Source organism: Candoia aspera, chromosome 6 (genome assembly GCF_035149785.1).
Source record: "Candoia aspera isolate rCanAsp1 chromosome 6, rCanAsp1.hap2, whole genome shotgun sequence".
In the NCBI taxonomy this organism is placed as follows: Eukaryota; Metazoa; Chordata; class Lepidosauria; order Squamata; family Boidae; genus Candoia; species Candoia aspera.
In genome coordinates this window covers 3,936,859-4,007,417 of record NC_086158.1, presented here as the reverse complement: position 1 = coordinate 4,007,417, position 70,559 = coordinate 3,936,859, and the positions used below count along the sequence as shown (strand labels likewise).

The 70,559-nt window shown below is 48.3% G+C and overlaps 2 protein-coding genes across 3 annotated transcripts; one reads left to right on the top strand and one right to left on the bottom strand.

Annotated features, from left to right (window-relative positions):
- Positions 1–1,132: 1,132 nt before the first annotated feature.
- On the bottom strand, positions 1,133–14,346 carry COPS7B (COP9 signalosome subunit 7B). 2 transcript variants are annotated; one of them, XM_063306295.1, is made up of 8 exons: positions 14,246–14,346; positions 13,514–13,712; positions 11,135–11,327; positions 7,760–7,835; positions 6,702–6,790; positions 4,218–4,420; positions 3,976–4,081; positions 1,133–2,354 (listed from the first exon to the last, which is right to left on the bottom strand). In XM_063306295.1, exons 3-8 carry the CDS (start codon positions 11,294–11,296, stop codon positions 2,193–2,195), a joined length of 798 nt encoding a protein of 265 aa, XP_063162365.1. In that variant the 5' UTR covers positions 11,297–11,327; positions 13,514–13,712; positions 14,246–14,346; the 3' UTR covers positions 1,133–2,192. The 2 variants fall into 2 exon arrangements, with proteins under 2 accessions (XP_063162365.1, XP_063162366.1); XM_063306296.1 differs by lacking the exons at positions 11,135–11,327; positions 13,514–13,712; positions 14,246–14,346 and adding an exon at positions 10,597–10,685.
- A 5,483-nt stretch (positions 14,347–19,829) lies between these two features.
- Positions 19,830–46,779, top strand: PDE6D (phosphodiesterase 6D). The gene is made up of 5 exons (XM_063306293.1): positions 19,830–20,021; positions 38,730–38,818; positions 43,582–43,707; positions 44,518–44,623; positions 46,145–46,779. The coding sequence occupies exons 1-5, from the start codon at positions 19,954–19,956 to the stop codon at positions 46,224–46,226; spliced, it is 471 nt and encodes a 156-aa protein (XP_063162363.1). The 5' UTR covers positions 19,830–19,953; the 3' UTR covers positions 46,227–46,779.
- Positions 46,780–70,559: the final 23,780 nt, after the last annotated feature.

Below are 70,559 nucleotides of genomic sequence, written 5' to 3'. Positions count from 1 at the left end.
TGGGCCTTTCAGAAACTACAACTCCCAGGAACCCTAGCCATTTTTTCCTTGCTTGCTAGGGATTCTGGGAGTTGAAGTCCCATATATTTACAGACCTCCTTTTAGGGAAATTCAACAGATGCTAACAGTGGGAGACACTTTCTTCCCTTTTCCTTGAAGTGCTCACCCCCAAACAAGCAGTGTCAGCTGGAGCTGCCCAATCAGGAAGCAGGAGGACTTGAACTAAGGATACATGTGAACAGGTGCATCCTGCTTGTCAGGAGAAAGCATTCCTTAAAGGGCGCTTTAAGTCATTCACATGGGGAGGGGGCATCTCATAGGCTTGGTAGTGAATGCAGCTCACACATGCATGGGGAGGGGATACCTTTCACCTACACAATACCCAACAGCCCACTTGCTTTCTAAATCTAAGGCACAAGGAACTGAATGTTTTCTTGGTATTTCAGAGGGGGAAAAGTCCCCCAATAACAGAGGTGGGGGGGACACATTTTAAAACACCTGGAACACTGATATGCCTCCTCCATTACAGAAAGGGCTGCCTGGTCGATTGCTAAGGGTCCTGCAGATGTAGCAGCCGGCTGCTTAGCTGTGGGGGACATGTCCAGACCCACATGCTGCAGTGACAGGCACTAACTTGGGTGCAAATGTTGGAAGCATAATTCGCTGGAGCAGAACCACCACACTCAAAGGCGGTTGCCTTCCTATCCTGCTGGTAGGGAAGCCGGCTGGCTCAATGGGAAACGAGGTGCTGGAGAGCGGGCACGGTCTGTGTTCCTCAGCATCGACTCTGGGTAGGTCGACTCATGCCCATTTGGGGAGGGGACATGGCAGGTTTTAGGGGTTTATTCGCATGGCTCTCGCCATCTCCCCCAACTTGGAAAGATTAGACTGCAGCTCCCAGAATTTCAAGCCAGCATGGCTGGTGCCGAGCATTCTGGGAGTTGACATCCACCCATCTGAAAGGCGGCCAGATTGGGGAAGGCTGCTCTGCAGCTCAGGGACATCTTGGACTGCCCAGGGAAGACCAGGAAGAAGAGAGAGCAGCAGCCCCACTGAAGCCCACTTGATTTGGCCCCCAGCGCACAAGCCCAGAAGGGCCCTGCTGACAAAACTGACCCACCACCTCACCCTGTGAAGTTCAGGGATGACTTATCTTTCTTTTTTTTAATAGAAAAGAAAACAATCCTTCTGATCAAGTCACCTTCCATGAGTCTGTAACAAATATCAAATAAAAAAAAAAGCTGAAATGTCCAAACCGCCTAAGAAATGTACAAAAGGGTCAAAGACAACCAGGGAGGAGTTCAAGTTCCAAAAGCCGGGGAGAACCTCCACGAGGACACCCCCCTTGCCCGGCTTAGAGGGGCTCTGGATCATCGAGGAGGGGACCACTTGGACGGGCCTCTCTCTCGCCTCACACACCACCATCCTTGAGAAGCTGCAGCAGGGAGCAAACAGGGAGCACGGGGCAGGGGGGTGGGGCACACACTCCTCTGGCAGCCCTGCCTTGGGTCGTCAACGGGCACAGAAGCGGGGCCGGAAGCAAGAGGAGACCGAAATAGCAGCTTTGCTCCGCCCCCGCCCCCCGCTTCCTCTGCTTCAAGTGAGGGACCCAGGCTGTCGAAGGCAGGAGCGCCCGGGCTTCAGAGGAGAGCGCGGCAGATGGCAGTAAACACGCCCGGCGCCCACCCGCGTGAGGTAGAGAGTTGACTTCGGAGGTCAAGGCCAAAGGGACAGGAGCGAGGGGGCAGCGGAGGCTGTGCCTGGGCAGGAACGCTCCCTCTGGCCTCTGGCCAGTTGGGGCTCCCTTGGAAATCCCCCCCAGCCTTCGAGCCACGTTGTGCCACCAGGGGGAGTGCGCTGCTGCCAAGGAACATGGCCACTCTTGGGAACGACCACGAAGGTTGCCCCCTCCTTATCCGGCACCTTCCCCCACCCCGGCAAGATACGGGGACCCACAAGTCCTCACGAAAAGCTCTGCGGTGGAGGAGGCGGGCAGCTTCCCCAGGTGGAGGCCGAGGTCTGGAGCCGGCTGGGCTGGGGCCGCTGGCCGCAAAACCCAGCTGGCCCCGAAGCCGGCGGGAGGCGGCTCTGGGGTGGGGGGCTCTGGGGTGGGCGGGCGGGCAGGGGAGCTCCGGCCCCTCCCTCGAGTCCTGGGGCCCTGGGCAGCATCCCTGCCCCTGCAGCTCCGGGCACTAGTGGCGACTGGAGGCCAGCCCTTTGACCTTGGACAACTTCTTGGTGGGCGGCCTCTGCTCTGTGTGAGGACACTCCCGCTCGACCAGCTGCTGCTCCATCTCCTGGGTGGAGGAGGAGGAGGATGCGGTGGCCTTTAAAGTCTTTCTGATGTTCAGGACCTGCGAGGAAAGGAAAAGCAGGGCAGTAAGGGCAAAGGCGCTCCTCTGGGGAAACCCCCGCCAGCCCCCCCATCTCTTCGGCACAAGCTGCGGAGAGCGCCAGTGGGGGGGGGGGGCTCTCGACTTGGCCCCCCTGGCGGAACTCCCTCCTTTCTAGTTCCAAAGGATGAACGCTGAAAGCAGGCCCATCCGCCCTCGCTGACAGGCAAAGCCTCCCCGGATCCAAAAACTGGGGCTTCCTCGGCAACTGGAAACATCAGACAGCAACTGGGATCTCACAAGGGGTCAGGAAAGAGTCCTCAGCTTCTTCATTTCCCCAATGACACAGAGCTTCTTGTGAGCCCACGAATTCGGACGCAGCGGAGGAAGGACCACAGCCCCTCCCAAAGGGGCTGTTGTATCTTAAGGGTGGGCACCATCAGGGGAAGGATGGTCGTAGCCATCCTTGTCTAACTAACCCCCCTCCTTGGCTTATCAGCAAACGTCCTGCCCAATAGGCTGTAATCCTGCCTCAGACGACTAACTGCCAGGGTCATGTTCTGGGATGTCGGAGGATGTCTGGAAGATGGCCAGGGATGTGACTGTGAAGAAACGCCCTTGAAAGATGCAAGCAGGCTCTTTGCAAACACCTTGGCCAGCGAACCCTGCTCCAAACTTGAGGATCCACAGATGGTGTGACAAGGTTTGCAGAAAATGGACTTCTGATGTCTGAAAATTCAAAGTACTGACACCAGGCTTGGAACAAACCGGAAGCAAGCCAGCGAAAAATAACAGGGACTCCCCGCGAAAAGCAGCAGCCCAAGAGCCAGGAGAGGAACAGACGGCTCTTGATCCAGCCAGCAGAGAGAGATCAGGACCACCAAAAAGCACAGCACCCACTGATATTTGGCCAGAAGGCCACCTTCTGGGGCCAGGAGCCAACTGAGAGGCTTGACCCTGCGCATAGTCCTCCCTCTGACCTTCTCTCCATACGCCAAGGGGATCCTTCTTTCAGAAAGCTTAACATTAAATGTGCATCAGGGAAAGCTGAGGGCCACCTACACCTTACCTGAAAACCAAAACGCACAGACCTGGGTGGTGTTTTAGTAACCGTTTTTCAGAAAACCCCACATTTATGGGGAGAAAGCGAAAGGCAAATTGTTTTCTATTGATCCTTTCCCCATCGTGAACTATCCTACTCCTGCAATCAGGAGCGAGGTAAGAAAGCTGCCTGTGAAGCTGCATTTTATTATAAATAATTTCAGGATACAATTGTCAGGGAAGCAATACAGAAGCTCATTAAATACATCCTAAATAAACAGCCCCAGAAAGGTCAGGGCAACAGCTGGGCCAGGAATCCAGACCCAGGAGGTGGAGGGAAAAAAAGAGAGCATTAAGGAGGAGGGGAGGAGGATAAATCGGTCAGCAAGTTTTCAGCGGATCCACACTGCCCTAGAGCTTATGCTGGGGGCCAGTAGGCCATGGGAACGATGCTGAGCCAAATTTTCACCCTTAGGGGCTTCTGGGATAGGACGTCAAGGAACCCGACCGGCCAGGCGAGGGGAAGCCCCAGAGCATTTGTGTGGCAAGGCTCAAGAATGGGGGCAATTGTTTGTTCTCCCAAGTAGCACGATGCACCTACCTCCGTCTCCACCTGTTGCTGAGTTCGGTTATGGTTCTCTTTGTACTGGTTGGCCCTGAGTACCTGCTGCTCGATTCCTAACAGAACAGCTTCACACCCATCACACCTGCCGACACAACACTTGCACAGTCACTGACAGGGAGAAGGGATGAGCTGGAAAGGCGGCAGTGCGGCCTAAATTGGGGAGAGGGGAGGCCCCCAAACCCTGAGGCCAGATGGAGGGAGGGAGGGGCACAGCTTACCACTCATTGAGGGTTTTAATGATGTTGCTGATGTCCTTCCTTTGGATGTCCCGGCCGATGCAGAAATCCACTTCTAGCACTTGGTTCCGCTGATCCAGTTTGCCTTGGATGATGTCAGTGTAAACAGCTTCAATGATGAGATCTTCCAGCTCCCGGAGGTTCCGCATGTCCAGGTCTTTCAGCAGCACAGAATAAGGAATGCACTGGGGGGGGGGAAGGAAAGGCTGGCAGGGAAGCCATCGCCCAGGTGAGGCGCAGACCAAGCGGCTCCTCTGGGCCTGTCGGCCTTGCGGGGTGAACCAAACGGGAATCGCAACCAGATGAGCTAATTCGATTTTACTGTAAAGCTCCATTGACAGAATCTTGCAGGCCTGAAAGTACAATGCTCCACCCCCATCTCCTTTACAGCCCGAGAAGCCAGGGAGGGTCCCTCCTGAGCCTCTTGCCCCGCACGCTATCCAGCTGCGGGCCATGCCCTCTCTTATCTGACCGTTCCCTTGGCAGCATCTCTTCGCCCGTCTCCCAAGGTCTTCCTCACATGCCATTATGGGGCCAGAGTTCTGGTTTGCACATCTGGGGATTCAGTGCTGGTGGGACCAGTGCTCTTACGTACTGTTAACTGCTGGACTGTCAGCTTCCATTTTCAACCAGGAACACCCATGAAAGGGGACCAGAACTAGGGAGATTAACCTTCAGACCTCCACCCCCCCAACCCCCACCACAAACCTGACAAGATGACCTTCAGCCATGCCTAACCTACCCTGGTCAGGCCATTTAAGGAAAAACTGAAGGCAGGGTCCTATTAGCCTAGCTTTCCAGAGGCTGGCTCAGCATCTTTAGCCCCAACACAGCTATGAGATGGACGCAGGGGAATCAGTAATTCCAAAACGGGCCTGCTGGTGCTGGGAGACCCGTTGTGGTTCCTGGTTCTCCTGCCTTCAGAAGGGAATCTGCAAGCAGCGGCCCCCAGAGGAAAGAGTTTTAAGCACCTCCGCTCCAGCTCAGGGCTCGGAGGGGCAAAGGTGGCCCTTGGTCATCAGCAGGAGAAGATGGGGCCGCTCAAGGCAAGCGACGATGGAAATTGCAGTGCTGCTTTTGGAAAGTCTGAATACACCTTTGAGCAGTGTGTGAAAAACTCCACCCTCCCTGTCAAGCCTGGGAGGGCCCTTCCCCAAGGGGAGGGGATACTTGAGGCAAAGCTGGAAGTTTAAAACACTGGGGGGGGGGGGGAGATGGGACTAAAAGCACCCCCATGTGCTCTGCATGGGAATGGAATCAACAGTGCCAAGAGAGACAAGGCAAAGTCGCAATGGAGCAGCGCGAGGAGAATGCGTCTCCTTTTGCTCTTTCCATGGTGCTCATATTAGGTCAAATGTGAGCCTCTTGGAAAAGCACAAAGATTGGGCTGAAGTAGAGAAGGAGAATGATGTGCTGGGCTGAACTTCATGCTACTCCATTATAACTTTAACCCTTATCTTCTGTGCTATGAGCCAGGCAAATCCTACAGGAGGGCTGGCTGGCTTCGGTTATAGCAGGGGTTCCTAACCTTTTTATCCCATGGACACCTTCTCAAGAAACTGTATTGAAATGCATAAAATGAAATATAAAGGCCGCATTATAAAGGAAACCAATTATGCTCAAATAGAGTTTTCGAAACATTAAAAAAGAATTCAAATAATTTTAGAGAGTAAGATCTATTAAAGCCAAGAAAACGTTTGGGAGCCTGGCAGCCTTAAATGGCTTTGCTGTCTTTTGCACTGATAGCACTGAAGATGTTGCCTAGTTGGGCAAGAAAACCACCGAGCTCAGAGCGCGCCAAGGACTCCACGGTTCAACCCTGAGCTACAGAGATTCTCTTCGATTGGTACTTTACTGTCTGCATTCAGTGGAATGAAAAGCTGGATTTCAGTTAGTAGTTAGTGAAAATAAAGTTGGAATTTCTTCCCTGCCCGAGTTCATGGCCCTCTTGAAATCTATCCACAAAGAAACCCTGGTTTATAGGAATCAGGCTGCCTCAAGTCCTCCAACTGTACTGGAACTACAACTCCATTGCTTGGATGGGGTAAATATTTTGGTCTGGAGGGGATCAAGCGAAGAAACCCTGATCTAAAGCAACAGACCCACTTCCCCCATGGAGAAGAAGAGAGAAGCTGCCCAGGCACATTTTGCCAACAGCTACCTAGCAATTTACGGCTCGAAGGAAGGAAACAAGCTAGCAGGGCGCCTAAAGTGCCCAAGCCCAAGGGCCAAAGAGAAGTGCAACACTTCAGGTACCCAAGTTTCAATTTGCCCACGTTTGTCTACTTTCCCTACTGCAAGAAGTCTGCCTGATGGGCCTCCAGTCCTTAATGGGCGTCTCCTCTAAAACCTTTAGTTTTTAGTGGACCAGGGCAGAGCCATCAAGCTTTTCTCTGCGTGCATGTCTGCCACTAGCCCTTCCTGCAGAAAACAACTGGGGTTTTGTTGGGCGTATTTATACTATACCTTCATTCTGGAAGCCAAGCTGACGATTGTCAAGTGCTTCAACTTGTTCTTCTGGGGCCCCGTCAAAGCTGGCAGATTATTCTGGTTTGCTGTCCAAGAGATCAAATTCAACAACACCCCCAGATTATGGATTAAACTGAATGTATTTCGGGGCCAAGAATTCTTCCATTTCCACAGATAGTCATATCACTGGGGGTCCTTAGTTATCAACAGGAAGAGAAGGGAGAACAAAGTGAGGGGACTTGAAGGCTCCTTAAGTTGCAAGTACAAGTGTCCTCACTTAACAATGGTAATTGGCACTGGAATTTCCATCGCTAAGCGACGTGGTCGTAAAGCACAACATCATGTGACCATGCCACTTAGAGGCAGAAATCCAGGCACTCCCGGTTGCCATTGTTAAGTGCATCATCACCGGTTGTTAAGCAAGGATATCACATGGTCACCATATGTGACCTCCTGCCAGCTTCCCCATTGACTTTGCTTGTAGGAAGCCAGCAAAGAAGGTCACAAATGGCCATCACGTGACTCAGGACACTGTGATGTCATAATTGTGAGCCGGGTGCCAAAGTTACGAGTTGTTAAGTACCACTCGTTCAGCACAGTGGTAAATCTGAACAGCTGCTGAACAAGTGGTCATTAAATGAGGACCACCTGTATGTAGAAACCTTCACCAGATAAGTGCCTTGCTTCCAGCATGAACCTGGAATTCTATGCTGTTCTAAACATCAGTAGTCACAACACTGAATATTCAATGTTGCAGGTAAGCAATAATGAAAGGTTCTAAACTACAGACCCACAAAAGGCACAAAGAGCTTAGCTCTTACCCAGAAATCCCACAAGGCAGGGTGCTGTTTCCCTTTCCCCCACTGCACTCAAGCAGTAAAGCCATTCTGGATCACAGATTATGCCTACCAGCATGGAACCGACAGGCACATTGCGTGATCTTCCTTTAACGGACTGTAACAGGGTATTTTGAGAGAGAAATTGGCCGGCAAGGCAATATCGCTATCACCTGCTTCAGGTCAAAGCCAGTTTCTACAGTCCCAGCAGACTCTTACCAACATAATCCGGGTAGGTTCCATAGGCAAATAGATTCAGCAGCTGAAAGTAAGCAGCATTGGGCCCTTCAGCGATCTGGAGATGCAGAAAGGCAAAAGGAGACCCTGTGTTACTAAGCCATGGCCAACAGAACGGACTGCTTAAGGGCTAGGTGTCAAAGGACACGGCAGCACAGGGCTGGATCAAAAGAGGGCACCGAGGCCACTATTTCAATGCTAGACTTCTGATACAGGAAGCAGCACCACATGGCACTGGCTCAGATGCCACTCTCTGGCACAGGAGGTGCACCAGTTTGCAAGCTGTGGGGAGTCAAGACTGGAATTTTACTCTGATGCCCTGCTGAGGTCTCCCCATCCCCAGTTACAAAGAGTCCCCCAAAATTAACAAAGACTAGTTAGGATGCCTCTGCTATTAATTGTCTTGGCTTGGGAAAACAGATACAAAATACTGGGCAACTAGCTGGGTTCTACAGATAGAGGAGCAGATACTTCCTTGCGTTTTTTCCAGTTAAAAAAGTATGTTAGATCCCAAATGCTCCATTAATACTATGTAACTGCCTGCATAACACACTTAACTAGGTCAGGTAAGACCTACAGAATGAATCCCCACCACATGCTAAACTTGTTTACTATTATACTTCATTAGGGTTATTTTTGTGACTAAGTGTGTTGTGCAAATCTAATACATTATGGCTTTGTGAATCCAGAAAATGGGTTTATTCAATATCCCGGGTAAGAGTTCTGTGTGAACACAACCAGACATTCGTACAAAACATACTTCGCATTCATTACCTCATACTGTAATTGTTACAATAACCCTGAAAGAACATCTAGCTTTATTACTGTGGACATTGCAGAGACCCACAAAAGTTGTTGTGAGGGCAAAGTCTGAAGGAAAGATTTCTGGATTGTTGTTTTAGTTTTTTTAGCTCGGACTCCCATTCTGCCCTGCAGTTCCCAAATAGGTGCATACCCTGGAAACAGATTGCATCTACTTCTGAGTAACTCATTTTCAACTGATGATATAAACGGTTTCCAGCAGGGAAATTAGTTATTTATCAGAAGGCCATTTTTTACTTTACTCTGGGGGTGTACAATTTTTCTGACTTGAAAGTCGTCCTTGGCTTTTGAATGGCTTGTCAGCTCCAAAAAGCGGAGGGTGGGCCTGTGACCCACGTTGAATTTGTGTTCATTTACATGTAACTAAAATCAATCAAATGAACATGCATACTGTCCAGTCACATATTTAATACCTCCCCCTTTATGTTACATTAAAGTAGCAGCTTTAGGTGGTCTCTGGGGGCTAAGCTTAAGGCTTTCATGGAGCTGCCTGTGGCCTAAAGCCTCAGATTGTCCACCTCTTCCTAAGTGCTGGCCACATTCATTCTTTTCCCAGAAATAACCCAGCACCTAAATAAAATTGTTCCAGTTCAGCAAATCAGGGGCTACAAAAAGGACAAGGAAAGTTGCTACCTCTAACCCTCTCTGTCTTCCCAAGAATCTGGTGAGCTGGTCCATGGCCTCAAATTGACTGCTAGAGCAGAAACTGGTGTCACAGCTGTGGCCACATATCAAGACCAACTCAGGAAGCTTCATTCCTTATGGACTACATCATTTGGGACAACTGTTGTTGGGACTACTTCACAGTTGCCCCAGGGCAGCAAAGGTACCACAAAGAGCCTACGATTGCAAAGGTTGGCAGATCAGCTTTTGCAGATCAGAATTATCCTACATTTATACTCCTTCAGCACCACATACGAGCCGAACAATACATTGGGACAGCACCGTGAGATTGACTTATAAAAGCAGGCTTGCCAGAAATGCTGGTCACCGCTACTTCTAAACCTCACAGAGGGGTACACAGAGATGGAAACCTGCTTTAACTACTGAGGAGTCAGCTTCAGATTTTTCTGGCATTAGTCTAACTGCAGATTTCAAGATCCAGGAGACTTCCCACCTGCTCAGTACAAGTTTGGTTACCAGACCATCAACCTGCAAATGTGCGCAGCAGCTATGCATCGCACACGGATGCCAATACAAGCGACCATCTGGACAGCATCTCTGGTAGCCTTCCAATACAGGCTGTTCCACTGCTGAACAGCTTGGTTCACCAGAAAATTATTTCAAATATTTAGCTCTGATCTCCTTCCTTCTAATCTGAATCAGGTTCCAGTTCTCCTATGCACTGAGCAGCATGAAATAAATGTATCGCATTACGTCTGTTACGATAGCCCATCACTGTGATAGATGGACACCGTTTCATTTCTTATTTCCTTTTCCTCAAGGCCTTTCAAAATTATCACCGGGGGCCTCATGTTGCGCTTCCTTTGCCTTCAGAGACAGGGGAAATGGCGGCTGCAGAGGGTCCTTTAAAGCTTTGCTCTTTTGTGTGCTCTGTTAAGATATTACCATGATTTTTACTGTGTGTGCTGATAACCCTCCTCAGTAGTACACCCAGCTGAGATACAGACCTTCTAATTCGGCAAGTCTCAGCTGAGCATCCTTCTGGAATACAACCCTCAGCCTACTCAATCACCACGTCCAGTAAAAAGTCAGGAAAGGTTCCTTGATGTCAAGCTCAACTCCTGGTGACTTCATGTAGTTTTCTTACCTACATTTGTGGCTGCCAGGATGTTTTTTAGATTTCCCACTCTACGTTATGGCCCTGGGACTTCCTGGCGGTCTCCCATCCAAGGACTAGCCAAGCACAGTTCTGTTTAGTTGCTATGTCTAGATAAGATCAGACAGGTGTCTCGACCACCTGAGACTAATCTAAAAGTTCAGAAGCAACTATGGCAAGACAGAAATGGTTAAATAACCAAGAGAAAGAATCTCACCTTAGGAGTCCCTGGTGCTCCCTGAGCTTGGTGGTTTGCTTGCAGACGTTTCATTAGCTGACTAGGTAACCTCATTTGTGCTAGCGAGGGGGGGGGGTGTTGCTCCCTGCTTCTATGCAGTGGCTTGCCCTGCCATGTTGGTGGGGGTGGGGTTTTCCCCTTGGTAGTTCCTTGATTGCGGTGTTGTTTTCCGCTTGATGGTTTGCCTGGTATTAATCCCTGCTTGCCTGGGTCTAAGCTGCAGGAGAGGATGTGTTCTGGTCTTTTTGTTTCCTTCTTAGCTTTGTTCTTGCCTGTTTGGAATGGCTTGTAAATGTGGTTCATCTCCATGTGTCTATTGAGGGCTGATCTGTCTGAGTGCCAAGCTTCCAGGAATCCCTGAGTCAGTTAAGGAAATGTCTTCAAGCAAACAATCAAGCACAGAGACAGCATGAACTCGACAGTTTGATCCTGAGCTAGAGATTCTCTTCCATTGGAACCTTATCTGCACACTGGGGGCAAAATGTTAAAGTAAGAAGGGAACAAGTCCAGTACTCACCTCTTGCACATTAGTTAATTCTAGTAGTTCTCCAAAGACGTAAACCCCAGGAGCCTCCAGCACTTGGTTGATAAGGGCAATCAGAGCTGACCCACTGGTGCCTCTGGCTAATAAAATAAACTGCTCCAGGAGATTACAGGCTGGTTTCTGCTCCCCTGCCATTTTCAATTCTTTACACTGTAGAACAGAGAGAGTGTCATGGTTGCTGCTCAATGTACGATTCAAAAAGAATATTACGACAGCAGTCAGCATGATGAATGGGAGCACTTCAGCTTTATTTCATGTCTAAAAAAGTGTAATCCTAAAGAAGCAACTTTATGTCAAAAAGCAGCTCAACCCTAAACAGAAAAAAACCTCAGTATACACTTATGGAAGGTGGGAAAAGGAAGGCTGAGAACATTTAAGAATTTCTCTCTGCTTTTCCTGTCTCAAAAACAGAGTTTTCAAAACTACTTACAAAAATAGAAAAAGCATAAAGACAACAGTCAGTACCACACACTAAAGGAGCAAAAGCAACACAGAAAATGGAAATTAGCTGTCAAGAATTAAAATCAACAATTCCAGAATCAGATTGACTTTTTAAGAAATGCCTTCACTTGCTGGAAGAACAAATTGATAATCTCATCCTAACATCTCATCAGTTCTTACTTGTTCCTGCAAATGATGATTTCCCCTTTAACGTTAATTTGAATATTTTAACATGAAAGAGAAGCCAAAGTGTCCTAGTTGAGAAGCTGATGGATTCTGCAACATGGATTCAAAGGCGGTGGCCAGAAATGTCTTTGGCAGCAGAGGCTGATGCTTCATCTGCACCTGCCTGAAGCCTTGTAGATTTAAATCACTGGGAGTCCTTGTGGAGTTGGCAGTACAGGTAGTCCTCACTTAACAACTATTTGTTTAGTGATGGTTCAGACTTACAACAGTGTTGGAAAAAATGACTTACAACCAGTGCTCACACTTATGTCGCAGCATCCTCACGGTTATGTGATCACGATTTGGGTGCTTAGCAATCGGTTCACATTTATGACCGTTGCAGCATCACACGGTCACATGATAGCCATTTTCAAGCTTCCCGGCCAGCTTCTGGCAAGCAAAATCAATGGGGAACTGCATGATTCACTTAACGACCACGTGTTTTGCTTAGCACCTGTGGTGATTTGCTTAATGACTGCTGCAAAAAAGGTCGTAAAATCAGATTGGATTTGCTTAATGACTACTTTGCTTAGCAACTGAAATTCCGGTCCCAATTGTGGTTGTTAAGTGAGGACTACCTGTATATAAATATCATCAGAATAAGAATAAAAACATCTGGCCATAGTAACACACACACACATGCACTTGAAGGGCTGCCTTACTCCCATCATTTTTACCCATTCCATTAAGTTGGGCAGGAGGGGATTTATTAGGGATTGTCATCTAGCAGGACCCAGGAAGCGTTCCTTTTCTGTAGCTGAGCCTGCCCTCTGGAATATCAGACCGCCTGAGGTTCAGCTGGCCCCAACTCTGCTCCCCTTTCAGAAAGCCTTGAAGACCTGGCTGTTTACCCAGGCATCAGGGCCAGGAGAGTAATTGAGCCCACGAGTGAATAGTGTGTTAGTCAGCTGGGAACAGAGTTTTTAATTTTTTAAAAATATATACATTGTGCTCATATTGTATTTTAATTCCTGTTAGCTGCCCAGAGTTGCATTGGTGAGATGGGTGGCCATATAAATCAATATAAATAAATAATATGCTTGCATGTATCATTCCATGTATCTCTGAGGAGCTCCACAATCCTTAGAAATTAAAATAAAATCTCCTTCAAGTTAATTCCTGGTGGCTTTGGGGAGATAATCCATGTAATAACAATAAGGAAACAGTTTGCTATTGTTTTTGCAATTTCCCAGTTGAGCCAGAATCGTGGGATTTGCTGGTGGTATCCTATCCAAAATATAGTTAGGCCTAACCCTATTTCCAAACAGCCAGATCATCTCATTTCTGTCAACATAAAACATCATTCCACTGGACAGAATAAAATATATATCAACACAGCAAGACAAAGTCTCAGGGCAGTAGTCAGGCTGCACTGAGAGGGTCTCCCCAAAAAGAAACAGTCCCCTGATCTCGCACAAGGTCCTAAAAGATGATGGGCCTTCCCCAGAGCCTAGGAACAGCTATTAATAAGAAATTATCTTAAGCCCCAATTAGACAAATCTCTGAGACTTGGGGGGGGGGTCCCTTGTGGGCTGAAGCCCCAGGTCCAAGATGGAGTTCTTTGTACGTTAAATGCTTCAGGCTGTTATGTCAAAGCACGCTCACCAGCAACCAACTCAGAATCATAGAGTTGATGCTCACAGATAAGCAACATACATACCTGTCGGGGTTTATAGAAAAAGTGAGAAGGGTCTCCACAGGGTATTGCAAATTCAGAGTCCTTTCACCAAGGACCCCAGAGGCAGTGAATGGAAACGGCAGGAAGAGTTACCCCACGCTCCAGTGTGCTCAGAAATACGAGTCAGGAGAAGGAAATGGACGGAGCACACAACTGGTTACTACACAACCGGCTGCATTTAAGAAACTCGGTTGCTGCACACGTGCCCTGGAAGAGAGAGGAGAGAAGTGAAGTGAAGTGAAGCACTCCAGATCTGGGCCGCAAAATTCCCCGAGGCCACCAGGGGGCAGCCACAGCCCGGCAGGCTCTTCTAACTCTGGCGCCATCTAACGGCCGCCTGGTGCTTTGCAGCCTAGAGCCGGCATCCCGAGGAGAAGGCGAGGAAGCGGGTGCAAGGGCCAGAAGGGCACCGCTACCAAGCCCATCATCCCCAACCATCCCACCGCCTTCCTCCTTGAGGCCATTCACCTGGCCTGGAGCTCAGCCCTTCTTCGGGCCGTCACCCCCCCACCGCTTGGACTCCAAACCCCATCATCCCCATCCGGCTGGCAGCGTGCAGGGCCACAGAGGAAGCCGCGGGGGCTCCGGAGAGAGAGGAGTCTCCCTCAGCGGAGCGCCGGCGTCGAAGGCGGATGCCTGCCTGCCTGCCTGCCCGCCTCCCGTGACGGCGAGAACGGGGGACTCTCCCGCCCCCGAAGTCGCGCCCTTCTCCGTCCCGGGCGTGGGACCGCGGTCCTTACCGGGCAGCTGCCGCTCCCCCCCGGCTGCTTCTCCGTTTGGCCGCACCGCGCCTCAGGCCGCCATGACAGCCGCGGAGCCCAAACGGGCGCCGCTCGCAGGGTGTCCGACAGTCCGTGCGTCCCCCGGCCCGGCCGGAAACTGCTCCTCCGACACAAGCGTTCCGCGCAAAGGCTTCCCGCCCTTGGAACGTGGCTGAGCAGCTGGGAGGTGGCGTCGGGAAGCGCTGCAAAACTGGGTGGGCGAGGATGGGGGGAGTCAAGCCGCCTTTTGAGAATCAGCGGCTGGCCTGCCATGATACGCTTCACTTGGATCCTAACCTAACCCATTTATTTGTTTTTTAAAATAGTTTACATAGCCACCCCTCTCACAACAGAGACTCTGGGCGGTGCACAAAAATTAAAATCCAGCCTTTAAAACATCTAGGTTGGCACAATCCACAACACCCCATAAACCACTGGGAGGGCTGAGTTGGCACAAGCTATTCCCCAAGACAAGCCCACAAACCAAACCAGGTTTAGCCTGTTGGGTGAATGGAGCTGCTAGCATGTGTTGAGTAAGCAAAGACCCCCTTGCAATAAGACAGGTTGCAACAATGTGCAGCAAAAGGGTGGTTAATGTTGGACTTTTCCCCAGATGTAAGCAGGCACATACTTCGGTGCCAGCCAGGAAAACAAAAGGAAGCCCTTCAAAACAGCACAGTCCTAACCATCCACTTGCACAATTTAAGGACTGTCAGAATGGTCTATACCAGTGTTTCTGAAGCTTAGCATGGACTTCAGCTCCCAGAATTCCCCAGCCAGCATATTGGCTGGAGAATTCTAGGAGCTGAAGTCCACCCATACCGGTTGGGGAATCCTGGGAGTTGAAGTCCATGCATCTTAAACTTGCTAAGGTTGAGAAACACTGGTTTATATAGCCCACCTTAAGCTCTCAGGGGTGTCATGAGATTATACATAATATTATGACATAATATATATGTCATGACCCTTCCACCTCCTTGAAACTCATATCATGGTGCTTCCTGGTAGTCAATACAACTCTCCCAATCCTTTAATATCATTCATGTGTTGGATGCCAGTTCCCAACATTCTAGCCAACACATCTGCAGGCCTCTCAGATTTGCGACTGAGAAAATCTACTGAACGCAATGGTCTTATTTTCCCCAGAGACGATCCTATCTTTGTTGACATGGCAGGAGGGTCACTAGGATTTACTTTTGAACAAGCTTGGCCCCAAATGAAGAATGAGCCAAGCCAACTATTTGTTCTAGTGAATTTTGGAAACTGCCAGGCTTCACACAACATGCTAAGCCATTATATGATCTGGGTCAACCATTTGTGGCTGATATGATAAACCATCCATGTTTAAATCATGCTTCACGTGTCATGGGAATCCGGGCTAGTTGGGTTTCATTTGCCCTAACTGCATTTTTAACCTCTGATTATATACAGTCTGCTACACAGTCCAACTGAGGCCTTGGAGGCCGCGTGGAATGAGGGAGCGGCCAGGGCCGTGGATCGGATCGCGCCTGAGCGGCCTCTCCATGCCCATGGCTCCCGCGGCTCCCCGTGGTTTACGGAGGAGCTGAGGAGGCTTAAGAGGGTTAAGAGATGCCTGGAGCGCCACTGGCGGAAGACGGGGAGAGAAGACCACCGAACACGAGCTAGAGCTGCTATTAGAGCCTACCTCGTGGCGGTAAGGGCGGTGAAATGGCGTTATTTCTCCGCCCTTATTGCATCTGCGGATAGCTGTCCGGCGGCCCTATTTCGGGTGACTCGGTCCCTCCTTGGAGGGAGCAATACCGAGCCTCACCTGCAGGGTCGCTGTGAGGAATATGCTGCGCATCTAGCGGATAAAGTTGCTCGCATTCGCTCTGCGTTGGACTCCAGCTTTCAGGCAGGGCCAGTGGAGGATACGGGGGCAAAGTCTGGCATGGTTATCTGGGGGGAGTTTGATCCGGTTGCACCTGAGGAAGTGGACAGGGCCCTCGCAGCTACTAGTTCGGCCACTTCTGTGTTAGATCCGTGCCCTTCCTGGTTGGTCAAGGCTGCCCGGGAGGAGGCATGTGATTGGTCTGGGCAGTGGTTAATTCCTCCTTGAGAGAGGGGGTGCTCCCGCCGGCTCTTAAGGGGGCGGTGGCGCGTCCTCTCCTCAAGGGGCCATCGCTCGACCCAACCAGCCTGGACAGTTTTCGTCCAGTCTCCAACCTCCCTTTTTTGGGGAGGGTTGTGGAGAGAGTGGCCGCGTGGCAGCTGCAGAGGACCCTGGATGAAGCGGATTATGCGGACCCTTTTCAGTCAGGGTTCAGGCCGGGTTACAGGACTGAGACGGCATTGATCGCACTCTTAGATGACCTCTGGCGGGAGCGGGATGGGGGCAGTGCGACCATCCTTGCTCTTCTTGACCTCTCAGCAGCCTTCGATACCATCGATCATGGTATCCTTCAGCACTGGTGTCGGGAGTTGGGGGTGGGCGGCACAGTGTTGTGCTGGTTCTCCTCCTTCCTCCGGGGTCGGTTCCAGTCGGTGTTGATGTGGGGGAGAGGTCCAGTCCATGTCCCCTACTCTGTCAGGTGCCTCAGGGCTCGATTCTCCCCCCTCTCCTATTTAACATCTACATGAGACCGTTGGAGGAGGTGATCCGACGGTTTGGGGTGAGATACCATCAATATGCTGATGATACTCAGCTTTATATCTCTACCCCAGACCGCCTGAGTGATGCCGTGGATGTCCTGACCCAGTGCCTGGAGGCTGTAAGGGCCTGGATGGGGTGCAATGGGCTTCGACTCAACCCAAGCAAGACTGAGTGGCTTTGGGTTTGTGGGCCTCCCGGTGACAAGGTTTTTCCACCTTTGGTCTTGGATGGGGTTGCACTGCCACAGACAGACCCGGTGCGCAATCTGGGGGTCCTCGTAGACTCACTGCTCCTGCTCGAAGAGCAGGTGGCAGCCGTGGCTAGGAGGGCCTTTGCACACCTTCGGGTTGTGCACCAGCTGCGCCCATTCCTAGACCGAGAAGCTTTGCTCACAGTCACTCATGCCCTTGTGACCTCCTGTCTGGACTACTGTAATGCACTCTACATGGGGCTGCCCTTGAAGAGCATTCGGAAGCTTCAACTGGTGCAGAATGCAGCTGCACGGATAGTAAATGGTGTCGTATATTCGACACACGTAACACCACTCCTACGGGAGCTGCAATGGTTGCCGGTGTGCTTCCGGGTGCAATTCAAGGTGCTGGTTGTCACCTTTAAAGCCCTTCATGGCTTGGGGCCGGGTTACCTAAGGGACCGCCTTCTCCCAGTTGTTTCTGCCCGTCCAATTCGATCTGGCAGGTTGGGTGTGCTGCAGGTCCCGTCAGCCAGGGAGTGTCGGTTGGCGGGAACTAGAAGATGTGCCTTCTCTTCCATAGCGCCTGCCCTCTGGAACATCCTCCCTCCAGAAATCAGGATGTCCCTGACCCTGCTGGCCTTTTGTAAGGCCGTGAAAATCTGGCTTTGTGCCCGGGCCTGGGGCCTCAAGCGTGTGGATGGTCCCATCTCTTGGCTGTATTAACATACATGCATTGCTTGCTTGGCAGCCATGTATATTTATTTTTTATTTATTTTACATTTTAACTGTTTTAATTGTAATTGTTTTAATTGTTTTATGGTTTTATTGTTGTAAGCCACCCAGAGTCACTCGCTGAGATGGGCAGCTATAGAAATCAAACAAACAAATAAATAAATTCATAGAATTATAGAACTGGGGAGTTGGAAGGGACCGCAGCCATCATCTAGTCCAACCTTCTTCAGTGTTCAGAAAAAACAATTAAACCATCCACGAGAGGTGGCTGGCCTGCCTGTTCTTCAAAACCTCCAGGGATGACAAGCCCATAACCTCCATAGGCTGACTAGTCCAACGTTGGACAGATCTTACCATCAGGAAGTTTTTCTTTAGACTTAAAATCTAGCTTGCTGCAACTTATGCCCATTATTTCTGGTCCTAATTTCTGTGGCCTGGAGAAGGCAGAGGGAATGGCCTTGAGGGACAGGAGGAGGAGCCACTACTAAGACAATTCTCAGATAAAAGAAACCTGAGTCTGGGGCAGAACTGTACTCCAGATAAGCCTCTCAGACAAGACCCTCCCTAGTTCTCACAAAGATAAAGGGAAGGAGGGGGGGTGCATTCAGACTTGTAAGGTTTTCTTACTATAGCTTTACAATAAAAGTAGTACTGACCTACATGACACTGGATTCCTAGTCTGGTCTACCTTAAAGGGTTGACATGGCCATGGGGCTGTTTGCTATTTTATTTCCTATTGTTCCCTTTAGGGACCCTCTCTACAATTCTTTGCAATCCCTTTAACCATCTATAGATATTGGTGTCAACTGCAAACTTGCCTTTTTTTTTTACTTACCCTTTAGACCAGATTGCTCACGGAGAGTTTAAAAAGTGCCATCCAAAACACTGTTATTTCGCCCAGAGTCTCTCTGTTGGAGTTAGGTGGCCTTATAAATCTTGAACATAATTATTAAATAAATAAACAAACACCTGCATCCCAGAATATTAATTGTTCTCTTAACTTTCAGTGAACCTCTGTGGCAACTAAGAATATAGTGACTTCTAGGCCTTCTCAGGTAAGCAGGCTGGGTTCATTTGGTTCTGTAAAAGATGAGAGTGTATTGAACAGCAGCAGCAGCAGCAGGTACAAATCATTACCACTGATCCTTCCCTCAGAGCCAGCGTTAGAAATATCTGCTTTCTGAGAGGTCCCTGAAGTTCTTGACAATGATTTGTTAATGTAGCAGGGGGAACAGCAGGAGGCTGCTAGAGTTATCTTCCTAAACTCTGCCTGTTGTGTCTAACATTAACTTTTCATTTGTTTTTTTCTTTCAAGTACAAGTACAGGACTTTTAATAACAAGGAACAGGAGCAGGACTTGGAAGCTGGGCGAAATTACTATCAGAAAATTGGGTTAAGTGAATAAATCATGGATATGTTAACTATGGGAAAGCATATCGTACAAAGGCAGCCCTAACAATTTTATTGCTGCATAATCTTTTGAAGATCACTGTTTTTATACTGCAACATTTTTGAAGGGTAGTAATAGTATCATTGTTTGCCTATTAAGCTCCAAGACCTCTTACTGCAGTGTTTCTCAACCTTGGCAGCTTGAAGATGTGTGGACTTCAGCTCCCAGAATTCCCCAGCTGTCACGAAGATTATTAGACTGACGGTGAAAGTCCTCGAACGTGGGAACGGAAAGGCCACGTGTGCGTAGCTGCCGTTGGGAAGCTGGAAAAGCTCCTGCCTCCCTCTCTCTCGACGCCAGGGGGCGCGCTTTGCCGCAGGCCTTTCCGGAGTGACGGCGTCTCCCACTGCGGGCAGAGTTTTTACGCCCGAGTTCGGCTTTTGGGAAAGATTGAACCGCGGCGACACCCGTCTCCAGCCGCCTGAGGGTTGCTGTGAAGGGGGGGCGTCTCTTCCATAGTGACTAGTGGAGCGCTGCCGCCGCCAAGCCCTTCCTCGCTCTCTGATTGGCCGTCGGTGCTGCCAATCGCCACCCGAGGGAGGCGATTGGCTGGCGCGAACGGGCCCTCCCCGGGTGGTTGGTTCAGCTGGGCAGTGGCGGGCGCAGGCGAGTCGGGGCCGGCGAGCTCTGCCTTTCCGCCTCTCTCCCCTCGCCCAGGCCTGCGAGCCAGCTCAGCCCGGCGGGCGCCGAGCGGGACCATGTCGGGCCAGGAAGAGGAGGAGGAGGAGCAGCAACGGGCCAAGGAGATCCTGAGGGGATTCAAACTGTATCCGGCCTGCCTGGGGTGCGCGCGAGGGAGCGGGGCGGCGGAGGGGAAATACGGTAATGTGGCGGGGGCGGCTTTGGGGCGGAGCGTGAGGAGGAGAAACACGGTAACGGCGAGGGGGCTCCCTGGGGTGGGTGGCGCGCGTGGCTGGCTACTTACCGTACTTCTGAGGGAGATGGGGCAAATTTGGAGGGGCTCGATAAATACGGTACCAGGGAGATGAGCAAAGGAGGGCGGCTCGTTCTTGGGGGGGGATGGAGGGAGAGTGTGGGGCTGCCTCTGGCCCAAGGGGGCTGCGGAGCTCCAGGAGCAGCGTTGGCTGGAATCACCCAGCCCACTTCACCAGGGGAATGAATAACCCGGGGGCTGCAGGCTTGCCAGTGTAAATATTGGTTAGCTTTTTTGTGGCTTGGCGGCTCCGGTTCACACAACATCCTTAATGGCATCAGGTGAAGACTGAGCGTGCCTTGCCTTAAGCTTAGTTAGGATTCATTTTAGTTAGTTTTGTGGCTTAGCATATTGTCTGAACCCAGCTGGCGTGGTTACTTTGTGATTCCATATATTGTGCAAACCCGGAAATAATGTTGGGACCAGGTTAAGTAAGCTGCATGGATGCAGTTAGTGTGCCTGGGGTCTGCCTTTCTTCTTAGGCTGCCTAGCATTTATTTGGGGGACACCAAAAAGTCCCTTTTTGGACACGCAGTTTTAGTCTACTCCTTACGAGCCGACGGGAAACCAAAGGAACGTCCGCATCCCCGTGTTTGTTGGCTCTTAGCAAAGTTTGCCAGGCATCTACAGTCAGTGGACTAACTGGGAATGTAAGGTAGGGCTAGTCCAAAGTGCCTCCCTTTCACCCTCTCTCCCCCCAGCCCACTCCAGAGCTGTGGTGAGATTGTGCAGATGTGTGCTGTGGAATTAGCCCTCAGAATTCTAGTCACTCACTTGTGGGTGCATTGCACAGAACAGCCGACACAGCTAGTTGCTCAGGCAGATGAGCCAAACTGCAGATCAGTCTAAAAGGAGAGGTCTTGGGCTGTAACAATTGCCACTCCCTTAAAAGCAAACCTCGTCCAACTCATGAGGCCCAGCTTGTATAAGAGCCTCCTATCAGTAGCAATACTCTTCCATCCTCTCGCTGCAAGGGGAGTCTTGCATCCCCCAGAGAGGAGGTCAAAAGCATATTTTTAATCTTGTTTGTGCCTCCTTTTTATGGGTTGTTTGTGTATGCTAGCAAACAACATGAAGAATTAGAGCAAAATAGGAAGGTGGTATAGCATGCTAGTTTGGGGAAGGCTGCAGTCAGATGTGATGTCTGCATCTGAGAGAAAAGCGAACCTTCAAGAGTGGTTCTGTATTTCCATCACAGGTAGGAATGGTGGCACTCGTTGCCGGGAATATTGAAGATGGTCGTTTTTGGCTCGCTTTTCAGTATGGCCCACCAAGGCAGCCTTGCTGTCAAGTCCATCCACACCGTATGATTACATATTGGGGAGGGGGTCCAATATTTTGTCGGTATATAGCTTGTATTGGCTCTTTTGAGAACCTTTAAGATCAGCTATATAAAGTGACCGGAATCATAACCTTTGTACAGCTTGTTCTCTTGCCCATCTATATTCATACTGGGGTGCTTTTTTCTGGTATCCAGGATTGGAAAAGGATAGCTGGAAAACACAGTCATTCTTCTGCTAGAGCAAAGATTGGTTGAGCAAAGCTAAATGAAGGAATTCTGGACATGAGCACACCCTCTTTTCTCAACTCTCAGTCCAGGGGATTATTTTACACAGTCCAGACCTTGGGTACTCCCAGCTGGACTGTTTGTTTTGTTTTAGCAGTAGTACTTTACATTTCAGCGACAGTTTGTAATTCAGTTGTCCTTCTGAAAAAGTGGTGGTTTTACTTTTCAATATGTGGGATTGTGCTTTGTTTGTTTTAATGTTGCCTGGGCATGAAGATAGATGGGTCTCTAAATAGCCTTTCTCTTTATAGTCTGAGCTGAGTTCCAGTTCTTCTAGGTTCACAGAAGATCTTCAGGTTTTTTTTTTTTATTACATAGCTATATGGGGGTAGTTTAAAAATTGTAATTTAATATTTCCTAATTTATCTGCCAGACTAGCTTAACTAGTCTTTTTCCTTGTTTAACTAAGAATACTAGAAGCTAGTTTTAAAAGGAAATGGATGTATCCATCCATTTAAACTCTCAGATTTTGCACCAGAGGCTATAGTACAGTTGCAGGTTTCTAGAGTCTTTGTTTATGGCGGTATATGAAGGATCAGAGAGGCATAAAGAAGATTATAACCTTGAGATCAGGAGCTAGGAAGTGTGGGGGGAGGCGGCAAGATAGGCTAAAATAGTTCACCGCAACTGTACTACATAATAAGCTTGGCCACAGTTTAACATCAGCATTTGGAACATCATGCCAGCAAGGTATGCACTGCAGAAAACTTTGTCGTCTTCTCTTTTTGAAAACGTAGCAATGTTAGCTTGTGAAAAAGAAAACACAGTTGGGCAGTCCTGTGGGTTTTAATCTTTTCAGAGGGGAATGAGGAAGATCCTCAGATGTGCTATTTCCCTCTACCTTCCTAGTAAAAAGAATTGCTAAGATCAAACCTGACAAATGCTTACCTTTCCTGATGTAGCTACTTCTCTGTGATTCATGTATTGTGAAATACTTTGGAAATCCCTCCAGCTGTTACAACAGACTCACCTCAGTCTTTGTCACTTTGATGGAACTGTCCAGCAGGGCTGTTCCTGAAAAGAAGCCTCAGAAACTGAAGCTAAAAAGTTGCTGTAGTTTTGGACGAGCTGGCTGTGATCCTTCTGAGAGCAGGACTTCCTCTGGCCACCTTTCTTTGTCTTGTCACATTTCAAGCCGTCTGGACAAGGCGATTCAGATTGTCAGAAAAATATTTACAGTGTAGTCTGGCGGTTTAAATTTCCTATCGACAAGATCTTAAAGTATTCCTGCTTTTTAGCCCCTTCTATAGGGCTAGTTGACCTGGGCTGCAAAAATCTGGATAACCACCAGATTGCAGCAATGAGACACAAGAACTCTTAACTCTTTCCGCCTCTTAGTGGTTGTCCATATTTTTATCGTGTAGACCTGGTAGCTGTATCTTTCCCAAACAGGCACTGTACGCAGTGCTAGCTCTGATTTCTCTTCTAACCCATTCTTTTCCAAGGGCCATTTTCTCAAAAGTTAGAGCTGATTCTGTATTTCCCATTTATAGTCATGTCTGACAAGTGCCTGCAGCACTCAATGCTACCACAATTGATTCCTGTATTCTAATTCTAAAAGAAGAGATGCTTCATCCAAGGAGACTTACATCATTCTTAGCTGCTAACATAGAAACTGGGGATTTTGGGGCAAGTCAGATTTGTGGGACTTGCTGTGATGACTTCTCACCCTCTTCTTCAAAAGTGTTCTCAGTACAACTCGATGTTGATGGAAGATACAAAGGGTTCAGAGCTACACGAAGGAAGTAAATCTGTTATATCAGATAAGAAATTAGGTTGATGATTGTTGGAGCATGAAATGTGCCAGAGTGCCTTTTCTTTCCTTCTGTTAAGTAGGAAGATAGCGGTCACCCCCTTGACTAAGGCAGAGGATGCAAACTGAGGGGTTTATTATGGAGCTCTCACTGGCTAGAAGGTTTTGCTTACTTTATTCTTTGGTGCCTCCCTTGTTTTGTTAGATCTTTTATACAGAGTCACATGGCTTGAGCAGGCACCGTGCAGCTGCCTTCAAGCTGCTGGTAGATGTTTTACAAGAATGGTCCCCTTTGTACTCTGTATCTTTATTTATTTTTTTTTTGAGCTTGAGACTCACAGACTGGCATATTAACCTTTTACCTCTGATGAAGCCGAGCGAGTATCGACTTACTCAGTAGCTGAGTTGGGAACAGTTAAGAGCCCCGTATTAACTGATTGGAAGTTCTCCAGAAGGAAAAAATGGGATATAATAATTCCAGGTTGCAAGTCTTTCAGGGGCTGGTGGCCCAGGCTCAGGTCCGCCTTCCGCCATCTCTGTGCAGCTACTTCCGTCAGCTTTTACTCTCTCCTGCAGCGGCTGAGGAGGTAGCCTTGCTTTAGCCATTCTCACCCATGCTCTTGGGCAGCAGGTGAGAAGGGATTATCCAGGCTCAAGGAAGGAGGGTGTTTGCCCCTCCACCTTTCTTCCAATGGCTCTTTCTAAGCAGATTTTTCCAAAACGAGACTGCCAAGAGCACCATGGCTCTGCTTTTCTTCCCCAGCTATGTGAAGCCACAAAGAACCATGTAGCATTCCTCTACCTTTTCTTCCTGGTAGGCTGTCTTTACTTCAGCATTGCAGTTTATGTTTTCTTTCAAAGAGTACTAAATGCAGACCCTGCTGACAGCATCCAGCCTCTGGTTCATTGGGCTGAATGGAGACTCTCCACCTGGGGTGGTAGTAATGCAAGAATACGTGGTGGGGAGCAGCTTTATTCAGAGGTGACTGATTTGAACCTCCCCTCTGGGTGGGTTTTATTTATTTTTACGTTAGATGGGATCTGGCACTCCAACCGGTTAGCATTTTCTGGAAAAATGCAAACATTCTGAGGTTATAGAGCAGTAATGGTGAACCTTTTGGGCTCAGCGTGGCAAAAATTCAGAAAATGCCTAACTTGACTCTGCTGGCTTGGCCCCCCCCCCAACAAAAGAGAAATCATTTTTTACATACTCGTTTATTTTTTAAAAATTCAGTCCTCTCATGTGTGGTGCCGTTTGAGTTATCAAAGAAACTGAATGAACAAAAGGCACTGCAGCTCCCGCCACCCACCTATCTCCCTGCCCATCCCTGCCCTTTTGGCCACTTTGTGCCCGGCCTTGGGCAGTTGCAGTACCTTTTGTTCGTTCAGTTTCTCTGGTAACTCCAACAGGGAGAGTTGTTGTTGTGTGTTGATAAGCGCTGGCGTGGCGTGTCACCTTTGATACATGTGTCATAAGTTTGCCATCGCTGTTCTAGAGAATAAATCCATGGGTCCTTGCAGATTATTGCATTCCCTGAGATGAGTTCTTGAGCCCTGGAAAAACTCTGTCTGCTGAGAGATAAAAAGAGCATCTTTGTGCTGAGTATCAGCACAGCCTAGTGGTGAAGGTGGTGGACTAGGAGCGGGGAGTCCCGGATTCTAGTTCTCCCTCAGCCATGAGAGCTCCCTGGGGGATCTGAGGCCAGTCTTGCCCTCTCCACTCAACCTACCTCACAGGATTGTTGCTGTGGGGAAAAATTAGAGGAGGAAGGGCTGTGTTTCCTGCTCTAAGCACCTGAAGGAAAAGCAGGATAGGTTTAGCAAATAAGAGAGCCAGGGTAGTATAGTGGTGTTGGGGCCAGGATCAGTAAGATTCATGTTCAAGTCCTTCCTCAAAATGGAAGCTGAAGAACTGCGGAGAGGGGGCATTAATAGTGAAGGTGCCAGGCTACAAGTAGAGATTCCCAGGTCCTAGTTCATCCTCAGACATGAAAACGCCTTGAGGAACTTTGGGCTGATCTCTCCTCCTTCACCCACCCTACCTTGCAGGGTTGTTGTTATGGGAGAAGAGAATTTTCAGTATTGCTGCCTTGAGCTCCTGAAGAAAAAGTGAGAGATAAATCTAACACATAAGAGAGCTAGTATTGGATTAGGAGCATATTTGTTTGTTTGTTTGTTTGTTTGTTTGTCAAATTGCTCTGCCGCCCATCTCATACATGACTCTGGGTGGCGTACACAAGTTCAAGTTCCCACTCAACCACAGAAGCTCACGGGGTGACCTTGGGCCAGTCAGCCCAGCCTATCTCACAGGAGGGTGGCTGGGAGGAAAGAATAGGAGACCGCCCCATATGCCTCCATGAGCTCCCAAATGAAAGCCGGGATATAAATCAAATATCTGGTAAGATAATTCTTACATTGCTTGCCCACTGATCTTCCTTGCAACAGGGAGGGGTTTCACATTTACATGATTTCCCAGAAATGAATTTTTCCAGCAGCAGTCTTGGGCAGGCAAGCCATCGGATCTCAAAACACGACATGGTCAAGATTGCACAGTGGGTTCCCAGGTTTCAGTCCTTTAGTGCAGCCCTCCCCAACTAGAGGCTTTCCATACAGGTTGCAACAAAAGCTCCCTAAATTCTCAGCCAGTATCACCCCTGGCTTGGAATTCTGGGAGCTCCGTGTCCCAACCCCTCTGGAAGATTGGTGGAAGGCTGCTGTGCGTATTTTTACTAGGAGTAATTCTTACTGTACTGAGTTGGATTGCTAAGAGACGGGTGTGCGTGGAATACGAGTGGGTATCCTTGCTGAGAACGGGGACTCATCTGTAGGTAGCCTAATATTCCTACCAGGAATTTCTCCATAGTAGTGTAACAGGGAGAATGGGAGCTCCAGGATGACTTTCTTTTTTAAGTGAAAGGCTTGGGAATCTCTACAGGGTTTTTCCTCTTTAAGCAAACATCATTTTCCTTTGCAAAGCAGAGGATCCAGCTACAGCTGAATTCAAAGCAAGGGTGCGCTAAAGAAGAGCTCACAGGAAATCTGAACCTTTAATCTGACATAATTCTGCCTTGAAAGTGCCTGGCTAAATGCTTTGGATGGTTCCTGCGAGCATTCTGCTTGGTAATAAATCAGATAAAGTGGTTTCCCAAAATATTAGCAAAAACTGGACTAAGCTGCCAATTTTCTCATCTCAAGGGCAAACATGCAGTTGCTCATTCAGGCTATTCTGCAAGAGAGATTTAAGGCCATGCAGGAGATGCCAAGTCCTGTGGAAGGTTAAGAGCAGGGTAGATACCCCAGGGTTAGCGTTCATGGGTTTTATACAGGGGGTTTTAGAGCTTGGCTTTCTGGTGGACAGAATGGGATATTAAGATAGGTTTTATTTGGGTGTTCAGTTCATTCCGAGTTGCTCTGGAGCCAACCGACAGCTTACATATTTCACTGAGATTCTTGGCTCCTTTGTCCCCGTCATCTGCCCCCGCCGGGCTCCCCTCCCCATAGCTACAAAGATCTTCCGACCTGGTCTTTTCCCTCTCGTTCCATTGTATCGGTTATTTCTCTCATGGCTGAGGAGTGAAATTTGCTTGCTGCTTGAGTAGCAACAGAATGAGCATCCATCCTAAAATTGATGCTTACAAGACATCCGTTTTGCAGAGGTGAAACTTCGAGGCTGCCGTATCAAACAGCTTTCCCCAACCTGTCGCTGTTGAATTGGGGTTAGATGAAGAGATGTAAGGCAGATCTTGGAAGCCATCTGGTTCTGGCATCAAAAAGTAGTAGTTACATTTCTCAAGGGCAAGCTGGCTGGGGAATTCTGGGAGTTGAAGTCCACACATCTTAAAGTTGCCAAGGTTGAGGAACCCTGCTCAAGGGCACATGAGAAGGGGCTTGCATGTTTTTGGACTAGTACAGCCTGTCTGAGGGGGTTGAGGAAGCACGTGGAAGGTCCCAAGGGCAAGGCTGATTAATATCTGTAAGCTTGAGTTTCTCTCTGGAGCGGTGGTTAGCCAGATGGTTTGGGTGATGAACTTCGTATTTGCAGCATTCCTGCTCTTTCAACCAGCATTTGCCACAGATGGGTGGGGGCAGAGCAATAGATTACCTTGACCTCCTTAGGCTGTAATATCTCTGCCTCTCAGTCTGCAGCTGACATCTCCAGGCCTTGCCATGCATAGCCCTTAGAACACACTGGTGCTTATTTAGTTGTGCTTCTCTTCCCTGGGGCAGGGCAAAACGTAAACATTTAGGCGGAGAAGATTAGTAGCAGGGTCCTTGTTCTACACTCTAGTTTTTCTTCAAATCCCTTTCCTCCGGTAGATTTTACAAAAGGCTGCCCTGTTTAGGAATCTGTAAGGCAGCAGAGTTGGAATGATACCAGGAATGGTTGGCAAGCTAGTTCATAAATTCTCCAGTTAGCTGCTGGCTCCTTGGGTACTCAGGCACCATCTGACTACAGATGCGATCTTTCTTTACGTACAAACATTTTCCCAGAGAACACAAACCTGTTTGAGAACACAAGTAGCTGGGAGACAAGATCATTCTCCACCTTCACTGAGAGTGAAAGGCTACGTTGGGCAGACACCTGATTCCTCTGGGGCACTAAACCATCTACGTGAGATTAGCTAAAGCCGTCTATCAAGGAAGCTCCATCTCCAATTTGATAGCCAAACAGAGATAAAAGCTCCACCCTCTGTTCTGAAGCATCAGTTCAAATGTCTGGATGATGTCTCAAAAAAGGAGGAGGTACAAAATACTCCAATTCTTGACACAGCAAGTGTCTCTCTAGCACAGTGTGTGCCGGCTGGGGAATTCTGGGAGTTGAAGTCCACACATCTTAAAGTTGCCAAGGTTGAGAAACACTGCTCTTGCATTTCCCTGCATATCTTTTCCTTAATCCTTTCCTTGCTTGACTTCACCCTTTTCATCCCCAGTCCTGGGCCATGAGGCAGTGGTCTGTGCTTGGGTCTGGATCTTTTGTATCTGAAAATACAGTTCAGGCAACCCCAGCTGGGCTGATGCTTTAGTGAAATTTGCTTGATCTAGCTGTAGCAGGATGGCCACACCAAGGTTAGTGGAGTTCTGCCAGGACAGCCATAATTAAGGCAATTCCAGGGGGTTTCATTTCTACCCCTTAAAGCTTTGAGACAGAAAGAGAACATGAAGCTCTTCACCCTGCTAGTTGCAAGCAAGCAGCTTGGAACCTGTCCAACGCCAAAGGGGCTGTGTGGACAGGAAGGAAGTTCCCCTTGATAACCACTGATAGAAGTTTTCCTCCAGTGGCAAAGTTATATCCAGTGGCCTTTGGAAAAGGAGGGCCAATATGAGTTGGAGGAAGCTGCAAACAGCATTTAAAATTATCCTGAGGGGCATTCTTTCACACGCCAGGCACAGTGAGTTGGGTTCTTCAGTAGAAACCAGGATGGGGTAGCGAGTAAATGGGCCTTCTGGGCAAGAGGATTTGCTTCTCCCTGACCATTTCTTGCCCTTGCTTTGAATACAGCCCTCCTTTACAGAGTTTGCCAGCTAGTGCACCTAGGCATCTGTGTTCGCTGGGTGACTGGCCTCCAGGGCCTGTTTGCTGATCAAGTTCCATTTGGAGTTGCTCTTTCCTAGTCACCTATTTAAGCAGTGCTCTTTGCACGGATGCTTTGCTGGGAGATCTCTGTGCCTTATTTTACCTCATCAGTAGCAACAGAGGGATTAGCAGATTTCTATTCTATTCCACTCCACTCCACCTTGTGATTTTTGGCAGTTTAGGGATTTTTCAACTGACACCACAATCTCTGTGAATGCAGGCAGTAGGCAAGCTTGACTGCAGTAATATCTGGTTCTCTGCAGTGCCACATCTATGAAACTAAGTGTGGCGTGTAATAATTTACACAAGTCCTGAGTTCAGATATCTCTGTAGTTTTATAGTCTTTACCTTCAGGCAGTCTCAGATACTGTTGGCTCCTCTGCTCTTAAATTGTCCATGGGCTTAATTTCACCTCCCATCATCCCCAGACAATATGCTGCAAAAATACAGCACTGGCCTAGTCTAAGAATTTGGGAAATGTCCCCAGAGGAAGGGTGTGTATACCTAAATATGTTCAGCTTCTTTTTTTTTTTTTTTGAAGTTACTGCCTTGTGTTTGTTTGCAAGGCACCCAACATGGCTTTCCAAATGCAATAAGCCAAGACAGACACTTGAAAGCCTAAAACAAAGTAGAGTAACAACAGCAGATGGCAATGTAAATGCCTGGCAGATAGGGTCTGTCAGGAGGACGGGAGCCTTCAGAATAGGCCTCCCTTCATTATTTAATATCTGGGCAGGATTTAGTTATTTATTTTACTGGGCTTCTAAGCTGCTCCAGTCATAAAAGACTCTGAGCGGCATACATGCCCAAGACAGTAATCGGATTAAAAACAGATGCATAAAAAATATAAATCCCAAATACCCCAGGCGCCATTCATAGCAAATCCCACATCATCATTTGCCTGCAAGGAGGATCAAACAATATAACAAGTCCTAAAGGCCTGCTAAAAATGTCAGGTCTTTATAGCCTTCCAAAAATTCAGAGCATAGGAGCCAGTCTTGTTTCTAGGGGAATGCTGTTCCTGAGAAGGTCATACTCCAAGGTCCCTGCAGATAACACTTCTCAGGGTAGGAGCCCAGAGAGAACCTTCTCTTTCTGATCTTAATGGGCAGGCAGAAATCAGCATTTGGAATTACAGTTAGAAGCAGACCAAAAACTAATGCAGCTCTTGGTTAAATCAGTTGGCACCCATACATAACTGCTTGAGCCACTGCACTGTGGGCCAGCTGAAGCTTCTGACGGTCTTCAAGGGCCGCTCCCTATAGAACCATTGCAGTAATCCAAATGAGAGATGACTGGAGCATGCCTGACAGTGAGCAGAGCTTCTCATTTCAGAAAAGATAATTGACCCCCAAGATCAAGTAGTGCAAAGGCCCTCCTAGCCATACCTGCCTTGATCTTGTGGGTCAGCTATCTTTTTTGGAGTGAGAAGCTCTGCTCACTGTCAGGCATGCTCCGGTCATCTCTCATTTGGATTACTGCAATGGCTCTATAGACTTATCAAGTCTATAAGTCCAGGAGTCAGGAAGTCAGAAGTCTTCCTCAGCAACTCCATCTTTTGGGGATTCAGCCTAAGTCTGTTAACTCCTCCAGCTTCCAGGCATTAGGACAGAACCTCAATTACATCTCAATCACATCAACAGACAACTATTGAGATTTAAGGCTGAGTATCATCAACAAACTGATGATACCTGATTCTGTGCCAGCAGATTACCTCACCCAGAGGCTTCATATACAGCAGATGTTTGATATAAAAGTGTCAGACCCTGTGGCACCCAATGAAGGAGGACCCTAGACCTTCACCCTTCTGCCACTATCAATTGTAACTGTGTATTCAGGAAGGAGAACCACTGAAGAATAGTGCCCCACCTCTAACCTTTGCAGGTGATCCAGAAGGATATCATGATTGATGGTGTCAGAGGTTGCTAAGAGATCAAGCGGGTCCAGGAGGGTCCCCTCTCATCATAGGACATCCACAAGAACAATCAGTGTGGATTCAGTTCCATATCCAGGCCCAAACTCAGAAAAGGGTCCAGATAATCTATTTCCTCCAAGCCTCTCCTCAACTGCAGTTCTATCACAGTCTGGGGATTATGTAGGTGTGGGCCAGCCTTCTTGCCTGCTCTGAAGAGGACAGACCTGTTGGAAGAAAGGTTCAGTGTCTTTTCAGTCCATCACAATCTTTGATGCTAGCTGTGAAGATGGATACTTGGGCGTTACGACTCTTGTATGAATCAACTCCGTATCCTGAAAAGAAATTGGAGTGTTTGCCGACGTGTGTGAAGGAAGCATATACTAATTCTTCTGGCAGATGGTTATCAGATGCTTGGCCAGTGCCAGCAGAGCTGGAGGATGGGTTTGGAAAGGGACTCGAGTGGCCCACAGGTAGGAACCAACATAATTCAGTTTCTTCTTCCTACAGTGCAGAGTAGCAATAGTTTGGTAAAATAAATGGGTGAATAATGCTGGGATATCACCCACAGGTTGCACTTCATAGGTGACTTTCCTGTGGTAACTTTGGGTGGGGCGGAAGGTAAAGGGGGATTGCGTAGAGCCCCTACTGGCTGGTCTGTTGCGATGCTCCGTGGAGGGAATGGTGATGCAGAATGTTGAGCAAGCATTTACCCATCCACGGTGCTTTGTCAGCAGATAGAAGTTAGCTCCTTTGTTGGCATAGGTTGTGAGGCAGTGCTTGTCTCAGCCACACTCCTACCTGATCTGAATTCTTACTTTGCTCATTAGGTGCAACAATTCAGTATGAGTCCGCTGTGAAATCTCTTGAGATTAACTCTGTCGCAAGGAAGCCTTAACTGCATTCTTCTGCTTTATTAGAGTTCAGAATTCTGTGGAGAATTGATTGAAGGTGCTTGTTTCATTGCATAGGAGTGTCAGCCTTTGCGTACTATCCGTGTAAGGCTCGGGTTTAGCAAGGGAAGCACCCACCTTGCCCCGCTCTCTGTGGCCGAGAAAGAGAGCGGTTCACAGCTGAAAGGAGCCAGTGTGATCTCCCACTGCACCAGTTCAAGTTTTGTTCCCGCTGCAAACATAGATCCTTAGGGGCTAGCACACAGACATGTCATACCGTTGCCATGCCATTGGTATGCTCCTGGAAGGCTGTGGGACTTCTGCTGCAGAGAAGGCATTTCTAGATGTCAAGCTGTTCCAGGAGGTTTTATATTCTGATTTGGCCTTGAAAGACGAAGCCTGTCTCTACCTGTCAGTGTTCAGCCTAGGTTCCCCCCTGTTAGTTTTCACAGGGCACAGATTATCCTTTGGCAGGATCACCATGGTAGCCGTGTGCCACTGTAATTGGCACCAGCCACTGTCCCTGGTGAGCCTGGCATATCGTCTTTGCTTTTTCTCCCAGGTCTGCTGAGAATGCTAGGTAGGGGTTAGGTCTCTTTGCTGATCTTCAGGAGAGGAAGACTGGTCCTTTGTCAAAAGGGGCAGTGCTGTGCTTTTGCTCTGTGTAATGGAAACCAAAGGAGGTGGGTGGGTTGATGATTTGTCCTCTCTCGGGAACATGGAGGAGTTCCCTGAGGAAACATTGTTGTTTATTCGTTTAGTCGCTTCCGACTCTTCGTGGCTTCACGGACCAGCCCACGCCAGAGCTTCCTGTCGGTTGTCAACACCCCCAGCTCCCCCAGGGACGAGTCCGTCACCTCCAGAATATCATCCATCCACCTTGCCCTTGGTTGGCCCCTCTTCCTTTTGCCTTCCACTCTCCCTAGCATCAGCATCTTCTCCAGGGTGTCCTGTCTTCTCATTATGTGGCCAAAGTACTTCAGTTTTGCCTTGAATATCATTCCCTCAAGTGAGCAGTCTGGCTTTATTTCCCGGAGTATGGACTGGTTTGATCTTCTTGCAGTCCAAGGCACTCTCAGAATTTTCCTCCAACACCACAGTTCAAAAGCATCAATCTTCCTTCACTCAGCCTTCCTTATGGTCCAGCTCTCGCAGCCGTATGTTACTAGAGGAAACATTATGTGTCCTCAAACGTGATCTGGGTCGCATGCTCAAAGGGCTGTTGCAGCAGGAAACTCCCATGTTCTCTAAAGGCCTCAAAGAGGTTTGCTTTAGAGACTTACCGTGAGATGCACAGCCTTGGGCTGGTGGTAGAGTTCATCACATCCTGTAAGCTGTGAGTCTGTTCTGTAGCTTGCTCAGGAAATACAAGGAGCTGCACAGTGATCGTGCATTCAAGAAAAGCCTAGTGCCTTCTGCTGTCATCTTGTTGGGTTCCAGTAATGTGACTAACTGCTATAATATGGAAGAAATCCCAGTTCATTGTAGCTTGAATTGAATACATACAATTTGCTGATAAGCTTTTGTTGTTTATTCGTTTAGTGACTTTTAGGGCACAATGGTGTTTCCTCGCCCTAACTCAGCTTCTCTTAAAACGCTGCAGCATGAGGACACGAGCAGGCTGTATGTCGCTTTTGATGCATTCAGATTACAGCAGCCGCCCATCTTCTCCCCCCCTCCAACTTGATGCTTGCAAATATCCCTCCCACTCTCGGAATTTCTTCCTCTCTTCGTCCCTCCTCCCTTTCCAAGAATCATTATCCCTCCTTTGAAAAACACACACACACACACAAATCAGGACAATGGAGTCTGCCCTCCCCCCATTCCAAAAGACTTGTGAGAAAGGCTTTCTTCCTGGCAACCCTCCATCCATCATTTTGTGACCCACTGAGAGGTTGTAAACCACCCTTTGAGAAATGCAGTTTTAGGTCGTTTCTAGCCCATGAGCAACATTTTGGGACTTCTGGTAACCCTGCCAGGTTTTATTTAAGGATGACAAGAGGGTTGCCTGCGTTTTACAGATTATTTGGTTCTTTTGCATCTCGCCTTTTCTTAGAGTTCAAAGCAGCATGTTCAAGGGCCTCTCTGGAAGTTTATCTCCACAGCAGCAGCTTTGTGGGGTGCGTTGGGCTGGGAGAGAACAAGTGCCCCCAAGTCACCCAGGGAGCTCCAGGGTCAAGGGAGGAAGTCTAAATGTCAGCATCCTAACCACAATCGTGTTTTCAGATTGTGGAAAAAGGGACACACTTCATAGTTCAAACTTAGGTCCATCTGAATTTATCTGTAACATTTTACCTATCCCAAATGTCTGTTTTCTGGATTCTGTCTTTGTCCACACTTTCATTCCCTGCGCATTCAAGAGACCCCAAGCTTGTCCTGAAATAGCTGTGGTCTTTTTTTGTCCTCTGGGGGAGCACTGCCGGTAAAAGCCGGCTTCGGCTGTTGCCGCCTCCCGAAGATACTTTCGCTGGTTCCTTAGTTCTGCCCAAGTGTCTCCTTTCCACACCAGGAGTGTTGAAATGTTTTGGCTGCAGTCTTGGAAAAACTCTGGCATTGTAGAGAGGAAATGTTGAGGAGCTCAGAACAGTTAGAAGCAGACCTGACAGTGTTGCTATTTTTGCAACTTAATTAGGGGATTATTGGGAAGCCGGAGGGATATGAGTGTGCAGGTGCTGTTGGATGCACAATGAAAGCAACAAACCAAGTGAGGGATGATTGTGGAAGCGGTTAACATGATACGCCCTAACAGTCTCCAAAGGGTAATTTCTGCTCTGGAAAGCCGGTATTTCAGAAGTCCATGCTGGCTCTCAGAGAGTTGAGACTGGGGTCTAAAGACAGGAAGAGTCACCCTCCCCGCAACCCAGCCCATAATCATACATCATAATCTGCTCATGTCCAACACACAAGACTAGAGAAACCTAGTCCTCTGGGCTCTTATGAACCCCCCCCCCCCTCACTTTTCCAGCTCTGCTAGTAAGTTGGTTGTATTTTTCTGAGTTGGGTTGGGTGAGAATTAAGTGGACTGACTCTTGAGGTCCTTGGGTGAGAGGCTGGCTGGAAAACAGGGGTGTCTTAAGGAAGGGATGCAGGAAATGGTGAGCCAAAGGGGCTTTGAGGGCTGTTTTTTCGTCTTTCAGAAATAATCCCTCCCTTCCCTTATTCCAGGGAAAACTGCTTTTGAAATGGGCAGGAATTACCAAAGAGGTTTCCTTGTGACCTTTTTTAAAGAAAAAAACCCCAGTTGTTCTTAATCTGTAACAAAAGGGGGGAAAAAATAAAAAAGAATCGGGGTTTCTTCAACCTCATTCTTCTAAATGGGTTGGGCTTTAAGTCCCACAATCCTTAATATTAGGTGTGCTTGGTAGGTAATACGGGAGTTGCAGTCCAGCCCATTGGGGGAGCTTGACTTAAACTGAGCTGGGGTGATGTCATCAGAGCCTAGGATTTGGGTCTGCTCAGCTGTGAAGCAGTGCCAGTAATTTTGTCCCCACCCCCCCTTTCTAGTCTGCCTCGTGTACCTTGCAGGGCTGTAAGAAGGAAGGGTTGGCAAAGCTGTTCTGTGACTGCCACCTTGACCTGTTTGGGGGATGGCGGGAAGTATGCAGATGTGCTGGTGGTGAAACCACAGTACTGTAACCCTTCCCACCCTGGTGCCTTTAAGTTGAGAAAAGCAGGTCTAAAAATTCTTGAATCATTGGGCCACCCCAAGTGTGAATTCCTGGCACCTGACCTTTGTGTAGCTCAGCTCACTCTCCACCTGGGCAGGCTGAAAGGAAGGCTGATAATACAGAGTAACACCAGCAACTGTCTTGAGTTGGTGCCTTTCTTCTGCCACTTTCTATCCCTAATGAACTTTGCAAATGAGCTCCAGTGACCCATTGGGTCCACGCAAATGTCCACGCATTATGTGGGGATCCTGAAGGCAGAAGCATTCTGCTACCCAGGCAGGCTCTGCTGCTTTGCAAGAAATGTTCTGCCTATTGTGCACTTCCCTCTGCCCCCTCCCCAGGTTAGAAACTAACTGCTTTGGAAGTTTTTATGTAATGATGTGATGTACCCTCATTTTGTTCAGAGCAGAGAATGGAAGGAAATGAGCAATTGAGGCAGAATTAATGCTTCTGGATTCCCTCCTGAAATCTAAAGCTTGCAGCAATTGTTGCTCCTCTGCCACTCAAGTTCCTTTTTCCTTCTAATGCTTTACTGCAGCCTTCCCCACTTGGGTACCCTCCAGGCACATTGGACTTCTACTTCCCTGTGTCCCCAGCTAATATGGCTAGAGCCTGGGTGCCTTGGGAGCTATATTCTGACACATCTGAATGGCATTAGCTTGGAGGAGGCTGTCAGAAGGAGTCCTTCCCCTTCTCCCTCCATAGCTTGAAGCACAGCTTGATACTTGCCTGGTGAAAATTCCTGCTCTTGTGTTGGGAGGCAGCCCTGCAGACAGTGGCAGAAAAAAGCCCAAACCTTGATTGTACATCTCAGCAGGAACAGTTCCAGCAGCCATTCCGGATGAACGCGGGGATTCTGGGGAGAGGCAGCCTTGGGATCCTCCGCTGGGAAAGGCTGATGAACTGTCTGGAGAATGAAAAAGTCTTCCTGCCCAACCTTTGTCAGTCACCCCTGCTTTCAGAAGGAGCCAGGAGGAGACCAAGCTGCCTGCCTCCTCGTTTGGGAGATTTTGCTTGAGGTGTGTGGATGCACCTGGTGATTGATCTCAGCTATCAACAGCGCTCACCCTGTGTTAACGATAGTTGATCAGGAACTGGTTTACCGCAAATGGCAGTATCTAGCCAACCTGGGCTGATCCTGAAGTCAGAGGAGAATCAGAGCCACTTAGTACTTAGATAGGAGCCTACCACAAAAACCCGTGGCTGTGGGCCAGATGGTGAAGTTGAAATGCTATCCCAGAAGAAGGCCATGGCAAACCACATCCATCACGGTGCCAAGAAAACAAAACAAATGTTCTATGAAGTCATCAGAAATCAAAGTCACCTTGAATGTGCCTTTACCTTTTTTTATCAGGAGAGGACCAAGTTAGATAGCTGGGTTGTTCTTTCTGCAGCTCTTGAACATTTATATCCTTTCTTCATGCCCATTTTTTAGCCAACCAATTATTTCGGTTGGTAAGAGGCTGGGTTTGAAGGAGTTATTTATTTCCTTAGCTTTTAAAGGGAATTGAGGCTTGTTGAAGGAACCGGATCGATGTGGACAACTTTGTGCATTTCTGCTGTTTGCTATCTTTAGAGCTGCTGAAATTGAGAGGTGGACTAATAGAAATATTTTGAAATATAGAGCAGAAGTGTGTGCTCATGCCAGACTAGCTTGTTAAGCTCTGTGAGGAAACAGTGAAATATGCCTGAAGATGTATTAAAGCTTTTAGTGTTTCTCAACCTTGGCCACTTTAGGACGTGTGGACTTCAACTCCCAGAATTCCCCAGCCAGCATGGGTGCCACTAAGGCCACCCAGTCCGCATTTCTACTCAGGGCAGGAATTTAAGCTGAAATATTCCTAAGAGGTGGCTGTCCAACCTCCAGTGCGTAGGGGCCCAGGATCATTGGTGCCACTGTCCACCGGCCAGTGGAAGAATTCTTCGGACGTTGTTCCTAGCCTTCGGTTAGAATCTGCCTTCGCGTAACTTAAATCTGTTGTCCCAAGTCCTGCACTGCGGAACAAGAGTAAAGAGGGCTTGACAGCCTCACTCTTTCTCTGTGCTCAAAGAATGAACGACCGTTGACCTTTGGTATCTGTAGCAAGGCGTGTTTTCTCTGATGAGCATCGGCGTCCCCGTCATGGCTTGTTCCCCCGGGAAGCCGTCATTCCGGGGGCTGTTCTCCTTTCTCAGGTCCAGATCAGCTATTTTGGGGTCCTCCTCCACACTCCTCTGCCAGCCTTGCTTAAAGCCGCACACTCATTTTCAAGCCTTGCTAACTAACCTGGTCCCTGGATTCTTCCTGGGTCTCCCCACTGCTCTTCTGCAGATAAGGAACTACTTCTAGCAACAGCCTTTCTCCCACTCAGATTTTTTAAAACTATATCGCTCAACTCAATTAACCTCTTAGAAGATAACCATATATAGAGTTGCCCTATGTGTTTTAATGCCTCACTTCCTTCTCCGTTAAGCTACTGACTAGTTTTGCTAGGTGGCCGTTCCTGCATCGGCCTCTTCTGGCCTCCATCTTGCACGGTCCCTTCTTCCTTTCCCTGGCAGGCACGCCCAGCTGCCCTACCGCCACGCCTGCGCCCTTACCTTACAGCAGGTTCGGTGCCCGACTCCCCCAGTTAGAAGGAAGTAGATTCCCTGCTATTTAATTCTGAATTGGGATGGATGGATTGTTGTTGTTACTGTTATTCAACAATAACAGTAATAGGCCTCATGATGTAAAACTTCATGTAAAACTATTTTGCTTATTTGATTTTGTCATAGGTAAAACGTTGTGATAGGAAGTATCTTTACACTTCCCAACTTGCTTTGTTGGAATAGCACAGACCGCTTTTGTTTTTAATCCCTGTTGATCACTGTATGACCGGCAGCTGCTGAGAACATTCAGTTTTGGGAAAAGAGGCTTTAATGCAGAGTTTGCCTCTTCCCAGATCCGTTCTTTGGGCCTCAAGAAGCTGCTTCTGCTTGGAGCGGAGAGCTGAATTGCTTAATATCGCAGATGGGCTTTTATGGGTACAAGGCGGCTTCTTAGGGGCCCCCATCACAGGCTGGAACCATTTTACCTCTTTTCACTCAGACACATCATCTTTTCCATGCGCTGGGAGAATTTGACAGTAAGGCTACGGTTCAGAAGTGCATTTCCTTTTATTTTTTTCATCCTTAATTGTCGCACAAACAGAAATTGGATGAATCTGCGGGATGCAGAAACTGGGAAAATTCTCTGGCAAGGAACGGAAGACCTCTCTGTCCCCGGAGTGGAGCACGAAGGTACTGTGAGGCCATCGGAGTTTCTGGGGGACAGAATATCGTGAAGGTCTAACCAAGCTCAGAGACGCTTTCTGCGTTGTGCTCATTCATACTATGCCTTTAGTAAGAAAACTGAAAGCAACATGCAGGGGGATTGGTCTCTGCTCTAAGGCACTTGCTGTCTAGACTGGAACTGTGGGGGAGAAATGGGGCAGTAAGGGTGAGGGGAAAGACGGCTGCCTAAAGCATTTTCTCCCACTTGGTGCCCTCTAGGTTTGTTATATTTCAACCGGCAGCTTCCCTAGTCAGCTGTTGCTTTTCCCGCCTGTTTTCTGCCTCTTGTAAAATGTAGTTCTACCAGCTGGATTGTTCTGGGCAGAGTTTTGGAAAAGGAATACTTTGGCACTTCTTGAGAATGCCAGTCTGCAGATGGAAGAGAACACACATTGGGAGCAGGAAGAGCCACAGGGCTCCTGATTGTCCCCACAGACAGTGCCCTTGCCCTATGTTGGTGTAACCCTATCCAGGCTAGCCCTCTGTTCCCACCATTGCTGGCTAGAAACAGTGGAAAGTCCACTGCTACACTCTTGAGTTCATTCCCCGTGATCAAGTAATTAGTAGCCATCAATAAGATTTATCCTCCACAGATGTGTTTCATAGCCCTTGAAAGATGGCTGTCCCAACATCTTTGGGGAATGAATTCCCCTGTTGAGTGCTGAGCATCCTCCTTTTGGTCTCTCTGGAACGGTCACTCTGGCCAGCTTCCTTGGATGACCTTATTCAGGTTCTAATACTTAGCATGTCCTTATCTCCACTTGTCCTCTTGCCCTTTTTTATCCCCATTTGTCCTTCGCCGCCTTCCTAGGCAAAGCAGCCTTGGCGTTTTCCCTCACAAGGGACTCGTTCTCACCCCTTGTGGCTGCAGGGGTCCCCCAACTGGGGCTGGAGCTACATAAACCCTTGCAAGGAACAAAAACAAACCAGTTGTGGTGATGTGGGACAGCTTTCACTTGCCACACAGTAAAAAAGGTGCTGTTTCTTTCTGTCTAAATTAATATTGGTGGTTTGTCAATAGCCTGAATTTAACTGCTTGGCTTATTGATAGTTTAAAAGGCTTGTGATTTATCAACTAAATGCTTTAATTAGCTGGTAGCCTGAAATTGCTAAATGAAGTCTTCACTCAGGCTTTGCTTCTAAAAGGCTCCCTGTGTAGAGAAGATTTCCAGTGGAAGCTCAGTTTAACCCAACATGAACTCTGGACCTATTTCAGTTGGGAGCTTCTGAAACACCATGGGAACCATATCTTAAATAAGTACTTACATGTTGTTGTTTATTCATTTAGTGGCTTCCGACTTTTTGTGACTTCATGGACCAGCCCACGCCAGAGCTTCCTGTCAGTTGTCAGCACCCCCAGCTCCCCCAGGGACGTGTCCGTCACCTCTAGAATATCATCCATCCACCTTGCCCTTGGTCGGCCCCTCTTCCTTTTGCCTTCCACTCTCCCTAGCATCAGCATCTTCTCCAGGGTGTCCTGTCTTCTCATTATGTGGCCAAAGTATTTCAGTTTTGCCTTGAATATCATTCCCTCAAGTGAGCAGTCTGGCTTTATTTCCTGGAGGATGGACTGGTTGGATCTTCTTGCAGTCCAAGGCACTCTCAGAATTTTCCTCCAACACCACAGTTCAAAAGCATTGATCTTCCTTCTCTCAGCCTTCCTTATGGTCCAGCTCTCACAGCCATATGTTACTACGGGGAACACCCTTGCTTTAACTATGCGGACTTTGTTGTCAGTGTGATGTCTCTGCTCTTAACTATTTTATCGAGATTTGTCATTGCTCTTCTCCCAAGGATTAAGCGTCTTCTGATTTCCTGACTGCAGTCAGCATCTGCAGTAATCTTCGCCCCTAGAAATACAAAGTCTTTCACTGCTTCTACATTTTCTCCCTCTATTTGCCAGTTATCAATCAAGCTGGTTGCCATAATCTTGGTTTTTTTGAGGTTTAGCTGCAAGCCAGCTTTTGCACTTTCTTCTTTCACCTTCATCATAAGGCTCCTCAGTTCCTTTTCGCTTTCAGCCATCAGTGGTATCATCTGCATATCTGAGATAGTTAATGTTTCTTCCAGTGATTTTAACTCCAGCCTTGGACTCAAGCCCAGCATGTCGCATGATGTGTTCTGCGTACAAGTTGAATAGGTAGGGTGAGAGGATACAGCCCTGCCGTACTCCTTTCCCAATCTTAAACCAGTCCGTTGTTCCGTGGTCTGTTCTTACTGTTGCTACTTGGTCGTTATACAGATTCTTCAGGAGGCAGACAAGATGACTTGGTATCCCCATACCACTAAGAACTTGCCACAATTTGTTATGGTCCACACAGTCAAAGGCTTTAGAATAGTCAATAAAACAGAAATAGATGTTTTTCTGAAACTCCCTGGCCTTTTCCATTATCCAGCAGATATTGGCAATTTGGTCCCTAGTTCCTCTGCCTTTTCTAAACCCAGCTTGTACATCTGGCAATTCTCGCTCCATGAACTGCTGAAGTCTACCTTGCAGGATCTTGAGCGTTACCTTACTGGCATGTGAAATGAGTGCCACTGTTGATTTTTTCCAATCTGATGGCCATTCTTGTGTTTTCCAAATTTGCTTGCTTATAGCATGCATTACCTTGACAGCATCATCTTGCAAGATTTTGAACAGTTCAGCTGGGATGCCGTCGTCTCCTGCTGCCTTGTTATTAGCAATGCTTCTTAAGGCCCACTCAACCTCACTCTTCAGGATGTCTGGCTCTAGCTCACTGACCACACCGTCAAAGCTATCCCCGATATTGTTATCCTTCCTATACAGGTCTTCTGTATATTCTTGCCACCTCTTCTTGATCTCTTCTTCTTCTGTTAGGTCCTTGCCATCTTTGTTTTTGATCATACCCATTTTGGCCTGGAAAGTACTTATATATCTATAACTAATTTAAAATGTCTTTCTTTGAATTGGTTATGAAATGAGGAGAAGGCAGGAGCTGTTGCTGCATCCCCCACCTAGATCCAGAGTTGCACCAGGGGAGACTTCTTAAGAGCCAACCTAATTCTTCTCCCAGGCAAAGCAAGTACAGGACTGCATTTGAATCCTGCTTTTCCTCCTGGGTGTTGTGAGTCTAGTCCCTTTGATCATTTGAACAATTCAGTCCTGTGAATCAACTCAGGCTATGGCTGGTGCGCCGAGCCCATTATTCACGCAATTTTTTGTCCTGATGGGGATTTGGATTCTGGTCCTCCAGCAATTTGGTGATCCTGGGGGACTTCCAGTGAGTCAACATCTCTGGTGGAACACTGCCCTGTTTCTGGCCACCAGTGAGGCTTGCCGCCTGGGGCAATTCAGCAAACGAGTGGACCTTGATTGGAGCCTGCCCTGGACTTCTTAAATAAGAAACTGTAATGCAGGTTATAAGGAGATTCAACACCTGTTCTTTCCTTGTAAATTTAGCAGGTCTTGATAGGCTGGGGGGTTCTTGTTATTTAAGAAAGGAGCCCACTGCTGTGAAATGAAGGAAAAATTCCACATACACACCCCTTGGTTCTCTAGGGGTCCTTTGCCCCCTTATTTAATGCAGTTGGCATTGGCTCTTTTGTGTCTTAGTGAGAATATTTGTAGGTCTTTCTGGAAATGCAAAGTCAGGTGGAGGCAGTTCTCTTGGCAAGCCATTAGTCTGGCTGTTGGCTTTTTTCAAGATCTGCGTAAGCTTCCAGATCCCACAGCTTTATCCTGCAGACCTTTGCTACCCTGCTTAATAATTTACAAGGAGTTGATGCCTTCTGAACTACGGCCTGGTTAAAAAGCTAAAAATATTAAAGCCTAGGGAGCACATTTAGACATGACGATAATTCAGGAAGACCTTTCATGTGTTCTTTGAGAGAAGGGTTGTGTTGAAAGAGATTACCACTTTTTAGCTGTGGGGTTGTGAGATCTTTATCGCTTTTTGAATGAAAACTGGATTTTCCTATCTTTGCTCTTTTCTTTTCCCAGCAATAGTCAAAATTCCATTCAGGGTGACAGCCTTGAACTCCCCACCTTAAAAGGCTTGGCTGCATGTATCTGATTAACACACCCAGCTGCCTGCTGTTCAATGAGGCTTAAAACATTTTGCCACCCCTAACAAAATGTTTTAAGCCTCATCGTCCAGCGGGCAGTTGGCTGTGCATTGTGATGCCCATTAAAAGAGGCAAGTCTCCAAGGGTATGGTCACAGCTGCCATCTTGACTTTTTTGACCCACTTGGCAGGCATCCCTGCATCTTGCTGGCCCATTTGGGGAGGGATTCCTTTCTGCTGCTTTCAACAGCTGACAAACCCCTTGTTGGGAACAACTTTGCATTTGGCAAGTCTCTCCTAAGCCTTGACACAGAATGGAAGTCTTAATTGAAAGTCTCCAAACCACAGAATCCTTCTCCACCCCCTCCCCACTTCCAAAAGATGCAGGGAATGGTTGTTATGCATCTCTTCCATAATTATTACAGCATTTTTAATCTGGCTCCACATGCTGACAGTTCCAAGGATCATCTCAGGATTGTCTTACATTCTCTTGGTTTTCTTACTTGCCTAGGAGAGCAGATGAGTGATTGCTTCGTACTGTATGCATGCTTGGAGGGACTGCCTGCATTTTTACAATTTTGGGAAGTGCCTCTTTGCTTATGCTGAAATCTGGGCGCCTTTGGCTGCAGCAGACCTTGTCTTATTATTTGGAATGTTAATTTCCATCACCACCCTCCCTTCTTTCTCTCCCTCTCTCTCTCTTAGCTCGAGTTCCTAAAAAAATTCTGAAATGCAAGGCTGTGTCTCGGGAGCTAAATTTTTCCTCCATGGAGCAAATGGAGAAATTCCGCCTGGAACAGAAAGTTTATTTCAAAGGACAGTGTCTAGAAGGTGCTGTTTTACTCTTCTGGGGAGATATGGGCATGTCTTCAACAGGGAGGAGAAAAGAGGCAGGCAGCAGGAGGAATTAACATTTCTCTGTCCTACGAGAAGTCATTCCTTAAGGCAGCTGCTGAATAATCAAATGTCTGCCTGTCTTCCCCCACCCTACCACCCTCCAAGCTGGCTGGACTATATTTTCCCTTATCTGCAGCCAGCTTGCTCAGGATTTGAGGAATTATAGGCTGCCCCACCTGGAGAGGAGGCCCTGTTGTGGATCCCCTGCCTTACAAGGGCTTTGCAGGAATCCACGTCGCAGGAATAGCCCCAGCAGTGACCAGCTGGACAGGAGGTGACTCCCTTGCAATGAGTATTATGCTTCTGTTGATATGCAGGACTCTTCAATGGCACTGAAAGGCGCCACTGAGAAGCTTCCCAAGAAAAGTGGTCCTGAAACAGCTATCCCATAGCCTAATCGATCTTTTCATTGTGTGTTGGCTTCCACTTAAACACATTTGTGGGGACTCTGGGGTTTTCTGTAGTTGTGTGCATGGTCTCTGTGAGCAAGGAAGCAAATAGTTGATTGGATGGGTCTCTAGAGCAGTGTTTCTCAACCTTGGCAACTTTGAGATGCGTGGACTTCGACTCCCAGAATTCCCCAGCCAGCAAAGAAACCCTGCTCTAGACCATTTCAAGTCCTGCCCCTAGGAGAGTCTTAAGTGCAGGGGGTGGCCAGCTTCCAGGCCGTTACTGAGATGGGCGGCCGGTGCAAAGGGGGAGTTTGGATATTTATGACACCTCACCCTCTTCCTCTCTTTGCAGAATGGTTTTTTGAGTTTGGCTTTGTCATCCCAAACTCCACCAACACTTGGCAGTCTTTGATAGAAGCAGCTCCAGAGTCGCAGATGATGCCCGCTAACGTTCTCACGTGAGTCTCTGTGCTCCGTCTTCTCGCCCACCCCCCTCCCTTCCGAGATTAAATCAGTGACTTCCTGGAACGTGGAGAGGGCAGGAACGGGGAAAGGACAGAGCGGGTCCCCACTTGGGATATTGCTATTTCCAAGGCTGTGTCTGTTCGTTAAAGAAGTCAGCTGCAGGCTGAATACTGTGACTCAAATCAGTTGTGAACTTTGCAGGGCACCACTTAATTTTTTGGTAGGGGGAGGGAGCCGCCAGGCACATCAGCTTGAATTCACACGTGGGCTTCACCTGATTTCCGAATTGACTTGTTTTCTGCGTTGCCATAAAACTGACCCCGGAGAGGCTGGGTTCGTACAATACACTAAGGGTGCATAATCCCCCAGACAGATTAAAATGAGCCAAGCCTATAATGGGATGCATATCCGCTATCTGGCCGAGTTCAGCAAGTTGTGTGAATGCAGCTGCACTGCAGGGAGGCTGTGGCTTAAAAGCCTAATTGTACCATTTTGGGGGGAGATGGGCGGTGACGAAATTTGATAAATAAATACATTTTCTTTCTCCTAACTGCTGATCTGACAGGCTATCTAAAAGAAAGCGCAAAACCACAGTGTAAACATTCCACAAAACTTCCAACAGACACTCCAGGCAGCTGTCAAGGTTACCTGTGTCAATAAAGCAAAGGAACAATGCTTGCAATTCTTTTCCAGCCAAGCTCGTTGGCCTCTGTGGCAGAAGGACCAGATCTGCTGCAGCAGCCGATGAACCTCGTGGCTGGGGGAACTTTTCCTTTAGTGTCCCAGGCATCAACAGGTGCTTGAAAAGCAGCAGTCAAGAGTGGGGCCCTTTTCAATGGCGTACAGGTAGTCCTCCAGTTACGATCACAATTGGAACTGGAACTTCCATTGCTAAGCGAGGTGGTTGTTAAGTGAGTCACACCCGATTTTACAACCTTTTTTGCTGTGGCCATTAAGTGAATCACCATAGTCGTTAAGCGAATCACCACGGTTGTTAAGCAAATCCGGCTTCCCCCATTGACTTTGCTTGTCAGAAGCCAGCTGGGAAGGCTGCAAATGGAGATCGCGTGACCCCAGGACGCTGCAACCATTGTAAGCGGGAGCCGGTTGCCAAGTGCCTGAATTTTGATCATGTGACTGCAGGGGTGCTGCAACGGTCATAAGTGCAAGGACCAGCCATAAATCACTTTTTCCAGCACCGTCGTAACTTCGAACAGTCGCTAAATGAATGGTCGTAAGTCGAGAACTGCCTGTATGCTGTTTTATGTGCCCCTTGGCATATTCAGTTTGCATATTTGTGGATGGCTGCTTCAGCCCTGAGGTGATAAATTCTTCCAAATTATTCACATGTGCCATGTGACTGGCCAGGAAAAGAGGGCCTAATGGGGCTGTTCTGCAGCCACGGCTCCAGCAAGTCACTTGGGCCCTCAATGTGCCTCTTCTGCCATTTAACTGCCACGCGTTTTTTTCCTGGTCCCTTCCTTCTGCCCACTCCCTTCTTTCCCTCTCTGCAGTGGGAACGTTATCATAGAGACCAAGTTTTACGATGACGACCTCCTCGTCAGCACTTCCAGAGTAAGACTGTTCTACGTTTGAGAGGAGGCCAGGGCAGGGCTCAGGCCTGGCTCGGCTCCTCCCCTCCCCTGATTCCCGGTGCCGAATCTCCACCTCCCCCCAGGCATCAAGTGGACGGAAGACCCTTTAGGAGGGAGGCCCGGAGCGTGGAGAGACTTGTGCCCTTGGCCCAGCCTCTGTCGTCCTCCTGCCTGGACAAGGCTGCGCTGCAGCACCTTGTAGCCACCCGCTCGGAAATTGGGTGAGGGAGGCGAAGGACTCCCCTGGGCACCCAAATGGGCAAGAAGGATCAAGATTGTAAATGATACTTAGAGGTTTTTTTAGATCTTTGTATGTCTCCATACTTAGTAGCCTTCTTGGCAGGCCGTCGGTCAGCTCAGTTCTTCATCGGTTGTTTGTTTTAAGTTAACCTGCTCTGCTCCCGGCCTCTTTTTCGTTTTTTAATTCCCTCTCTTCTCTCAGTTTAATTGGTCCAGACTCATTTCTTCCACCATTCTGTTCCTTGAACTTGTAAAATAGACTGCAATATTCTTACATAATGTAATTAAAATACATTTCTGAATGAAAAAGCAAACATTTCCATTTTTCTCAGATTTTATTCTTTTGGTACATTTTCTGGGGCAATGAGGGAGCACAAAATGATTCGGTCTTCAGGTTTTCCAGCCTCGTCCTCAGCTGGTGCGTTCCAGTTGTCCTGGACTCCCGGGCAGAACACAAAGGGAAACTTTCCCACGCTAGTCCCCCTGCAGGGCAAAAGTTGGTCTACTTGTTTCCAAGTCATGACAGCCCTGCAGAAGAGGAAGGACACATCAGAGGGCACGTTCACACAACCCACAAGCTCTTCTGCAGAGACGCTATCCATCCTCACTGTCAGTTTGGAGGCCCTTAGCGTGCTCCATGTCTGATGGCCCCTTCCTGCCCGAAATTCTAGGAAGGATCTAGGTAAGGAAGAAGTCCTGTTATTCCTGAGGCTGTTCCCTGAAATTCTTCCAACTGTGGCTCTCTAGGTTCCCAGAATGCCACATGCTGCGAATACTTTGGGGTGTGTGTGTATGTGAGAGAGAGAGAAATCCCTTTCAATTCCATCATTCCTTGAATGAGGTGCTGTGGAGAATTTATAGAGGCAGTTTCCATAGAACATCCTTAACTCAGTTTTTAAACTATTTTCTGGGGCCACACAATACACTGAATCAGAAGCTTGCCCTACAGGCCGGGTTCCTGCAACATGCTAAATCACAACAAAGCAAGGTTAGTGCTAACCAGGCTTAGCACACCATCTGAATGTGCCTACTATATTTTACCTGACCCTGTTAAGTATGTTGTGTAAGCCCCCAATGGACTGGCTTCCCACAACTTGTTAAATCCAAATTAAAAAGGCTTGTATGCCATATTATGCCTGAACAGATTAAACCTTAAGGTGATGGCCTGGTTCACTGAGCATGTGGATCCATGGGATTCTACTCCAGACTTTCTCCACCGTGGCAACTTTAAAAACGTGTGGACTTCAACTCCCAGAATTCCCTGGCCAGCATATGTGGACTTCAACTCCCAGAATTCCCTGGCCAGCATATGTGGACTTCAACTCCCAGAATTCCCTGGCCAGCATATGTGGACTTCAACTCCCAGAATTCCCTGGCCAGCATATGTGGACTTCAACTCCCAGAATTCCTGGGAGTTGAAGTCCACACGTGTTAAAGTTGCCAAGGTTGGGAAATGCTGCCCTAGACCAATGTATTGTGCAATCCCAGCCCAGCCACTGCTTCCCAAAAACATATAAATGGATTCAAGTCCAGTAGGTACAACTGGTGTGGATTCCAAAGAATCTCAGATTCCCAGTATTTCCTGCCAGCACTGGCTAAATTCACTCTCCAGGTCAATGTTTGTGCACCTTGGCAACTTTAACATGGCTGGCTGGGGAATTCCGGGAGTTGAAGTCCACACATGTTAAAGTTGCCAAGGTGGACAAACACTGACCTGGAGAGTGCCCTATTAGGTCCAGAGTACCCTTTCTTGGGCAAGGGGTGTGCTGGGAGCAGACTGCCTGCTAGATAGGATGCTTTGTAACAATATAGAAATCAAGCTGAGAGGACACTTCTGCTCCGAACAGGGGTCAGATTCAAATCCTCAAACGCTTCTAAGCAGAATCTTAAAATGTGGGACTCCCCGAAGGACACACACATGCTGAGTTCATGCTTTGGCTGATACAACAACACAGTGACGTTGGGGAATGTACTATCCTGTTTGCTTTGTCTCAGACCTGGCCCTCTGGCAGGAAGCGGGCATCACCAACGTGGAGATATGTTTGTGTGTTGCCTAAGGACATCTTCTGTGTTTAACTGCTGCTGGGAGAAATCGCTTGCCAAGAAGTTGAACTCTCACGGCCTCTCTAGTGCAGTAATATTGATGCTTAATATTGATATAATATCAGTCTGCCTTTGCTCCAGACGCTCAAGGCAGTGTCAGTAATTCTCTTCCTCCATTTTTCCCCAGAAGAACAACCCCGGGAGATAGGTTTGAGCTGAGAGTGACTTGCCCAAAATCACTCGGGGAACTTCCATGGTTGAAGGTAGATCTGGGCTTTCTGGTCTAACACCTTAATTGCTGTGTCATGCTGGCCTTACAAGTCCACGCACACACTCACATTGGTATTAAGGATTCCCTTGTAATTTTATTTAACACGTGGGCATTATTTTGCTTCTTGGACTTCCCAATCAAAGGACAATTGATGGACCTTTTGGCCCATCTTCCCAAGATTTCTCCAAGACGGCAATGTGTTTCTGCTGCCATCTTGTGGCACTTGGTAGAAGTAGTGCCAACCCAAAGTGGCTCCTTTGCCTCTACGAATGGGGGCTTCAGCCAACAATTTTAACAGTGACAAATCTTGGCTTCCAGAATGAATGTCCCTGAGACCCCCTTTGAAAAGCTGTAGGGCATCTCTGATGGTGCAATTCTGGGCAAGGTGAGACCTGCTCTTTTGCCAACCTCCTTAGCCATGCCATGTGCACAGAACTGGTTGGCTCAATTTATGTACCACCACCACCCTGTCCTAAGGACCCAGCCTTCTAGGCAGAAGTCAGCCTTTCCCAGCCTGATGTCCTCCAGATGTATTTGGATTCCAACCCTCAGAAAGTGCTGGCTGTGCTGGAAGCCAGGGAGATGGCCTTGGAGAAACTGCAAAAATCATTACAACAATAGGCGCCAAAACATGCTTTGAGCCTGGGAAATAGGGAAAATATTAGGAAGAGTCTGGCTTCTCCCTGGGGTATAAGAGGGGAAGAAGAGAAAATGCCGGCAGACTTGGAGGATTCTGTTACAATCACCCATCTCAACTCTAGTCTTCAGCCAGAACCTGTTTCCTGACCTCTTCTACCTTGAAAGGCTGATCAGCTGTGATTCGGCCAGCTGCGGTTAAAACATGCCTGGAGTCTCAAGCCCTCCACACAACTCTGACGGGCTGGTTCGCACAACACATGCAACCCTAACCCTGGATTTTACATGTTTTGCCCTACCCAGCACCAGAAGGGGATCATTTTTGCTCAGACAACTTCCATGTCTCTTCCCCATTAGGCAGAAAGCAACGGAGGCTTGGCTTAGTCTCTGAAGCTTGCTTACACACAAACATGTATATCTGATCATGAGCTGGGCTTGATTTTTAGTGAGCAGGAGTGAAACTATCCTTCTCCAAGTGACTGTGGGGACACTGCAATGGCTGGAACTTCGAGGACCGGTCATAAGGACCACTTGTTCAGTGCCATGGCAACTTCAAATGTGATAAATAAATAAATAAACAAATAAACAAACCGCCCTGAGTTGTTTGTCGAGATGGGCGGTGAAGAAATGTGATTGATAAATAAATTGCACTACAACTCCTTTGACCCTATTATATGGCACATACCTAATGCATTGGAGAAAAAATTACAGATTGTCCTTGCTGTCATAACCCCAAGACATCAGGTCATTAAGTGGGAAGCAGTGGGAGTCCCAGGTAAGCAGTGCAGGGGTGCTGCAGGGGGTGGGAGAGGCCAGGGGAGGGGGTTCCGGGATGCCGCAACCGTTGTGTGAGCCAGTTGCCAAGCTCCCAAATTGCAATCTTGTGACTGCGGGGGGAGAGAGAGGGGGAGAGAGAGAGAGGGTTGATCTTCAGCAAAGGACTGTTACCTTGTCGTGGTGCTGGAGCTGGAGCACCTCAGTGATGCCATGAGCTAAACCATGAAGGGCCACCCAAGACGGGAAGGTCATGACAGAGAGGTCAGACTAAACGCGATCCCTGGGGAAGGTAATGGCAACCCACCCCAGTATTCTTGCCGTGAAAACTAAATGGATCAGTACAGCCAGAGATATGTCGGTATACCATCGGAAGATGAGACCCCCAGGTTGGAAGATGGTCAAAGTGCTACTGGGGAGGAACAGAGGATGAGTTCAACTAGCCCCAGATGTGATGACGCAGCTAGCTCAAAGCCGAAAGGACGGCTAGCGGCCGACGGTGCTGGTGGTGAACGGCGAATCCGATGTTCTAAGGATCGACACACCATTGGAACCTGGAATGTAAGATCTATGAGCCAGGGCAAATTGGATGTGGTTATTGGTGAGATGTCAAGATTAAAGATAGACATTTTGGGCGTCAGTGAACTGAAATGGACTGGAATGGGCCACTTCACATCAAATGACCACCAGATCTACTACTGTGGACAAGAGGACCACAGAAGAAATGGAGTGGCCTTCATAATTAATAGTAAAGTGGCTAAAGCAGTGCTTGGATACAATCCAAAAAACGATAGAATGATCTCAATTCGAATTCAGGGCAAGCCATCTAACATCACAGTGATCCAAATATACGCCCCAACCACAGATGCTGAAGAAACTGAAGTAGAGCAGTTCTATGAGGATCTGCAGCACCTGCTGGACAACACGCCTAAAAGAGATGTTATTTTCATCACAGGAGACTGGAATGCTAAGGTGGGCAGTCGAATGACACCTGGAATTACAGGTAAGCATGGCCTGGGAGAACAAAACGAAGCAGGACACAGGCTGATAGAATTTTGCCAAGACAATTCACTCTGCATAACAAACACTCTCTTCCAACAACCTAAGAGACGGCTTTATACATGGACTTCACCAGATGGACAACACCGAAATCAGATTGATTACATCCTTTGCAGCCAAAGGTGGCGGACATCTGTACAGTCGGTAAAAACAAGGCCTGGAGCTGACTGTAGTTCAGATCACGAACTTCTTCTTGCGCAATTTAGGATCAGACTAAAGAGATTAGGGAAGACCCACAGATCAGCTAGATATGAGCTCACTAATATTCCTAAGGAATATGCAGTGGAGGTGAAGAATCGATTTAAGGGACTGGACTTAGTAGATAGGGTCCCGGAAGAACTATGGACAGAAGTCCGCAACATTGTTCAAGAGGCGGCAACAAAATACATCCCAAAGAAAGAGAAAACCAAGAAGGCAAAATGGCTGTCTGCTGAGACACTAGAAGTAGCCCAAGAAAGAAGGAAAGCAAAAGGCAACAGTGATAGGGGGAGATATGCCCAATTAAATGCAAAATTCCAGAGGTTAGCCAGAAGAGATAAGGAATTATTTTTAAACAAGCAATGCGCGGAAGTGGAAGAAGACAATAGAATAGGAAGGACAAGAGACCTCTTCCAGAAAATTAGAAACATTGGAGGTAAATTCCAGGCAAAAATGGGTATGATCAAAAACAAAGATGTCAAGGACCTAACAGAAGAAGAAGAGATCAAGAAAAGGTGGCAAGAATATACAGAAAACCTGTATAGGAAGGATAACAATATCGGGGATGGCTTTGACAGTGTGGTCGGTGAGCTAGAGCCAGACATCCTGAAGAGTGAGGTTGAGTGGGCCTTAAGAAGCATTGCTAATAACAAGGCAACAGGAGACGACGGCATCCCAGCTGAACTGTTCAAAATCTTGCAAGATGATGCTGTCAAGGTAATGCATGCTATATGCCAGCAAATTTGGAAAACACAAGAATGGCCATCAGACTGGAAAAAAATCAACTTATATCCCCATAACAAAAAAGGGAAACACTAAACAATGTTCAAACTATCGAACAGTGGCACTCATTTCACATGCCAGTAAGGTAATGCTCAAGATCCTGCAAGGTAGACTTCAGCAGTTCATGGAGCGAGAATTGCCAGATGTACAAGCTGGGTTTAGAAAAGGCAGAGGAACTAGAGACCAAATTGCCAATATCCGCTGGATAATGGAAAAAGCCAGGGAGTTTCAGAAAAACATCTATTTCTGTTTTATTGACTATTCTAAAGCCTTTGACTGTGTGGACCATAACAAATTGTGGCAAGTTCTTAGTGGTATGGGGATACCAAGTCATCTTGTATGCCTCCTGAAGAATCTGTATAACGACCAAGTAGCAACAATAAGAACAGACCACGGAACAACGGACTGGTTTAAGATTGGGAAAGGAGTACGGCAGGGCTGTATACTCTCACCCTACCTATTCAACTTGTATGCAGAACACATCATGCGACAAGCTGGCCTTGAGGAATCCAAGGCTGGAGTTAAAATCTCTGGAAGAAACATTAACAATCTCAGATATGCAGATGATACCACCTTGATGGCTGAAAGTGAAGAGGAACTGAGGAGCCTTATGATGAAGGTGAAAGAAGAAAGTGCAAAAGCTGGCTTGCAGCTAAACCTCAAAAAAACCAAGATTATGGCAACCAGCTTGATTGATAACTGGCAAATAGAGGGAGAAAATGTAGAAGCAGTGAAAGACTTTGTATTTCTAGGGGCGAAGATTACTGCAGATGCTGACTGCAGTCAGGAAATCAGAAGACGCTTAATCCTTGGGAGAAGAGCAATGACCAATCTCGATAAAATAGTTAAGAGCAGAGACATCACACTGACAACAAAGGCCCGCATAGTTAAAGCAATGGTGTTCCCTGTAGTAACATATGGCTGCGAGAGCTGGACCATAAGGAAGGCTGAGCGAAGGAAGATCGATGCTTTTGAACTATGGTGTTGGAGGAAAATTCTGAGAGTGCCTTGGACTGCAAGAAGATCCAACCAGTCCATCCTCCAGGAAATAAAGCCAGACTGCTCACTTGAGGGAATGATATTAAAGGCAAAACTGAAATACTTTGGCCACCTAATGAGAAGACAGGACACCCTGGAGAAGATGCTGATGCTAGGGAGAGTGGAAGGCAAAAGGAAGAGGGGCCGACCAAGGGCAAGATGGATGGATGATATTCTAGAGGTGACGGACTCGTCCCTGGGGGAGCTGGGGGTGTTGACGACCGACAGGAAGCTCTGGCGTGGGCTGGTCCATGAAGTCATGAAGAGTCGGAAGCGACTAAACGAATAAACAACAACAACATGAGGACAGTGAGATGTTGTGGGATTCCCATTTTTCTGGGCACTTTCCACAGCTTGACGAGACCAACACAATCAAAAGCATTTCTATAATCAATGAAGCACGTACTGGCTTCCTTTTAGTATTCTTTGGCTTTCTCAATTACCCAGCATGCATCAGAAATAACACCTCATGTTCCTCGGCCTTTTCCAAAGCCAGCTTGAGCATCCGGCGCCTCTTTTTCCACGCAGGGCTCTAATCTGCATTGGATGAGCCTAAGCGTTATTTTGCTAGTTTGTGAAATGAAGGATATTGAGCGATAGTTTGCACACTCTGTTCAGTCTCCTTTTTTGAGTATCCGAATGCAGACTGACCTCTTCCAATCGGTTGGACGCTGCGCGGTTCTCCAGACTTGCTGGCATAGCTTGGTCAGAACCTTGACTGATTCTTCTTCTGTTGCTTGCCCTGCTTCAGGGGGCCTTCCATCAGTTCCTGTAGCCTTCCCACTTGGCAGTGACTGGAGTGCCGATCTAACTTCGTCATCTATACAGTGTTTCTCAACCTTGGCTGCTTTGAGATGTGTGGCCTTCAGCTCCCAGAAGTCCCCAGCCAGCGGTGCTGGGAGCTGAAGTCCACACATCTCAAAACAGCCAAGGTTGAGAAACACTGGCCTAGTCCTAGAGGTTATTATAAGTAGGGAGTATCTTCTAAGGTAGCTTGGATGTTGACATATCTACAGTATTTCGGTATACTCCTTCCACCTTCCTTTGGTCTCCTTTGAGTTGGTTCCTATCTGTCTATTAGCGTCCTTCAGCATACCAATTTGAGGTCGGAACCATCCATCTGAATTCAGATATCTTTTGAAGTCTTAAAGCTACCAACTGTGTAAAAAAAGATGTCTGATATGGCCACATTGCGAGAAACTTATCTTCTTAATTGTTCTATTCCTATCCAAGGTCTCACCCTCACCATGTCTGGTGCTCAAGAACCTTGTCTGGAATAGACATCAAGGTGACCCGATTGTAGTTTCCCAAGTTCTCCTTCTTCCCCTTTTTGAGATAGGGTTGGCATTTCCTCCCCTTCACTCCTGGGGAACCTCATCAGTCCTCCAGGAGTTCTTGAAGATTATACCTGGTGGTTTTGTGATAACTTCTACTAGTTCCTTTCCAACACTATGGGAGGCCGCCAAAAATCAGCACTCACAGCCCACAGACTCATGTTACAGTTCACGAAAGCACACAACTTTGTTAGTCTGAAAAGGTGCTACCAGGCTCTGGTGTTCAGTCCCTTCCATGATGCAATTCATCTGGCTCTAGAGAGCTGGATTAATTGAAATTAGTTAATCCTTCTTTTCCTTCCTCATCTGTCCCGAACTGAGCCCCCTTCCTCCCTCAGTGACATAACATGGGCCAGCCAGCCTTGCTCCCCTTCTGTCATGTTCACCATTTCAATGTGCATTGTACATCGTAACGTTTCACATGCCAAGGCACTGACGCGCGTTTCTGGTTGGGAGGGAGCTGCTGTGGGACCTTGTACCAAGCTCTCTATCTGTGTTCATTTAGATGGAATGTGTTTGGGTTATCTTCTCTGTTCAAGGTCTTTTCCCGCTGATCAGCAGAACTTGTTAGGAGCACCTGGGATTGTGAATTTGAGACAATTATATGGGGGGTGGGACTTCACTTGTATTGGGGGGGTTTTAGTTTGATTTTGGCACGCTTTCATCATTCTCAGCTTTCTTTGTACTTGCATACTATTCTTAAATAAACCAGATATTATTAAGCTCCTGCTTGTGAGTCTGAGAGTGTTTTAGGATAGGCAACCATTACATAAAGCTGAGAATCACCAAAGTACACCGTTAGCTCCTACCAAGATCAATTCTTGTGAGGGAAGCAGTTAGCGATGGCAGAGTCGAAACTAGCGTCCGGGGAACTTGAGGAGCCGACTAACCCGTTACCTGAGTCGACGATTCGGAGTAGAGAGTCGAGCCCCCCCCCCCCGAACTTTCATATTACCAGAAGGATTTGAGTTCCAGCCCTGAGCTGGGGGGATCTAGCGATGGGGGAGAGCCAGAGCAACCGGCACCGAGCGGACCAACCACAGAGCTGATCACCTGGGATACACTGGGAGAGCCCCAGCCAGGGACGTCCCAGGCATCCTGGAAGCACCTGTTCCCGCTGACCCCAGAGGTGGAATCCACCACGGTAGCAACGGGGAGACAGCCTGGCGTGCGACGGGGAGGAATCTCAAACCCCTGAGAGGCTGAGAGTACTGGAGGCGAAAATGGAATCGATGGAGTATCTGTTAAAAAAACCTGTCTTTAGCAGTGGGCGGCCAGGAGAGGTACAATGGAAGTCCCAGCTTAATGCAACCATCCCCCATCCTCCCCCCCGAACCGCTGGCGGAGCGGGGCCGCAGATGGCTCCGAGATGGATCTCCGCCCTGAAGAGTGACCACTACTATGACCTGGGGCCCCACCACTCGAGCTGCCGCCGGTTCCGCTCCAGCAGGAGGGGCGGTGAAGGACTTTTCTGTCAAATTTGATGGGGATCTCACCAAGCTATTCTTTTTTCTGACTAATGCGAAGAGCTACATGAGGCAATTCGGGCCATGCTTCCCTTCCGAAGAGGCTAAGATAACGGCAGTGGCCACTAATCTAAAAGGCAGAGCGGCGGACTGGTATGTCCAATTAACGGAGGCTGATGCCCCTGAGCTCGAGTCCTTTGAGGACTTTGTGTTAGCATTAAAGCTGCATTTTGAGGATCCTCTGGCCAGGACAAGAGCTAAGGAGGCGCTAAAGGATCTCATCCAGGGCCCCAGGTCGGTAGCTGACTATGCCCTGGAATTTAAAGCTTTGGCAGGCAAGGTCCCCGATTGGTCTCAGTCAACCTTCGTAGAAAGGTTTAAAGACGGGCTCAATCGGGACGTCCTAAAATGGGCGCTATGCAGAGACGACCCAGAGTTGTTGCACGACTGGATCTGTATGGCTGGGAAGGCTGAGCATGCCCAGTGCACCTACATGCAAGCCAGATGGCCTGAGAGACCACCAACCGCGATGCGGGGACCCCGAAGCGGGGCAACTGCTGCCCCATCAGGCTACAGAACGTGGGACGAGGACAGGCACCGGCGCTACACACGGGGCCAGTGTATCTGATGTGGAAAGGTCAGGCATCAAGCCGCAGACTGCCCAAAAACCAGGGCTGGAGATTGAGCAACAAAAGTGCCAGCCAAATCGCCCCCCCCCCATCGCGACGGATGACAGCAGCCAAGGGGGCTACTGATGCGGAAGAAGAGATTTACTTCTCTGGAGAGGCTGATGTTGCCTCTAAGGAGCCGGCGGGAAACGCCAGCCACCTGCCCTGAAAAGCGCCTGCGGGCAGGTGGAGGAGGATGGGCGCGAAGATGCTATGGTGAGTGCTGACTGCCCCACTCTAGCAGTGAAAGTGAAGTTGGGATCCTGCACTAAGACTACGGAAGTCTGGGCTCTCGTTGACTCTGGGTGTTCAAGATGTCTCATCCACCCTGATCTGGTTGCTGCATTGGACTTGCCTAGCTTTCCCCTCCAGCAGCCTTTGATCTTCACCTAGCTAGATGGGTCAACAGCAGGTGGGGGTCCGGCAACTCATTTCACTGGAAATGTAGCGATGCAAATGAGCAGCCACAGGGAGGCTTTAAAATTTATCGTGGCGCCTGTTGGCAATCCCATGGTAATTCTGGGAATTCCCTGGTTGACTTCGCGCAGCCCATATATAAATTGGGAGCACCGGACTGTTACTTTTAAGGATGGGTTCTACCAAGCTCCTACAGTGGAGAGACCTTTACATGTGGGGGTGGGAAGAGCTGCGATCGCCACGCCGCGCCCCAGCTTGCCACACTTAGAAGGCTTGTCCGAGTGATACCGAGACTTTGCAGACGTCTTTGGGGAAGTGGAAGTGGACCAGCTGCCCCCCCATCGAAAGACTGACTGTGCAATAGAATTGATTCCCAACGCTCAATTGCCCAAGCCGAAAATTTATCCAATGACCCAGAAAGAGCTGAAGGCATTGCGGGACTTTATTGACAAAAATCTGTCAAGGGGGTTTATTGAACCTGCAAATTCCCCAGTTGGGGCCCCTGTGCTTTTCTGGGAAAAGAAGGATGGCACGCTTAGACTTTGTACGGACTATCGGGGGTTAAATTCCATCTCGATCTGCAATGAATATCCCCTACCTCTAATGAAAGACATGTTAGCCCATTTGTCAACAGGTAAAATTTTCTCCAAGCTCGACCTTCATGAAGCCTATTTTCGCATCCGCATACAAGCTGGAGACGAGTGGAAAACTACTTTTAATTGCCCATTGGGTTCATTTCAGTACAAAGTCCTCCCTTTTGGGTTAGCCGGTGCACCTGGAGTCTTCATGCAATTGATTAATGAAGTGTTACATGATCATTTGTTTAAAGGGGTCCTGATTTACTTAGACGATGTTCTCATTTACACTGAAACCGAGGAGGAACACAAACGCCTCCTCAAACAGGTGTTAAGGAAGCTTAGAGATGCCAAACTCTATGCAAAGCTTTCTAAATGTGAATTTCACAAAACCCGTCTTGACTATCTTGGCTATAGAGCATCTGACAAGGGCATTGAGATGGACCCTGAAAAAATTCAGGTGATTTTAAGTTGGGAACGCCCTCGCACTTGGTGGCAATTACAAAGTTTTCTGGGGTTCAGTAATTATTATCGCCAGTTTATCCAGGGGTTTGCTGAGATTGCTCTGCCCCTTACTGACTTGCTACACACCAAAGGTTTGGGAGAGACACGCAAGGTGAAAAATCCTGGGGCTGTGCTGAATTGGACACCTGAATGCCAGACAGCATTTGAGAGGTTAAAAACCCTCTTCACTACTGAGCCTATTTTACAGCACCCTGATCCTGAACGCCCCTTTGTGGTCCAAGTTGATGCTTCTGACTTCTCAATCGGGGCTATATTATTACAAAGAGATTCCAACAATCACCTAAAGCCCTGCACTTACCTGTCCAGAAAATTTTCTGAAACTGAACGCCGGTGGCATGTTTGGGAAAAGGAGGCTTTTGCTGTAAAAGCCACTTTGGAAGCCTGGCGTCACCTCCTGGAAGGTGCTAAATGCTTTTTCGAAGTTTGGACAGATCACAGGAATTTGGAAGCCCTCCGCACCCCCCGGTGTCTCAGTCCTAAACAAATTTGCTGGGCTCAATTTTTCAGTCGCTTTAACTTCCAATTAAAATTTATTCCGGGAAAGAAAAACTTTCTGGCCGATGCTTTGTGATGTTTGCCTCAGGACTCTGACCACGTGGCAGATATAGTGGGGACTGTTCTCACTGAACCACAACTGGGCTTGGTTGCCATCACCCGGAGCCAGACCCATGCGCAGGCAACCCCGCCCCCAGCCCCGTCTGGGAAGCGGAAAATGCAACTTCCTTGTCAGTTACAGAAGGACTTTCTCCATGCACTGAAATCTGACACTTGGTTGCTAGCTAATAGAGACAATGTTTCTTTTGAAAATGGTCTGGCGTGGGTGGAACACCCCCTTTATGTGCCTGAAACTTTGAGGGCTGATGTTTTGCAGCGTTCCCATGATGACAGACTTGATGGACACTTTGGTTTTGTCAAGACCTTGCATTTGCTTCGTCGTCAATTTTGGTGGCCAACCTTAAGGAGGGATGTCAAAGACTATGTTGCCTCCTGTCCTATTTGTGCCATCTCAAAGCGAAAAGGGGGTAAACCACAGGGGCTTCTGCAGCCGGTGGCCAGCCCATCCCGTCCCTGGGATGAGATTTCTATGGATTTTATCATAGACCTGCCACCCAGTCAGAAGAAAACTGTCATTTGGGTTGTAAAAGATTTTTTCTCCAAACAAGCCCATTTCATTCCGTGTGCTTCCATCCCGTCAGCCCCACAATTGGCCCGCCTTTTTCTCGTCCACATCTACCATCTCCACGGATGCCCCTCCCGTTTGGTAACTGACCACGGAACACAGTTCACTGCCCAGTTCTGGAAATCATTTTTAAAATTGATTGGCACCAAACAGGCGCTGTCCACATCATCGCATCCCCAGACTGACGGATCTACTGAGGTTTTGAACTCTACCCTTGAACAATTCCTTAGAGCATACATAAATTACCATCAGGACAATTGGGTTGACTTATTGCCCTTTGCTGAAGTGGCTTACAACAATGCTGTCCATCAAAGCACTGGGCAGACCCCTTTTCGTGTGGTTTCTGGGCATGACTTTGTTCTCATCCCTGAGCTACCACAAACCCCCACCCAATCTTGTTCTGCCTCTGACTGGGCTGTTCAGCTGGCTGATTCATGGCTGGTGATTAAGCAGGCTTTGGCTGATGCCCAGGCTGCTTACAAGTTCCAAGCCGATAAACACCGTTCTGTGCAGCACGATTTCAAAATTGGGGATCGGGTTTACCTTTCTACCAAGTTCATAAAGTCCCCACAACCCTCGAAGAAACTTGCTCCCAAATTCATTGGTCCTTTCCCTATTGTTGCTCTCGTTAATCCAGTTACTGTTAAGTTGGATCTGCCTCACAATTTGAAATGCTTGCACCCTGTTTTTCATTGCAGCCTGCTCAAGCCTGTCCACCAATCTTCCCACTGGCATCCCCAACCTCCTCCTCCTGCTCCAATCATGATTGATGGGCAACAACACTTTGAAGTCAAGGAGGTCGTTGATTCTCGCAAGCTTCGAGGCACCCTCCAGTACCTGATCCGTTGGAAACACTTTCCCCACCCTGAGTGGGTGCCTGCTCACCACGTTAATGCTCCTGATTTAGTTAACTGTTTCCACTTAGCTTACCCTTTGAAGCCTTCTGCTTAGGATTTTTTTTTCTTTCAGGGGGACGGTATGTCATGTTCACCATTTCAATGTGCATTGTACATCGTAACGTTTCACATGCCAAGGCGCTGACGTGCATTTCTGGTTGGGAGGGAGCTGCTGTGGGACCTTGCACCAAGCTCTCTATCTGTGTTCATTTAGATGGAATGTGTTTGGGTTATCTTCTCTGTTCAAGGTCTTTTCCCGCTGATCAGCAGAACTCGTTAGGAGCACCTGGGATTGTGAATTTGAGACAATTATATGGGGGGTGGGACTTCACTTGTATCGGGGTTTTTTTAGTTTGATTTTGGTGCACTTTCATCATTCTCAGCTTTCTTTGTACTTGCATACTATTCTTAAATAAACCAGATATTATTAAGCTCCTGCTTGTGAGTCTGAGAGTGTTTTAGAATAGGCAACCATCACACCTTCTAAGAGAAGACAGATGTAAAATGCAAGCCAAGATGTTCTGCCTTCTCCTTTTTGCCTTTCCTTTTCTGCCAAGTGCCTTTTTAAGGCTGTTGTTCAAGGCATTTGGGGCTTCAACCTTTCTGACATTATTATTACAAATTATAGTGAGCAGCCTGCAACCTTCTTCCTTCTATCCCTCACCTTCCACTTCCTTTCTTCCACTAGTCTCTTCAGATGTCTCCCATTTTTCTTTTGAGTAGGCTTTTGGCTGCCAAATAAATAATTTTTCAATTCCCAGCAATAACCCCCAACAAGCTAGAAGACAGGCCAACCCCAGGGCTGATAAACTGCCTGCGGGAAAGTGTCTCCTCTAAGCTTGCTGTCTACTGGAGCCTGGAACTTAAAATCAAACTTCTTCCACAGAAATTGCATTCCCATGATTTGCACAACTTGGCTATTCAAGTCATTGATTTTCTAGATGTAGAAAATACAGCAGACCTTAAACTAACCCAACAGGTTATGTTTACAGAGTAGGTGACCCGATGACTCAGCCATTGGGATAATAAAACAAGAAGAGTGCTCTTAAGCACATGCAGAGAGCAGGAACTTCTTGCGAACTTCAGCAGCCCAGCTTGGATTACAGACACGTCCTTCAGATGGAAAGGGCTGATTTCCAAGATTACTTGAGAGTAAACGCCACCGCTTTCACTGGAACTGGCTTCTGAGTAGACCAAAACAGGAACGCATTATAAGCCAGCCATCAGACCCTCCGACAGCCAAACCTCCGGGCTGCTCACAGTTATGGCCGCTAGATGGCACCAAAACACAACAGTTTGTCCAGTGCCCAGCAAAATTGTACCCTAGAGAAATTTTAAGTTCCTGTTGGTCTTCCCAAAGGGTTCTGCGGGACTTCAGTGCCCATAATCCCCATCCTGTATGGGCCACCCAAGAAAAGTTGTGCTAAGTCATACTACGCATACTACTGTGCTAAGTTATATGGCTGCGAGAGCTGGACCATCAGGAAGGCTGAGAGAAGGAAGATCGATGCTTTGGAACTGTGGTGTTGGAGGAAAATTCTGAGAGTGCCTTGGACTGCAAGAAGATCGAACCAGTCCATCCTCCAGGAAATTAAGCCAGACTGCTCACTGGAGGGAACGGTATTAAAGGCAAAACTGAAATACTTTGGCCACCTAATGAGAAGACAGGACACCCTGGAGAAGATGCTGATGCTGGGGAGAGTTGAGGGCAAAAGGAAGAGAGGCCGACCAAGGGCAAGGTGGATGGATGATATTCTAGAGGTGACGGACTCGTCCCTGGGGGAGCTGGGGGTGTTGACGACCGACAGGAAGCTCTGGCGTGGGCTGGTCCATGAAGTCACGAAGAGTTGGAAGCGACTAAATGAATAACAACAAAGTCATACTACCCGAATGGCATTTTGCGCCTTCGTCAAACAACTGGTTTGCTCAAAAAGGGCTGAAGGCTCATTAGCACTGTACCACTGATATTTACAAACTGTACAGGGGACAGATCTGTATCCCACTGGGTTTACAGTCTAAAACTTCACCAGGAGACTTGACGGGGAAGCCAAAAGGAAGGACAGGACGGGAAGGGAAGGGAGAGCAGTCCTGGGCCAAGAGGGGAGCCAGGAAGCTTAATGTCCAATAATATTGCATGAGGAGGTGGGATAGCAAGTTGGTGGCCTGCATTTTTTCTTGATGTCTTTCTATCACCAAAAGCTGCAATGGGCAGGGTGATGCCATGCAATGGGCCATAGCTAACATTTTCCATATTTGGGGGCTAATGCTATAAAGGTTATTTTGATGTTTTAAGCCAATTTCCCCTAACCTTGTGCCTGCTGGACACGTGGGTCCTCAGTTCCTCAAATCTCTAACCAGCTGGCCATGTAATCTGGAAGGAACGAGGGTGGGACAGGCTATTTTAACTCTATTTTCAGTCTAAGATAGCAGAAAACCACGCATTTTGCTGTTGAATGTTGGTGCTTGTGTGTTGCTGGCATTTCTGCTAGATCCAAATACTGGTTGACTTCTGTATTTGCAAGGAGCAGCTATGGTATTTCAGTCCCTTGTTACAGCCAAAGATCATTTTGCTCCAGACACAGTCTAATCAAATCTAACCTAATCTGATTTGCAAAAGGCTTCCTCCCATCCGTTTGAGGCTTGAAAAAAGGGCAGACTTCAGTGTTTTATCAGCAGCAGCAACGTTTCATCCCCCCATCCTTGTCCTTTTCTCCTGTTATCCTTTAGGATCCAGCTGTGATCAACCCAACTATGACAATCATCATGATCACCACAATATGACAGGGAAATGAAAGGGAAAAAAATAATCAAAGGCCTGAAAATTATGCGGGCAACAGAACAACTCCAAGTGTGTTGAGTGTGTTGCTTGGAAGCGTTACCCTTGTCCTGCGCTATTTGGCACATGGATATGTGCAGGGGTGTCCTTGGGAGGGTGTCAAAAAAAGTGAAGGTGGTGGCTGTATCTGTGTGATTGAGGTCCTGCCCCCTTTTACATCTGTTGTATCTCTCACCCCCATGCCCCTGAGATGTCCCTGTCTGTGTGAAAGTACTGGGGGAGAGCATCCTGTTCTTTGGAGTCAGGCGGCATCAATATGCTGGTGACACCCACTTCTTTGCTTCTTAACCTCAGACTCCAAGGGACGGTCACTATCTGAGAATGCTGCCTACTTGTGATGATGGGTTGAGGAAGGAGAATGCTCTGAAATGCGATCCGGACAAGATGGAAGTCTATCTTCATGACTGAGCCTATTCATGGTGGAATCTCACTGCCCCCAGAATGCTCTTGATCCTTATTTGTTCCTGGATTTGCAAATAGCGGCTGTGGGAACAGCACATTTCCACAATTATGGGTAGTGTGCCAACCGCAATCTTTCCTGAGCTGGCTGGACGTAGCAACAGTTATCCACACCTTGATTCAACCCCACTCTTGACAACTGTAATGTGCTGTATGTTGGGCAACACTTGAAAAATGTCCAGAAATGGCACTTGATGAAAAATGCAGTGGTCTGGTTGATGATTGTGCAAATACAGGGATCGTATGAATGGCTACACTGACAGATGTTGCATCAGCTCCAAAATGTCTTCCAGGAACCATTCAAGTTGTTGGCTTTGACCTTGAAGGCTGTTAAAAGTTTAGGGACTGATTATCTGGGGAACCTGTTCTAATGGTTCGTTAGTTCAGGCTGGTTTGTCTTGTTTTATCTTTGTTTCTAATTATTTTAATGTAGTATTCTTACTGACTTGTTGGTTCAGTTACCTCCATCTTCGGTGGAAAAATGATGTTCCTTGTATCTTCCGTTCTTGCTAAACTTAATTCATCCTAATCTCTCAGCCCTATAGCTGCCAAAAGCTGCATGGAAGAAAATGGAAATTCCAGGCCCACCGCATGGCGCCCGGAGATATGGAGCAGCCCACAGCCGTGGGCTTAGCTCCCGATGGAAGAAGGAAGAAGAAGAGAGAGGGAGGAAGTGGGAGTGGCAACAAACAGCTTCCTCAGAAGCACAAAGAGTTTGCATCCTAGAGCAACTGTCCATATTGCTAATGAGGCATGCTGGATTTGCCAGGACCTCCAACAGACAGAATCCCTTTTGGACTTTCTCCACGAGCAACTTCAGCGACTTCCTGAAACCAAGGTGTGCCCTGGGATCAGCCAGCTGAGCAGGAGGGAGCTCATGTTGCCTCCTGTGGCTAGTGGCCAATCAAACCAGCTGGCCAGATGGTTGGGAAAGTCCTCAAGCGCCTTGCAGAAACCCTCTGGGCCTACCCGGTGCCTAGGGCAGACCAGCTGAAATAAAGGCAGGCCTCTGCGACACTCCATGGCTGCAAATCAGGTGTGGCTCTCTCCTCCCAGCGTAGCATAATCATTCTTGTAACCTACCCCCCTGCCCCTCATATCCACAATTCTTGTTATTCTGAGATGCTCTAAATACTCGGGAATATAATCAAGAAGAATATTATTATTTATTTCAGTTTATTTCAACTTATTGGCCGCCGAACACCAGTGGACTCTGGGCAGTGTACAAGACTAGAGAGAACATAAAACCAGCTAAAAATGTTAAATCAGACAGCCCAGGCTAAAATAATCTCACAGGGAACAGCAAAATCAACAAAACAAAGCAGGGAACATTGAACAAATGATCTACATACATCCTAGCTGAACCACAACGGTTCCAAGGTCATATTTGCAATCCTGCTGATGCCAGCCCAAAACGCAGTAACAGAAGTGCAGGACCAAATTGCATACTGTAATGGGTGCCTGAGCAGTATCTCCAAGGCAATTGTAACTCGCCCTTATTAAGCATTCTCTGGCGCTTCCTGTATACATCAAGCAAATGGCTTCAGCGTTATGTATTTGTGCTTTTTAATTAGTTTACATAATAACATCAAAATACAGGTAGTCCTCGCTTAACAACCATTCTTGTACTCCAGGCAGTGTTTAGTGATGCTTTGGACTTACAGTGGTGCTGGAAAAAAACGACTTATGACCAGTCCTCACCCTTAAGACTGCTGCAGCGTCCCCACAGTCACGTGATCACGATTTGGATGCTTGGCAGCTAGTTTGCATTTATGACTGTCACTCCGTCCCGTGGTAACCTGATTGCCATTTTCGACCTTCCCGGCAGCTTCTAGCAAGCAAAATCAATGGGGGACCATGTGATTCACTTAACAGCTGCGTGGTTTGCTTAACACCCATGGTGATTCGCTTTACAACTGCTGCGAAAAAGGTCGTAAAACTGGGTCAGATTTGCTTAATAACCGCTTTGCTTAGCAACCGAAATTCTGGTCCCAATTGTGGTCATTAAGCGAGGACTACCTGTATAACAAAAGATCCAGGAGGAAGAAAACTTGTGATAAAGCTCACACAACTCAGTTAACCTGGTTACTGAATTAACCCATATTCTGGGTTTGCACAGTGCATCAAACTACAAAAAAACTAGTTTAGTATATTCTCCAGAGGCAGACACTAGGCTGGTAACAAGGTTGGTTAAGCAGGTTGTGTAAACACAATCCCACAATCTGCAATTATTTGAAAGAAGCTGCTTTGTTTATCTGGGGGAGGAGTCTTATGGTTGCTTGAAAGTGGCTAGATTTCTCACGGCAGAAGCTCCGGTGAAGCGAATCTGTGAGGAGGTGGGCAGAAGGGACGCCTGGCTTCTTTTCATATAAGTGAAAGTGTCTAATGCTGAATTGTTTTGCAACAAAAACAAAAACCCAACTGTTTTTTTTCCTTCAGCAAGGCACGTGGCCTAGGGTGAATTCTAATTTTAGAGTTGAACAACTACAGGTTGAGTTTTAGAAAGAAACCTGAAAATAAATGTGTTGGTTCAGTCGGGCTGTATTCACACAAGACATTTGCCCAGGTAGGGTTCTAGCAGATGAGACACTACGCTTGATTCCTTTTTTAATGAGTCAGCACATCCCGTTGTACAATGCACAGTCGATTTCTGCGATGCGCTCAGCATGGAGGCTGCAGGTGGTGCAAACTGCAGCGGGGTGTTAACTAACCGGCATTTTTGGCAGAGAGAGCATTGATCCTGAAAGTCTTCCAGTTGCAACTTAAAGGGCTGTTTTTGACCCAGAACAGCCTGCCTGGCTTGGCACTGCTGGATCTCGCAATCCACCTGGCTGATTGATTTCCAGGAGCGGCTCCTGGTTCTTCCCTACGCCAATTGAGTGAGGGGATTGGGGCACAGCGCTTGCCCTTTGGAACAGCCGCCCAGTCCAAATAGGAGCGGCCCCCGCCCTGATGTTGTTCAGGAAGATGCTGGACTGAGCTTCTGGTAGATTTGTAGGTCAAATGTGTGCATCACTGAGGTTTCCAGTATTTAATTTTCAACCTTGCTTTTTTACTTACTGTGGATATTTTCAATATTTTTACAGAATACTCACCGTGGAGGTTTTACAGGTAGTCCTTACTTAACGACCGCAATTGGGACAGGAATTTGGGTTGCTAAATGAAATGGTCATTAAGGGAATCTGACCCGATTTTACGACTTTTTTTGCAGCAGTCATTAAGCAAATCACTGCGGTAGTTAAACAAACCATGTGGTTGTTAAGCAAATCATGCAGTTCCCCATTGAATTTGCTTAGCAGAAGCCGGCTGGGAAGGTTGAAAATGGCAATCATGTGACCCCAGGACACTGTGACAATGGGAACTGGCTGTCAAGTGCTGTCATGATCACCGTTGCGATGCTTGTGACATCGCAACGGCTCGCATGACAATACAGGGAAATGGGTCCCTGGCGGATTAAGGCAAAAGGCAACCATGAAACAAAAAGAAAGCAACAGGTGCTGGAAACTAAGTAACAACCAAAGCCGGCGGTGCGGAAGACAAAGATACAAAGTTGCCAAAAGGTAATTGACAAGACAACAGGAGAGGCGGGCCCAGGCTGTCAAAGGGATTAAGAGCCTGATCGCCCGGCAATGAATCGTTACCGTTCAGGAAGGCGATCGAGGCGACGCCCGGGGCACAGGGGGGCTGAACGACCTCTCACCTGACAAGGACGAAACCGGTGGGACTCGTGGGACGCACCCGGAATAAGGTGGGGTGGAGCGCTGACCGGCACGGGCTATTTAAATCCCGTTCCGGCGCGCTCCCCTCACTCTCAGCTTTTTAAAGGCGTGCACTCTGTTTTCTCAATAAAGCCAGAACCTAAGCCTACGCTAGCGTCTGTGTCTTTACTGGTTAGCAGGCAGAGCCTGACATAAAGCTGAGAGTCTCAAAAATGAACCTCGCCAGTCTCCACCAGGGAAAATTTTTTTCCGCAAAGAAAAACACCGGCAATGACAGAACCGGGGAAGACCATGGAGTCGGCGCTTCACACCGGAGGCGCAAAGGATGCCATGCAAGAGGAGGAGACGACCCGACAGCTGCTAGAGTCAGCGCACCCGAGATGGGACACGGGCTCCCTCCCTGCCCACACTGCACCCCAGTTCCAGACCTGGAGCTCCAGCCCAGATTGGAGAGCACCGACGGAAGACGAAGTCGGGGGCCAACAACTCTTCACATGGGACGGCGGAGCAGGACCCCGGACGGGGACATCCTACACCACCTGGAGACTCCACTACCCCCAAATGCCCGAGCAAGGAGTCGCAGGACTGCCGATCGGGCAGCAACCAGCAGCACCAAGGACGGACGACCCTGGCATACCGGACAGGGTCAGCACCCTGGAAGCCAAGGTACGAGCCCTGGAACACATGCTGCAGTCCATGGCATCGGTGGTGAGCAAACTCACAAAGACTGCTGCTGCACAGGGGGCAAGAGGGGATTGGGGCACCCTACCCACCCCATCAACAACCACGAGAGGAAGGGGCCAAGCACAGGACTCTTTCGCAGGGCTTCGTGGTCCCAGCCCGGTGGGGGTCATCCCTAACCACCCACAGGTGGGGGTCTCACAAGTTGGGGGATTCGCCAAGGACTTCCCCGTAAAGTTTGACGGAGACCCCACGAACCTGTCATTCCTCCTCACAAATGCCAGGAACTACATGGCCCAGTACGGACATTGCTTCGGGACAGAAGCATCCAAAATCTCGGCAGTGGCCACAAAACTCAAAGGCAGGGCTGCGGACTGGTATGTCCAGATGTCCGAGTCCAGAGCCCCAGCCCTGGCCACTTTTCACAACTTCCTGGCCATGCTGAAACAATACTTCGAGGACCCCCTGGCAAAGGAAAGGGCCAAGAGTACCCTCAAAGGACTTCGCCAAGGGAAAAAAGCGGTCCTAGCAGGCAAAATCCCGGAATGGTCTGAGACCACCTTGATCGACATGTTCAAGGATGGCCTCAACTGTGAGGTGCTACAATGGGCACTCCATAGGGACGACCCAGACTCCCTATACGGGTGGATTTGTCTGGCCGGAAAGACAGAGCACGCCCAGCGCACTTTCATGCTAGCAACCGCAAACGACAGGACCCCTCCCAGCGTGAGAGGACCAGTCCCACAGTCGGGCCCGACCTGGGACGCAGAGTAACAATGGAGGTTTGCCTGTGGGCAATGTGCCAGGTGTGGGAAGACGGGCCACCGGGCAGCAGACTGCTTCAAAGACAGGACGACGGATCGCCCGCCCAGACCAACACAGATGGCGCCGCACAAGCCACCCAACCCTCCCAGACGGCTGACAGGAGCGCTAGCGACCCCGGATGAGGAAGCGGATGCTTACCTCGCAGGAGACGTGGTTGACACCCAGGAGCAGCCGGCGGGAAATGCCTCCCACCTGCCCTAAGCAGCGCTGCCGGGCAGGTGGTAAAGAAGGGGCGCGACAACCCCAGGGTGAGTGAAGATTGCTCCATCCTGGCAGGGCAAATAGAACTCACTTATGGCTCTAGAGCCATCGTGGTCGAAGCTCTGGTGGACTCTGGGTGCTCCAGAAATCTGATCCACCCAGACATTGTCGCTGCACTCAAACTGCCCTGCTCCCCCCTCCCTAAACCGCTGGTGTTCCAACAACTCGACAGCTCTACAGCGGGGGGGGGGGGGGGGACCGGCCACCCAGGGTACAAGAAAGGTCACCCTGAAAATGGGCACCCACAGGGAGTCCATAGACTTTGTGGTAACCCCGGTGGGGAAACCCATCATGGTGCTGGGGATCCCCTGGCTAGCACGCCACAACCCCTGCATAAATTGGAGGACCTGCTCTATCACGTTCGAAGACGGGGTCTACCAAGCACCAACAAAGGAGAAATCCTCCGCTCTGACTATGGGGAGGGCAGAAACCGTCGACCAAACCCACGCGCCCCCCCCCCCCCCCAGAAGGACTGCCGGAGCAATACTTGGACTTCACAGATGTCTTCAGAGAAGAGGAGGCGGACCAATTATCCCCCCATCGCAAGACGGACTGTGCAATCAAACTGCTCCCAGATGTCCCATTACCCAAACCCAAAATCTACCCCATGACCCAGGGGGAATTGGCGGCGCTGCGAGAATTTTTGGACAAAAACCTCTCCAGGGGCTTCATCGAACCAGCGAACTCGCCGGTTGGAGCACCCGTCCTATTCCGAGAAAAGAAGGACGGCACCCTGAGACTATGCACAGATTACCGCGGATTAAATTCTGCCTCCCTATCCAACAAATACCCCCTTCCCCTCGTAAAAGACATGCTGGCACACCTGTCAAAGGGAAGGGTGTTTTCCAAACTCGACCTCCGCAAGGCGTACTACAGAATTCGCATCAGGGAGGGGGACGAGTGGAAAACGGCGTTCAACTGTCCCTTGGGCTCCTTCCAGAACAAGGTACTGCCTTTCGGTCTTGCGGGGGCCCTGGGGGTCTTCATGCAACTCATCAACGAGGTACTGCATGAACATCTGTTCAAGGGCATACTAGTTTACCTGGACGATGTCCTAATCTACACAAGGACTCAGAGGGAACACGAGAGATTAGTGAGACAAGTTCTCCCTAAGCTCCGGAAAGCCAAACTCTACGCTAAGCTGTCCAACTGCGAATTCCACAAGTCGCACTTGGACTACTTAAGGTACAGAATCTCTGACAAGGGCATAGAGATGGACCCCACGAAGGTTCAGGCGGTTTTGAGCTGGGAACGCCCATGCACCAGGTGCCAGCTTCAAAGCTTCCTTGGGTTCGTGAACTTCTATAGGTCCTTCGCGAGCGGGTTCGTGGAAATTGCCCTGCCCTTAACTGATTTACTAAAGACCAAAGGTGTCGGGGAGACGCGCAAGGTCAAAAACCCAGGGGCCGTGCTTAATTGGACTCCCACCTGTCAAACCGCTTTTGACAGG

Bases quoted from the DNA above. Each gene is read 5' to 3' on its own strand.
- PDE6D (XM_063306293.1), top strand. From the start codon at position 19,954: ATGTCGGGCCAGGAAGAGGAGGAGGAGGAGCAGCAACGGGCCAAGGAG. The intron at 20,022-38,729 runs GTATCCGGCCTG...TCGCACAAACAG, and splicing joins ATCCTGAGGGGATTCAAACT to AAATTGGATGAATCTGCGGG. The intron at 44,624-46,144 runs GTGAGTCTCTGT...CCCTCTCTGCAG, and splicing joins ATGCCCGCTAACGTTCTCAC to TGGGAACGTTATCATAGAGA.
- COPS7B (XM_063306295.1), bottom strand. From the start codon at position 11,296: ATGGCAGGGGAGCAGAAACCAGCCTGTAATCTCCTGGAGCAGTTTATT. The intron at 4,421-6,701 runs GTATAGTATAAA...CCCCCCCCCCAG, and splicing joins GCTTGGCTTCCAGAATGAAG to TGCATTCCTTATTCTGTGCT. The intron at 2,355-3,975 runs GTAGGTGCATCG...CTTTCCTCGCAG, and splicing joins AGCAACAGGTGGAGACGGAG to GTCCTGAACATCAGAAAGAC.